We start from the raw sequence: 72,089 nt of genomic DNA on the forward strand, positions 1-72,089 counted from the left end.
CCCTTTTCTTCTTTTTAGTTCCCTTTCTTCTTTCAGATGGCAAGTCACGTGCCATCCCTTGCCGTCCGGACACGTGCATCGCTATAAACTTTCACTAAAATGTGAAGAAAAGCAGCGAGATAAATCCTCTGGGAGGAGTAGCATTTGCAGGAAGAGTAAGACATTAGGAGACGTTGTGCTCAGGGGAGAGATGAATAGGGAGGAGGATAACCCAAGAGCGGAGACCTCTCTCTCTCTCTCTCCCTCTCTCTCTCTCTCTCTCTCTCTCTCTCTCACTTTTTTTCTCTTTCTTCAGATTGGCTTCCTTAAAGGGTGTGATAGGTCGCTATCATGCCGACTGAAAGGTGAATGATTGCGGTGTAACTATTTCACAACATGAAATGGGACGTAAGTGACACATGCATGCCAAAAAATAACTTTATGCTATAACACCTATAGCATAAAAGCCCTCACTGGAATTGTTAAACTGGATAAAGTTATTGGACTACCTGTTTACTGTCACATACAATTTAAAGTTTTCCATCTATCCTATAATTTTCCTCAGGACACTTATTGTCGACCATATGAATCACCAATCGCGGCATTTTTTTTTTCTGTGTTTGCTCTCTTTCCAGTGTGTTAAAAATTCGAGTACTTGTACACACAGACACAACATCATAACAACGACAAAAAGACTAATATGACACACACAAACACACACAGACAAACACATTTTCTCCTTTTTCGCCGATTAAAATTGCCCATAGAAAGGAAAAATCAAATCAGTCTTTCTGTTTTCTCTTTATGTAATTCTTGACCACGAAAAAGTAGCTGTTTCTTGGGGGAGGGGGATAGATATCTTCTCGAATATCAATCAGCCTTTGGTTGAATGATAGTTGTTTTGTATGTTATATGACATTAGCCATTCGTTCAAAAATGTATTTCCCATATTCTTGAAAATGAACAATGTCGAAGAATATTCTGGGGTTGTTTTTTCAGGGTTATTGTCATTTATAGGGTTTTTGAATTGTTCATGCGTATGTTAGCCCATATACCCCAAGCAAAACAGGCTGTGATTGCATTAATGTTTCTTTTTTGCTAGTTGTTCTTCTTTGCTTCATTTCATGACAACTATATTAGGCTCGTAACAGGATGGCCTAACACGGGCGTTGTGTTTCAGTCGCAAAGCATAACTCCAAGTTCATGAAATTCTTCTTCTGGCTTACACTGATTTCAACTGGACAACTTGTAAAGTCTTTACTCCAGTTGGAAACGGACCTGAACTCTATAATTATCGGTGTGGGATCGTGAGTGATGTGTTTCGAGTAGGAAGGGAAGCCATTGAGGGTTGATCAATCGCTTATACAACTAATTACATTTTTTTTTTAAATTCCTGATAGTGCAAATATTTACATTCAAGCAAAACCATTGAGTGTCAAAAATTTTATGAGAGGAACGTTTAGTCAGTTAGATGTGTTGTGCTTGCGTTATTGTGAATGCACGTGAATGCGTGATTTCTGTGTATTTGTTTTGTTATAATTTATGCAATCTTTCATTTTCGTGTACTTTTGAAATACGATTGGAATTATTTGCCACAGAATGGAAAGCTTTCCCTTCTAGCTGCCAAGTTATCCAGATGTAATTGCTTACGAGAATGCTGCATCAGTACAAACACCCCTACACACGCAAGCATGTATACAAGCATACACAAACAAACAAACAAACAAACAAACAAACAAACGAGCAAACAAATGATTTCGTTTGTTTTCGTCAATGTATTCCAAGTCGAATTCTAGCCGTCTGATAAGATCAAAAGTAAGAGAAGAATTTTAAAAAGGGTAACGATAAGATATTTTTCCTCATAAGAGATGACCCTTTCATCAAGATACTGTAGGTCAACATGCAGATTAATCAAATATGTCGTAATAGTAATCATAGCAGAGATGCATCATATCTAAATCAAACTGTTTCATAATTCATCAAATTTGTATTTCATTCATTCCGTTATATATGTGTTCTTTCAAGAAATACACATAGAATAATGATCTGATCTCTTATAAATTCTGATGATAACGAAAAACAACTAAATAGTCTCAAGTAAACTGACACCACATGTCTGACATGTATACTATTTTTTATCGTAAATTGTGCGACGATCAACATTTCGTTTCGAAAAGTTATGTCAGTTTTCATCATCATAACAAATTTATACAACTTTCTCGTCAATTTTGATATTTGTCTCTAAGTGAATGCCATTGAAATAAGTGTGAAGATCGTGACATCTCGCGAAAGTGTAAATTCTTTATTTAGATTCAATTTACTTTTATCACTATGACTGAATGAAATTGCCTCAATATATTGTGTAATGATGGTGAGACGATCATCGATTAATTTATCTGCTATTCTGACAATATTTGTTGAAAATTTATAGTTATTCCATTTCCTGGACTTTACTCTGACAAAACATGCCGCGATGAATTCAGACTCAACACCTTACAAGAGCACTGCTCAGATATGTATTTTAATATGAGTAGCCCGGGAAAAAAAAGATGAGTTAGCATATTGAGTTCAATGGCCTCGCTTCTCAGGAAATTTTTTACCTGTTTGTTGTTGTTGATGTTCTTAAATCTCATCCGCATGACAACAAATAGCAGAATATATTGGAAATTTCTCACTACTGGAGAGTGGCTCTCTTGGGTGCCATCGTCAAAGTGGACAAGTATTTCTCTGGAGAAAATCCTGATTGCAATACATCGACAGTTAAAGAGTGTGTCTTAATCATTTCCGTCACAAGAGGGGAAGGCAACGAGACAACTTTATATCTACCGCTCTCTCCCTCGCTCCCTTTTTTCTCCAGAGAAGACAGACAGAAAGAAAAAAATATCACCCTGATTGTGTTGCAGGCATGGGGGACGAAAACAGGCTACCTATAGTGTTGTTGTGTTTGCATAAAGCACTTGTTATTCTTCATCGTTGGAGCTTGTACATTCGTTCTGCTGTTTTCTTCACAATCTCCTTTCGTTGAATTATATTCAGGCGCATGAGACACACACATATGAACACACATACATGTATGAATTGAATATATAGATATACTGATTTCTTCTTTTTCTCCAATATCACATTAGTAAGGGAATATAAGAAAAAATAAGTCAGCAACCTTTAATTTCTACTTATAGAATTTGAGAGGGGAAAATAACAATATGGATATGTATGAGTGTGTGTGCGCTTGTGTCTGTTTGTGTTTTTCGAGGCTTTAGAAATATGTGATTTTAACCCAACATTTCTTTTTTTTTTCTCACAAAAATCTGCCTGTCAAAAGGTCGACTACAATATCAACACATTCAACATCATTTCTTAAAATGTTCAGATGCATTCAAACGTGCAGAATATTTTGTTAAAGTGCATCGATACTATATGATAATCAATTAACTTTGTGACATGGAATAGCACCTCAATGTTTGCCAATCCTTTCCAGAAGAACAGAAATCAAGTTTGGATTCCCAGATGTACTCCGTATACTCCGAACTCCTTTCGTGTATGCATGTTTTCCTCGTGTGCATCCGCTCAATGCAGCTGTTAGATTGTCGAAGCCGTGCAATCGCGACCGTGAACGCGGCGTGCATGCTACGTGTATACCGTATTTAAACTGTGCATATAAATAAATGCATTCATATATATATATATATATATATATATATATATATATGCGTATATGTGTGTGTGTGTGTGTGTGTGTGTGTGTGTGTAAACACGAGATGTGTATCAAATCCTATGGGGTTATAAACGTCTCTTCAGATTTTTCGCATTCGTATACATGCAAAACTATGCCCATGCAATGTACAGTATTATATAGCTGAGAGCATGTATGGCACATGGGCAACGTATAAAGTGCGCCATGTTACCAAGTTTCAAAGTTAGTAAATACGTCGGAAAATGCTAGGCTGCTCGTCATACGTAGCAGAGCTGAACCCGACCTCGGTCAATCACATGAGTGTATAAAGTACATAGCTACAGCTGGTTATTGAAGTCATCGCGCACATGCGTAAACTACAAAGAAAGATCCACACGAAAATATCAAATCTGTGCGATCGACGCCTATCAATAATATCTAGGTTATACAAAAAACATTTCCCACTTTTGATGCTTAAGAGTTCGAAAACTATATATCAGATAACATTGTCATTGATATGAGTAATAGATGAATAGTGTACAATTTAGTTGGAGGTGATTTGAATATAATAACCTATATCAGTTTCATGAAATCCATGATTAATTTCAAAGTTAGGTTGCAGATTTTGGTCAAATTTTAACCCTCTGTACAAAACCTGAACTTTACACAGGAACTAATGATGTGTATGTGAGTGTGTACTTACAATGACCATGAACAATGGACATGGATACCTCCTGTTCAGAGCCCTGCTCCAAGGCACATGAATGTTTTATTAATTATTCATGATGGATTGCCTTTGGGACTGCTAGTCTGAATTCATGGCAAAGGGTGAAATACATGCACATGGAAAAAGTAAGCACATGTTTCCATGTGCTTGCATGCACCACATTTCAGAACGAAAAAAAGACTAGATGTGATAGTGGAATTCCTCATGAATAGATAATGGAACATTTCAATCCTGGCCATTGATCAGGACCATTGTCTGGGTATCAACTACACACTCCAATACTCACCAATTGACTTCTGTGCAAAGTTAAAGTTTTGTACAGAGGGTTGAAAATTATGGAGCAAAATCTGAAATCTACCTGAAAAATTAAAGTTTGATTTAATGAGACTGAATTCTGCTGTCATTATGAAATTGGCTCCAACTAAATTGTACGCTATTCAGTTATTTCTCATATCAATGTCAGTGTTATCTGATATATACTTGTAGTAGTTTTTGAACTATTAAGGATCAAAAGTGGGAAATGTTTTTGCAACACCTACAGTACCTGTCTAAAAATCCCGCACTTTCTTTGTTGAGTTGGGAAGAGATTCTTCTTTGGTATTTATTTACCAGACAAAGATAAAGTCAATTAATTAATCATGTAATAATTTTGGCTAAGAAATCACTTTCTTAGGACGGAAAGATAACACAAGGCCAACGGAATGTTTGATTACAAATTTTGTCGAACAAGATAAGAAGAAGAAAAGTTGGCAATTTTACATAATACATTTCCGATACATCTGGAAAAGTAGGAAAACTGGAAACAGAATTGAGATAATTCTGTTTTGGTCTGTTTTATATAGTGTTAGACATCCACCAGGAAATGCCTTTCGACGCGCTCGAACTGAAATATGTGTTTTGTATGTCTATGATAAATAATGTCCCTGAGGAGTTTTTCTTTTGTGCTTGGGGGGCTGGGGGGGTGGATAGGGATAGGGGGAGTATCGCAAGGTGGGGACGGGAAACTGGCTGGGATATATCAGTATGGGTTGAGGTGGTTTTGACAGGAAGGGAGGGGTACTTTTTTGCTTATTTTTTTTCTTTTAGACATGAACTTCAATCAATGGATATTGCAATTCAAAATCAGGTAGAATGAATGTGAGCATAAAGGTTTTGTCAATAATACAGATATATAATTTGAATAGTGATTAATGAATATTCAATAAAAGTTGTTGTTAGTCAGTAAAAGAAATAACAAAAAAATAATGTTCTGTATGGTTTGTGATAATGCTGAGACAAGGTTACACACTTTAAGTTTTGTGAAATGATTCATTAGAGTAATGATTATGAAATTAATGTAAATATACTGTATTTTTTTACACATGGTTTTGATTGATGAAATATAAAATATTCTCTAAAACTAAGAAGACTAGTCTAAATGTATAATATATCATCATTATTTCTACTCGCGAAGAGTTTAACACTCTCATATTTTCAGAAAACATTATTATGACAGTGCTTTTCCATGTCACAATGTTATTCAGGGTATCAATGGCCCGGAACATGATAGAGACTTTTCGACATACATACAGTAGCAACGATAAGTGCATACAAATTGGATCGATATGCTAGAAGTATATGTATACAAACGGGTGCAATGTAGCTTATTCTTTGGCCCTGTAAGCAAAAATATCAATAAATGTACATTGACACACATACTAATGCTACACAGATTTAGAAACATTTCCAAACCGTTCTTAGACTTTTGAATTTGTGCGTGAGGTGCATATATTCACAAAAAGCACCTTGCACCCATGTTTCCTATTGTGTGAGCTGCATGATCCTATATGTTACCGATGTCTGTCATTTCAATTGTTAACAATACCACATGCAGTTGAAAATGTTTGTTAAATTCGTCAAATGTGAAGAAACATAGCTGACGGGGCTTACCTTTGCCATTTATTACTTTCTCATTTCATTTCTTCATTATTCACCCAATGAAAAGGTACAATATACATGCTAAAACAAAAAAGCATAATTCCATTTAAAAAATGACAATAAAATTTGAATATAATTTTCGGAAATAGTTTACAACACAACAACGCTTGACGATTATTGTTGCCCCAACAGTGACAGCAAAAGTTTAACAACATTTTGAAAATAATGTTTCTTATTACATTATATTCTCTTTGAAGCTGCAGTAGTTGGGACAGTTCGACATTCCTTACAATCAAGCGATCGCTAACACAAAACAGTGTTTTTTAGATAATAATCCTGTCGGAAACAACCTTTCAGCCACATCACCATCCCTAGTTTTGGTGGTCATAATGATTACCTGTGAATTTATAATGTATAATACTGACAGGTTATCGCATGTTATTTTATGCATATGGTTGAAAAAGTCATTGCACCTTCTGTCTTTCTGTCATGGCGAAGATATTTACGATTGCCTTCTTATGACATAGCAAGTGGTTAATCGTAATGGTTTAAAGAGTATCATCGATGGTGATTAAAACAACTTGTAACTCTGGAGTTGACAGGTTGTTGGTTCTTGTTGTTGTTGCCCGGTTCAGCTTGGCAGCACTTTATTTCTTTGGTGTTGGTGTAGCAGAAACTAAAACAAATTAAAAAAAAAGAGAAAGATATGCAGCAATGTGAAAACAAAGCAGAAAAAAGCTCTTCATAATCAAAGTCTTATCCGTACATGTTCATTGATGTTTCCATCGACTGTATAATCCATTTATCATGAATTTATTAAGGTGAACCATGACATTGGTTGAAAGGTCTTACCTTATAATCCGAATATCATAATCGTGTAGCGGCTTTTTGTTTATATATAACATATGTATATATATATATATATATAAGACAGAGAGAGAGAGAGAGAGAGAGAGAGGAGAGAGATTAATAGATAGAGAAGAATAGATAGTTATAGATAAATATACGTATTTTCTTTTACATTGGTAGCCTTAGAAGTCATCCGTGCTTGGTGGGAAAGTCAGAGACCAGGGGTAAAGTGGGAGCACAGCTTAGAATCTAACGCCTGTGTAGTTAACGGCACCTGCCGACAAAACACAGTAGAAATAGGAATAATAAATTAGGTTGCCAAGGGAAACGAGGGCGTATAAAGACCGCGTGCAATTTCCGTCCATTTAGCTGCGGAGTGCAACATCCAGATCGCTGTTTCGGTTCCCAGCCAATCACGTACAGGTTGAACAAGTTTAGGCTGGCGGGCTTTCTGCTAACGATGACTTCCGCATGATGTGCATGGTTTTCATCATCATCATCATCTCTCTCTCTCTCTCTCTCTCTCTCTCTCTCTCTCTCTCTCTCTCTCTCTCTCTCTTATCAAAGTCTTCTGCCCACATTTGTGATGCCATCTCCATGTGATTTCTCTGCGCTCTGGTTTTGGCGCTCTCTATTTTATTAATATGCATTTATATATCTATGTATATGTGTGTGTACGTGTGTGTTTGTGTGCGTGTGCGTGCATGTGTGTGAATGCATTCTTTGTAGAGATAATTGTGCATCCAAGAATCAAGCATCCGCTCTCTGTAATCAATAATTTGTAAAATAACTTCTGCTCTAAGTCGTTTGTAACTGCTAACTGATATTATCCTCTTTCGTCACCTCAACCTTAGGTCCCTCTGACTGCAGTTCAGCCTACACTTCATCGTACCTACCGGGTTTGTGGAAGACGTGTCTGGTTGTTATACGGGTTGTACGAAACTGATCGAAATCAGGGATTCACGTCCAGATCCAATTCCAGTCGTGTCTCAGCGGAGTGTCGGAGGAAACGGCGAGAAACATTACGTCACCCAGCTCTGCGAAGAGGAGAGAATGAGTGCAGCAGATGTAGATAAAGAATAATAAGAAAGATGGAGAGAAAGAGAGAGAGAGAGAGAGAGAGGGAGAGAGAGAGAAAGAGAGAATGGAAAACTTTTGGCCTGGATTCAACGTTGCCTCTTGCATACACAATAGCTAGCAAGACTTCTTTTGCGTGTTTAAGTGGAAACTATCTTACGGTCGATGTGGATGATGTGCGTGACACGGTTACACAAGCATTTTCTCGGCGACGTTACTACCAACTAACCCATTGTTAAAAGAGGTTTTTTGTACAAAAATTCCTTCCCCTTAAAATAAAATTGGTAACTACGCAAAATTGCATTTTTCTCACAATGAATAAAGAATCCTGCGAATATGAATATTAAAGGGTGTTGGCGCTGTTTAAGCAAAGTCACAGCCCCAAAAGCTTTACAAATACACGAGTGTGTGTCCAGTATTCGTCAACCCGTGTGTGGGTGGTGTGTAAGTGTGAATGTATGTGCTTGTAATTTATAGTTTATTTGCGTCTGTGTGCGTGCGTAAGATGGGAGAGAGATAACATCGAAAAGAGAGCGTATGCGGCTTGTACAGAACTTTCATGCAGGTACAAAGAAAAACGTATGACTCCCTTCTCTATGCCGCCATTTCGTACACGATATCTTCATAGACTAATGCATCACTTGTGACATTTGGCGCTGTTGTTGCTGTCGGAGCTCGTGTTGTCGCCCGGGAGCGTTGACATCATCGTAATCATTTCCCTTTGTTTTTTTCCAAGCTTTAAATTACGTCCGAAAGCGAAAGTCGTCTGTGCAGTAGAGCACTAGATTCAAGGGTAAAAAGTTCAAATTTCATGTGAAGTCCTCAATACACGCGGCTGAACACTCAAACCGTCCCTTTGTTTTTCCTGCATCGGTTCTTCTGACAGTTCCGGAAGAACTTATCGTGATGATGTTGCATTTGCCACCAATGATTTCACAGGTGGTACGGCTTATTAAATGTTACAGAATACATGACCTTATGAAGTAGGATATTGGTTGGTGGTACCCCTAATGTAGCATTTTCTTTCATTCATCTGTGTTTGTGCAAAGCCGACAAAGCGCATATTTACATAACATCTCTGGTCTTGTTCTGATTCTTTCTATGCACAAACTGCTAGTAATGGAAAAATTACGAAGGTCGCTTAACAAAATTTAATATGCCATCGAACCGAAGTTTCATGAATTATTTTTCATGTATGTCTTCCTTTTTTGAGGATCCGCATTTTTCTAAGTCTTATTGAAATCACCTGCACATAAATCTGTTTTGAGTCAAACACTTATTTTCTCCAAAAAATAATCTAAACGGAAGGTCTACTGGTAGGTTAGAATTTGGGAAAACTACAACAACAACAAAACACACGAAAACTTGCGGTCGTAAAGGTCATGTAGGGATATCCACTCTGAGCTCAAGGAACCCTTTCTTTTTGAGTTATTTTGTACGATGATGATGACGATGATGATTATGATATTGATGATGATGATGATGATGATGTTGTTGGTGATGATGATGATGATGATAATGATGACGGTGATGATGATGTGATGATGATGATGACGATGATGACGATGATGACGATGATATTGATGATGATGATGATGATAATGATGATGATGATTGTGATATTGATGATGATGATGATGACGATAATGATGATGTTGGTGATGATGATGAGGATGATGTGATAATAATGATGACGGTGATGATGATGATGATGATGACGATGATGAAGATAATGATGATGATTATGATATTGATGATGATGATGATAATGATAATGATGATGATGATGATACTGATGATGATGATGATAATGATGATGGTGGTGATGATGATGATGATGGTTGATGATGAAGTGATGATAATGATGATGGTGATGATGATGATGTAATGATGATGATGATGATGATGTTTGTGGTGATGGTTGATGATGATGTGATGATAATGATGATGGTGATGATGATGATGATGATGTGATGATGATGATATGATGATCATTATCATCATCTCATCTTCCTCATCATCATCATCACAATCATCATCATCATCATCACCATCATCATCAGTCAATATCACAATCATCATCATCATCATCCTCACGATCATGCATAATGATCGATCATGCATGCATGATGCATGAAGCTGCAGCATATCACCACCATCATCCTTATCATCATCATCATCATCATCCTCATCATCCTCACCATCATCATCAACATCACAATCATCATCATCATCACCATCACCATCATCAGCATCATCACCATGCATGCATCATCGATGCCATCTGCATAATGATTATCGATCATCGATGCATCGATTAATGCATCGATCCTATCATCACCATCATCATTATCATCATCATCATACCATCGATCATCTTCATCATCATAAATATTATCATTAGATCATCATCATATCGATCACCATCATCGATGATCGATGCATCATCATCATCTGATCATGCATCATCTTTATCATCAGTTCAAACAATACACACTCCTTCCCACCCCAAAGTACAGACAACCCAAACCAATTACCTGACACCTCTACATTGTCCTGAGACCAAGGCCTTCAGCGTACCAAATGTTGGGCCGGATTAGTATTCAGAGGCAAGTCTTCAGAGGATATGTCTCACATCGGACTCGTGACTAGGCAGTGTCTAATTTCCTATCTCCGAGAAATTACTGGTCCTATTCGTGAAGATGTGTTATACTCTTTGACATATTTCAAGATCCCTAACCAATAGCCTACTAATCTTCGGCACAAGACAAACGAGAAGTATAAGGTGAGAAACTTCGGCAAAGGCAGCACGAGTATGGTGACGTGCAAACAGGACGTCTTACGTATTTGATGGTTTACTCAACGCTTGCAGCAAATAAAACAACGACCTTGGTAAATTGGAAATATTTCATGTCAAACCTCGCTATATGTAATTTTGATGTTTTTTTTTAATTCCTAGCCGACATAGGTTCCTTGAGAAGCATTAACCTTGCTTTACATTAAGTAAAGGTAGTTATACAATATCGCCTAAATAATCGTGGGGGGAAAAACCCTTTAACTATGGTAGTAGCGTCATAAATCATTTCATCATAACACTCTGTCATTGGTAAATTACCACAAATGCAATCTAAATCATCAGAAAAAGTCTTGTGGGATAAGGCATAGATCTTAAGCAACGGATGCCCTGTGTATTGAGAGACATTGTGTGCCCATCGTTAATTTCGGTAGGTTTGTTTGCGTTATCATTTTGCTTCTTCTTAATGGTACCTGATGGATGACAAAATGAGCCGTGAGACGCAAAAAGAATTAGAGGAGCAATGAAGGAGGACGAGAAGAAGAATCGGAGATAGCAGTTACGACGAAGACGAATGGAGGAAGAGGTATGAAGGATGCGTGCGTGAGGACATGAATACTGTAGTAGATTTTATGAGGCAACGTAGGCTAAAAAAAAAAAAAAAAAAAAAAAGTCATTTGCGACGTGGAGGGCGCTAAACCTGAAACATCTGGCACTGGAATTGGCTCGCACTGGTTCTCTAAAATGGTGAACACAATATAAAAGAAAATGATACGTAGTGCTATTTAGATGGCAGGGGCGTAAGCAGCTTTTTTTCAAGGGGGGTGCGTTTATATTTCTGGTTCCACTACCAGGTTGCATCAGCTAACAAGAAAAAAAAAAGGGGGGTACCTTCAGGGCAACTTTCTGATTCCACTTCCGGGTTTTTTCAGCTTAGATTGTGCATGCACACTTGATAAGTAAAATCTTTTTTAGGGTCTGAAGAGGGCTGCGTTCACACCAACCCCACTACCACCCCCCTGGTGACGCCCATACAGATGTAATATACAAAGATACTTTGCCTTGAGAGTTTCTGGTTAATATTGTGGGCATAGGTAATAATAATACTATTCACCTAGGGCGTAGCCCCGACCTGAATAGTACTTTTGGAGGCACCGAGGCCCGTAGTTTCAACCAGGAACTTGAAATTAGGCAGAGTGCATTTGTTTTATAGTTTGGATCAAAGATTTAAGCAAATTAAGGGGAAAGATGTGGTGAGAATTAAGTCGTGTGGTTTATGTGATGTTGTGGAGGAACCCAACAGCGAAAGAAGCTCTGCATGCCAGGGCACGATGTCAGAATTGCTTTGCGATGTCACATTTGCTTTGTTCCATTTAACAATGTGACCGTACGAAGCAGCGTCAAATGTCACAATTACTTTGCGACTTTTCACAAAGTGACGGCAGAAAGCAGTACGCGATATAACAGTTCCTTTATGATGTCATAATTACTTTGTGACTGTCATATCACGAATTAGTACTATTTGGTACTACTGGTACTATCACAGTACTATTTGGAAAATGTCATAAGAAGTGAATAGTATATCATGCAGTGTCAGAAATGCCAAGCATTATAAGTCGAAAATACTTACTGTAATCGCGTGTAGCTCTTTAAACCAATCACTAGAGGATAAACTTTATTTACAAAATATAAAACAAAATAATCCAAATATAAAGTCAAAGAAAATGTGAACTGTCATGAATCGGTAGCACAAAATACCTTAGGAAAAGTTAGTCCATGTAATTTCACTGTGGGCAGAAGGAATCCTCAGTCCTGCAATATCATTTCATCATTAACCGCTGTTGGAATTCATTCTATTGTTCCGCGATGCAAACAATATACAATGATTTCTGTCAACCCATGATTTACATTTCAGTTTCTTTTATCTCTGTCCATCCCAGGCCTCATTGTGGTGCAACGTTATATCGGCATCCACTAACGCAAATGCACGTATGATGCTCTAACACACACACACACACACACACACACACACACACACACACACACACACACACACACACACACACACACACACACACACACACACATACACACACACACACACACACACACACACACACACACTCACACACACACACACACACACACACACACACACACACATACACACACACACACACACACACACACACACACTCACACACACACACACACACACACGCACACACGCACATACGCACATGATTAGGTACACACGCACCAGACAGTCAATCAAACTAACCCACTCACACACACACACACACACACACACACACACACACACACACATAATCAGTCAAACCCACACACCCACACACGCGCGCATGCCAAAGGCACAAGTTATACTGTTTGCTCCGTCGGTTATTAATGATATTCGGCTTTTGATTGTTTAGATTCTTTTTTTTCATGGTTTCTTTCCTGTTATTGAAGTGTTAATGATGTCATAACTTTCAACCCGAGTAGTCACTTACTCGTTTTTTATGCATGTTCATGTATTCAGTTGCCCTCTGTAAAGACTTTGAATAACTTTACCAGGATGACCGAAGGCTATTTCGAATATATTCCGGTGATATAGCAATCAAACAACAAACACACATACAACCAGACAACATACCCAAACACAACATACGCACCATTTATTGCGAATAAGACAAACAATCCAAAATATACGGTAAATACAATTGTGAGGACATTCAATGAACTTCAACTATCAATTCCTTTATATCACTTTGCAAAATAATTTACATGTTATTGACATTTGAAATAGGAAAGCCTAAAAATGATATACAGTGTATTACTTGTCAGGGCATTCCCATTTGGGGAGCTTCAAGAAAGAAAACACCCACACACACACACACCAAAGATGTTTGAATTCCCTTTGAACGTCATGCATTGATCCTTGTTTTTATTTCCATTTCTTCTGCAATTTATCACCCCACCTTGAGCTTGGAAAACGCTTCATTACGTCCCTGGTAAACGTGATTTGTGTCAAATACCATTCTTCTCTTATCGTTGATAAAGGCCTATAATTAAAATCCACCACATAATAGTTGAGGTCAGAAATGGGAATGTGACTATGTAATTTATTTTTCAAACTGGGTGTGATTGCTGTTGCACATTGTGGAACAAGGGGAAACTTAGCAAAATGTATGTAGGTGACGTCATGGTCACTAAACGGTATTAGTGCCATACCATCAAGAATGAAAGAAAGAGTTGAAGGATTTGATATGCTAGTGAGATTGTAACAAACCTACTATCATCACTTTTCTTTTGTAGGGAAGTAAGTCATTGTATGACAAGCGCTGGCACTGAGTGGATCGTTGATCAATGCAACAATTAAAACGCTAATGGTTGAATTCGTTCTGGCTCAAACTAATGCACTTTCCTTTTACATTTGCAGGATGTTCCGCACTAACGACAAGCAGCTACAGTGGAAATGATCAAAGTGAAGTAAATAACCCATTGAGCAAGTTGTGGAATTGTGATAAAGACATGAATTGTGGACATCGCTGTTTGATGACATTATCCTAAACAATGATCTTTGCTGGAATTACCAATAGTTAGTAAACGATATCAACGCTAATTACAAGCTCTCTGTATTTCACTCTCACGTTACATTTTTAAGAAACAAAAATCACACTAGCAGTTGTTAATATTGTGTTAATCAATGATTTGTCAGGCATAGCTGGAAAAATTGATGCTTTATCATATTTTGTAAAAAAAAAATTGACATTGATCGTTTAATCTCAGTGCTGTTGTGTGTGACGATTTTGACAACGAAAAATTATTGGGAAATACAAACTCAAGGGTGATAATTTAAGCAGACAGGACAGTACTTTCAATTCTCTTGTTTTTCATTTCTCTCTCCATGAATATGATATAATCTCTCAAAAAAGTCAAATGAAAATCTTATTGATTGATAGTTCGTTTAGGGAACAAAAAACAACAACATAATACTGAGGAAACACAATGGAACACGTTGCCCATCTACATGTCAGCGACAGGTTATCCTCGCTTTGAAAGAAATAGGTCTATGCTTAATTGATTCCTTTAGTTTATTTTATTATGTGCAGTTACGACTAACTGAAATATAGTGTCAGTCCATGCCAGATAATGTGAGATCGGAAATTCAAGGGAAAAAGAAAAAATGCTAGAACGATGTCAATGGGAACTTTATCACTTTTAACAAGTTAAGAATGAAGATGGCTCTATGCGTCTTTAACGTATTCTGCTTGCTTTAGAAAAATTAATTAAACACCAGGGGTCAAGGAATCCGACAATTAATTGCCAGAAACTGGAAAAAGAGGTTTGTTCTAATCATATACGTAAGGCTACGAGATCAAAGGGATTGTAACAGATCACTTTCTTTCCATTTAGGTGCTGTATCAATTGTGCTTCTTTTTTTTCACTCATTCTCTCTTACGCCATGTGCACGACAGATTCTGACAGACCCTAACCAGAGTCAGAGAGTTGTTGTATTTATGTGACATATCACTCGTAATAAACTACATAACAAAATCCCTAGTCAATAGTACGGGGATGTGGCCCAGAAATGTTTGTATGTTCGGGACTGTCTTTTGTTTTTTTTCTCGCTTACACTACTTTTCTTTTCTGCATTTGTTCCCATTTTTTTCTTTCCAATCTCAGTGCACCGCTTGCATGTTGGAGTTAGACATGTCGTATCGCTTGAAGCACTTAATGCTACACAGCGACCTCGTGCGGGCGACACGAAGGCAAACAGGAGCCGCTGTTTGATGGTAGAACAAACATTCCTTGGCACAGTTTATGAAGTCCGCGATGCAAATTTCAACGAAGCAATCTGTGGAAATAAGAGAGACCGGAGCCAAGTCAGTAAACGGGGTCAGCAGAGATCACTGAAGTTTGGAGTTGTATGGAGTGTGTATAGTGTTTATTCATCTCCTCATGAGAAAGAAGCAATATATGGATTGCAAAACACATCACGGAAAATACATTTTGATATTGAATATTTCAGTAATCCGTTACTATAAGGCGTAACTTAGCAGCTTTGTTTATTAAAGAATCGATCAAGCCAAAGGAAATACAGAACTGACTCACACACACCACATACACAATATCTCTCTCTCTCTCTCTCTCTCTCTCTCTGCTATATATATAAGTATATATAGTATATATATATAATATATATATATAAGAAGAAGAAGGAGTCTCGAGTATACCGTTTGTAGACGAAGGTCCGAGGCGAGCCGAAAATTTTGTTAATAAAAACCTTGTTGGAACTACAAATGGCGGTTCCATGACATTTGCTCCTGCGACAATTACTCCCATGATATATCTGCACGCTAAGCCAAACGTAAATTCAACCCATAAACATAACCCTAACCTTAATCCTAATTCTCACATCAAACTAAACCTAAAACCCTATCACAACCCTAACCCTAACCCTAAGTCCTTAGAGAAAATAAGACCGGAGCAATTGTCGTAGGAGCAAATGTCGTGTCACCCAAATGGCACACTCGAGACTCCTTCTTACAATAATATTCGAAGTCCAACACGTGGAAAATTATATATATAATAATGAGTAGCTTGCATCCAGAAGGCGCTAAATCCATCATTTTTTCAATGGAATTTAGTGCCTTTTGAAGCAAGCTCTTCATATATATACATATATTTATATATATATACTTATATATGCATATTCATAATTATGTCTGTCTGAGCGTGTCGCGATAAAGGCTAAACGTACCCAGAATTTCTTCCGCGCTGTTGGCTCTGACTGTGAAAATTTCGGTGTCTGAAATGACAAGAAGAGAACATTCTCTAAATTTAATATTGATTATTTTAACGAAATAAGATGCACCTATAATTGCTTTTAAAACAACAATATGGCCATTCTCATTGCTAAAAATTTTCTGCAATGGGATCTTTTCGCGAAAAGGTCCATATGTATCAAATCTGTCGACAAGAGGAATTTCAGTTCAAATTCCATTTTTAACAGCTGAGGCTGGATTGCGTGACAATTTACAGTCAAAATAACAACGGAAAAACTTAAGTACTAAAATCAAGAGGAGAAATGACATCATACTTTGGTCTTCGGTAAGAATGTAAGTACTGAGGAAAATGGGCAAGTGAAAAATATGACACAACTGCTCTTTGCAATTTCTTAAAATCCTAAGAACAAAATTTATTAATGCAAAATGGTTGAATGGAACAAAATTCAAAAGCGGCATCCACAAGTGAAAGAAAGGTTCAGTGGAAAATTGCAAATGCAAAACTGTGAACACAGCCATCATGGACACAGTCATTATTCTTTTCATTAAAAAAAATGAGTCTTACAGGGACACTTTAAAATGGCGCTAACAAATTCATAATATCATTTGTCCTTTTTTGCCGGCAAAAACTGAAGAGATATATTGTTAAATGGAAATAAAAGGCAACTTACCAACAGGACTGTCTTTCTTGTCAACCCAGAATACTGTAATACAGAGACGGAAATAAATGAGTGCAACTCTTTTAATGTTTGCAAAAACATGAATGATTCCTCACCTCGTATCAAAGTGGAGGAGAAGCATTAATTGGAATGTCGTGCTGGTAAGTAATTCTCTTCCACTGACAACCCAATAACTATTGTAAGGTGGCGTCAGAGAATACCACTTGACCCCAGTCCATTTCATCTTCTTACGAACCAGTTTGAAGAGAACGCCATCTCGCGACAAAAAACGAGCAAACGCTTGCAAACTTTCATTAAGTCGTAACGGCGCCGAGCATTTTTACTGACTCTGATCCTTCCCATCCCTGTTATCATTCCTGCGACATAATACCAGGAACATGAAAGGCTGGTACGTGTACTTGCTCATTTAACTATACCACATTCTTTGCTCTCACTTCTCTGAGTACTCTTCTAGCTCTTTCTCAATTTCCTATTTTCTGTCAAACACCAGGGTTTACATGGTAATATACCTGCTCTGCCTGATTTTACCGTCTTCTATATTCCTTAAGAGGTGAGTCGATTTTTTTTTTTCAAGTGAAAAGAGCTGAAAACGTTATATACATGCGAATTCCATTTGACCAACTTTTCTTGTATTAAAAATGTAACAAAACGCATCTTTTCTTTTAGGGTCTTTTTTTTAATTTTTTTATCTGAACATTTAATTTTTTTTTTTTTTTACCTTTGTCTTTCTAACAAGATTATCAGCGCCTCTGAGTAAGTCTGAGTATTTACAAATGGTCCAATTTCTCGATATTTCTTCATCAACATATCCTTCCTTCTCCACAAATTTGCATCACTTCGCTACCCAATCGTATCAAATAAGAGAACTCTTGAATTTCATAAACCCTAATCTTTAAGTGAGAGAGCGAGTGGTGGAACATATTGCGGTAATTCCAGAAGAAAACTTATAAAAAATGAAGTGACTCGTTCCCCGAGGATACTACGCTTCACAAGAGGATAACGGGCGAACTGCTGAGGACGCTTTGAGAAAACAAGCGGAAACATTTGGCCTCTTCAACTCAAGCACGGCGGTCGGGGTTCTCTTCCACAACGCACAGATACTGTCTGAAGGTATGAATATTCTTGTATAGTGCATTAACACTCCCTTGGCTCTTGCTGTTCGCAAGGAAGAGTAGGAAGTAAGAATCCTGTGAAAAACTTTAACCGCAAAATGGTATGTTTTACTAGATCAGATGTATATAAATATATATATGCATATATAATATATATTCATAATGAAAGGTAGATATACACACAAATATTCATCCAATTCTGTATACCATAGGGTCTAGTGTGGTTAACTTTTTCCCTCTCCCAAGTCACTTTTACAGAGATGTTAGTGTGGTTGAATTAATCCTGCCCAAATCTCACGATAGTGCCTTGGGTGGTGCGATTTTTTTTTTTTTTTTAGATTTTGAAGTGCGGACGATGTGGTTTGCCGATATGGCAGTCTGGTGAAGTTACTTTCCCATTATTACCGTGCTATGCCAACTAGGAAGCCACTCGAAATAAATCTTACGACCAAATAGCATGAAGTTATTCAAAATCGATGTATACGATTGTTCTATCACAGTATCCGATTGCATGGGATGTGCTCGCGGGCTCGCAAGAACTATAACCTTTACCTTCGTGTACTCAAGTTTGTACTTACGTCTTTTTGCAGGTACTCTATCTCCTGCTGTGTCGAACTGCAAGCTGCAAACTGTATGAAGATACAACGCGGAAAATCAATGAGCATGTAATCGATCACTTCGCATTTCAAATGTGAATATTCCGTCTTTCGAGCAACACAACGGATGTTGAGTCTAGGGGAAAATCACTCCTTGCAACTTATCGGGTTTTTTTTTTTCAACTTCATTTAAATCAAGGAAACATTTTCCATATGTTTATAGTATATCAAATAAAATAAAAATCCTACATTTTGTACTACCTGGAAATCTTCTCATCTGAATTCAAAACTCCAACCTATATACCATTATGGTTATCATTTATTCAGTTACTTGTGACATCTCCAGTTAAGTTGGGGTTTTTTCAGCAATAATGGCTGCTTGCACAACCCTCTGTCAGAGCCTCTAGTTGTCTTTATTTTCGCCTCCATGCCTCTGAGTTTGAGCTCTGCTCTTGAGGTGTTTGTCTTCCTCTCACCATTCCACTAGCCTTAATGTTGCACCCGACTATCAATGTTTCGGTACGGGCAATACTGGCAGTCAGCAGTTGGTAGAAATCATCGATATAGCAGATCAGCTTCCGGCGAATTAGTTTGATAAAGAAGTAGGTCTTGGGGCTATTGAATTAGACATTCCCAAATTCTAGTCATTTCATTATGATGAGGAAGGTTATTGATTTGATTTTCCATCCCATGTCCCCCTGCCAAAATTTTCACCACGTCATCATTATTATTTGTGTGCGTCATTTCTCCCCTCTCCCACACACATATTTGTGTGTATATAATGATAGCTATATTCAATGGAATCCATCCTTCGGACATTAGATATCGAAAATGACGTCCACAACATTTTGATTTGATTGAAATAAGGACAAGCAACCAATCAAACTTCAAAATTGAAAGCTGAAGATTACACATAATATCTACAATATAATATCTTGACACAATGGATGTCATTTATTCATTTCATTTATTCATTTAATGTGAATCTTTATACAAAGTGGCCTGACCAAGATAGAATATATGTATTCAAAACAACATAAGATGGACAAACAATATTTTTAAAACGACATACAGCTGTAAGGTAGACAAACATCAAACATTCAGGATAAAGTAAAATTATGCAATCATGTAGATTTGAAATAACTAATTGCCGGTCTTCCTCATGGGTCTGTTATTGGTTAAGATAATAGTAAACATGAACAGCAACAACAACAACAACAACAACAAAGAATCAATCTTTTCAAAAATGAGTACTCGTCATGTGCTGCGTCTTCGTTGACCTTTAGTTGTCCGTATGTGCTTTTTAAGTTATTGATTATAGCTTCTGATTTTGATTAAAGAATAACAAATCACTAAATTCAAAGATGTGGGAATGCTATGGGTGTGACCGGCAAAACTCCCCTTCAGTCAACCTCCATACGTTTCTTCCCTCTGTTTTTCAGCTTACATAAGTTGACATGAATTCACAACACCGCGAATGTAATGTTAACCGTTGGCTTATTTATCAGGTACTTGACCCAATGATTTCAGAGTGGATATTCTCAGCACAATCAAATGTCTAGAAACTTTTTTGTTTTGTTTTTTTTAAGCAAAGGTAATGCTTACAGGTTAGTGCGCAGATTTATTTGATAAAAACCCTCACTTTGCATCATATACATGACAATAAAAACAATTCATTTTTATTATAATTTTGTGTGTCTTAAATGATTGTTGAGAAGAGAAACGTAGCACGAAAAGATTAATCAGAAAAACAGTGACAATGACACCCATGCAGCAAAGTGCTAAAAGAGACTTCACTCCGGGAGTATCATGTATTGCAAAATACCTTTACAAAGTGGTTGTATGATAAGAAAGATGTCATCATAATCATCAATTTGTTTTCAATTAATTTTCTCACTCGAGGGGAAATACGTAGTAAAGACTAAATATTAGAGGTTTATTTTTGATTCTTTGAATTCTTTCCAACAAGAAGATTGCTTTTGTGCATTATCGGAATGAAAGATCCTTCCTCAGCTATTTAATTAGCTGGGATTCTATTTCTCCCCAGCCTGAGGTATCAACGTAATATTTCGAGATTATAATGGTTAACATTAGTTCGTAAACAATAGACAAACGAATTCCACTATATGCATGCGTCTTGAAATTTATACGCGCAGTTGAAATTATGGCATGGACAATTTCTAAGCTGACATGAAGAGCTTGCTTCCAAAAGGCGCTAAATCCATCATTTTCAATGGATTTAGCGCCTTTTGGAAGCAAGCTCTTCATATACTCCATCACTTCCTCTTGGCAGGGGCGTGTATTATGTATATGTTGTTGTTGTTGTATGTTTGAAGAAAAAGCCACTGATCAAAGCCACCATCAGTCCTATGACTCATCCATAGAAAATAATTGAGGAGGGATTTCTCCTTATCATCTACGACACACGAAAAGGTGGTAGGGCGACTCTATTTGCAGACACCCCCTAAAACAGAATTATTACATTGACGCCATAAATGACTAGAGGATACCATAGCAATCCAAATAAAATATTATGCTGTCGTAATGGGTAACGATCACACAAACACACACTCACGCACACACACACACACACACACACACACACACACACAAATAAGTATAATTGACATATTAAGGGTTTGTCTACGTCACATTCAAAGTTGCGGGGAAACACGCCCTTACTAAGAAGTAGAAGTAGAGGTAGTAGGAGTTTTACAGGAGAAAAAGAAGAAAAAGAATAAGACGTAGAAGAACGAACCCTTCGTGAATACTACAAAGTATGTAACTTGCGTAAGTGTAAGCTAATGTTCATGTAAGCGATAATTTTCATCAAGTATGGCTACCTCATAGGTGGAAGGAAGAAGGAAGAGAGAGGTTAAAGGGATTGTACGGTTTGGGTTGAGACCTGGATATAGGTTTTCAACTTTCTTTGGTGAAATACGAAAAAGCTTGCAAGTGGAATTTAACATTTACTTGATGAAAATTGTTTTTGAAATGGCCCAGATATCCAAGACAAAGTGATACTAATAAAAGCCACCTTTATATTGGGATCGCTTTGTTTTACTTTGTTTTTGGATATCTCAGCCATTTCAGAGCCCATTTTCATCAAATAAATTTTGAATTCCTCCTGAAGTGGTATGCTCTATAACGTTTTATAGGTAGTTTCTTAGTATCTTGCAAAAAAAAAAATAAATCCTCATCTTCACCAATACTGGACCACCCTTTTAACGTGTTTGGCGTGACCGAAGGTTATCACAGCTATAGATGTGATTTTGGTGAGGTCATCTCCTAAATGGCGGATAATAAAGAAGCTACATTCCCCTTCGCTTTTAAAGGCATAACTATTGGGTGATTTAAGACTTAAAACAATTAGTTGTTGTGTCTACAATTCACCCACGCAATGCATATAATTTTTCCCCTTTTTTGATTAATGGTAAAGAAAGGTTTATGAGACGTTGACATTATCAATCATTTAGTACTATTTTTTCACATGAGATCGTGAAAATGTTAAATTCATGTTCTGTTAAAATGTTACAGAGTCTGCAGACGCTTTTTAAGGTGGTGTGCTGCTGGGAAATGGGGAAGGAGGGTCAAGGGTCAAAGTACAAATCCCCTCTCCCCTTCCCCTCAAAGAATCCCCGGGTGAAACTCTCGAAGATTAGGATTTTGTGGTTGTCTTTTTATTCCTTTTTTCCCGATATTCCCCCTATTTTTTGAAAAGCTACAAATGTGTGTGTGGGTTCCGCGGCCTCTATGTTAAACACTCTCACACTTAGTCACTGTTAGTTGTCTTGTTTCCAATTTCAATGAGTTTCTTCAGTATAGTTTGCTTTCACTGAGTATACCTTAGTCAATTTTGATGAAGGAATCGCTTGTCATTTTAGGAAAATTATTCTTTGAATGGGCTTTTTTAATCTGGTCATCCTTCTTTTGAAACGGGTTGTTCTATTGGGCAGATCATGAAAATTTCTGTTCGTCGTAAATATTAGGTATGAATTTAGGCATAGAATGTAGTATATCATAGAATGTGATTTCGACCCATCAATACCATATATCTATATAGAAATGTACTTGCCAGATTATAAAATGTGGGGTGATTTTTTTCTTCAGCGATAATCATTCTAACTGGATTTGTATGTCAGGGCATATCGTTCCACTTACGGACGATACAGATCAATCCATTCACTATTTCGTCTGGATTCTAATAAACATGAATTCTGTTTTTTAATATGCAGAGAAACTGCTTTATTTTCTACGTAAGCTTACTTCCAACAGGAGAAGGCAAAATGAAGCCGCAGAGCAAGTATAGTGCGAAACATGAAAATCATGTTGATCATGTGCAGAGAGAGAGAGAGAGAGAGAATGAGATAGGAACACCTTTGGTATATATCTAGAGAAGATTGACGAGAGAATCATGTCTTACAAGTTAATGTGAGGGATATGATCATGTTTTCTCCCCTTCTTTTTTTACCGTAGGTATAGCCCAATAGAGGATATGGCAAAGCTGATGTTGACAAGTCGATTTTGATCTATTCAATCCATCATCTTCACTGCTGCTATTGGCACAGTTTTCCCTCCTCGTGCCGTTGATGAGGTCAGTGACGTTATAGCCAACGATCACCGTAAGATAACGGTCAATCCGTCTATCCATATTTAAGCATTTTGCCGCATACATGCCGCTCTCACGCGCAGAAGATCGATAAAAATGCGCCCGATTGAAAGCAAAAGTCGAGGACGGAAGTTTTCATTGCGATGACTTTCTTCGATAACACTAACTCGCTCTCAATCATCTTGTCAATCAGCAAGAGGTACCTAGGCGAGCTCGAAACGAAAAACTTACTTCCTTGCGTCATATAGGAGGGAACGAAGGAGAGGGAATGACAATCGCTGTATACATCTGAGAGTTAGACTAATAAGAGAAATATTCTTTCGAGTGATGACTTTATGTCATTGGTGTCTCACCCCAGAGATTGATAACAACGCTTGCTCGTGCTCAGGCAGACCAGGACTAAATAGATCGATATCTGGGTATACTGACTGACCGGAGGTTAAGATAATGTTTGATACTCGATTGGACGATTGGGATATTTTTGGTTTAAGAGGAGGCTAACCACATCACACACACAAACACACACACACAAACACACACACACACACACACACACACACACACACACACACACACACACACACACACACACACACACACACACACACACACACACACACACACACACGCGCACAAGCAAGAACACAATCACACAGAGACCTAGTCGATTGATGATACCTTTCTCATTGAATAAACTTCGCTTGCCAACAGGGAAAGAAATTGGACGCTGGTCATGCACGCCCTTAACGCCACGTGCATAATGCATTTATTCATGAATGGGATTAAGAGGGAAGTCGTGTTCTTGTTTATTTATTCATCATAAAAAAACACGACAAAACGTTAAAAAGAATGAGTTCGATGTAAGCAGGGGCAATGTAATGCAACTGCATTGCATTCTTGTAAAAAAAAAATCTTCGGGGTTGAGTTTGCGTGTCACGTTTGTTTCAGAAAAATTTGCCCTTTAGCGCAACAGGTTTAGGAGTAGGCCCTAGCTTCAACCCGATCTTTGATAGCTTTTTTTTTCTTCGACCAAGAATTTAGTCTTTATCATATAAATAAAATGTAGACTTCATAAAGACCTCATCTGTGAAATGTTCAAAACTACTCATTAGTGTAAATGTATTTAAGGGCAGAGCGCATAAAAGGTTTTATGTTGCTGTTGTTTTTTTTTTTTTTTCATTTACAGTGTAATAGAATCAGTAGCAGTGACAAGTTCAGTATTTGGAGAGATATCTTTTGTTTGTAAAGTTATGATTGAGATAAATGCAGTCGGGCATATCATTTTGATTCAGTGTAATTAGTACTGTTGAAAATAAGATTAGCTGATTTTATTTTTCTTCACACGACGTGACACAAACACACACACACATTATGAAGAGTTTAAATGCAGGAACAGATAAACGCCATTTTCACAATTTTAAACTATAAGGGCATCACCAGGTAGAGAAAAATAAAGTCTTTATAATTATATCGCACTCTTTACATTACGGTTATCATTTGAGGACAAATCATTGTTAAAGTTATCATACATATTTTGATCTTTTTTCTCTTCCTTTAGCAACTTTAATCTGAGATTCTAAACAAAGATTCTTTTTATTTATCTATTTTTTTTTTGAAATGTGTTCGTACAACGTTAAGATTAAGAGGTTCTGGGTGTTGTATTATATTCGTATATATTAAGATCGTGAAGATTAAGGGCCTCATCCACGTCAAGCTCTGCTTATGATGACGGCCCCCTGTACTGAGTTCTCCCTTGTTCACATATGAATACAGTATGCCTTAACATCTTGTTTTTCTGTTATTGAACTTTGAAGGTATGAAATTGACAATTCTTGCATTAATTTGCATTTTTCTCTCCTCTTTTTTTTTGCATACTCTGTATCATTTTGTCTTCATTATAATATTGTATATGGGGAAAGAAAATGCAGAAATAAAACCAAACCAAACCAAACCAAACCAAATCTGTCAAATATCTCGAATAGATAAAAATGAATATATCAGTTTTTGCTGGTAAAGTCTTACGTCCAAAGGTGAAATTATCATTTTTGCATTGTATTATGTCGCCATTATTTTTTTGTTGTGACAAGCACTGTTTACGTTTTACATGGAGGCTTCTATACAAAAGTGTTAGACTTCAAGGCAGAATGGCAATATTTCATGTTTCTCGAGTAAATAAAATACCCGAAATGGAATGATGTGAAGGTGATTGCATCATCAACTCATGTATATACGTTGATTTCAGTGAAAGCTCAGTCTGCCATTGCCTTTGATTTTGTTCAATAAAATGTTTTGATTAAAGTCAGCTGGAAAACAAAGTGGCATTGCCTGTTAACATTCGTGAGTCAAAATGCTGTCGGTCAACGGTCAACTAAACGATGACTTTGGCCACTCACTTGATTTATTGTGCCGTATCAAACTCATCACGTCTACGCACACACTCTACTAATATTTTGAAGTAACGTTCATTGTGACTTGGTTTCGTTTGGGGCGATATTCATTGGTGATACTTTAGCCCTGAACATATCTTGATCTTTATGATCATTATAATCTTTAGCTCGTTTTTTTTTTTTTTCATCGTAGGTATGCGAGTCAGTACTGTATAGATGCAGAGGATACAATTTTAAAAAAAAAATCGGGCTGCCATCCATACATTTTTTTTCTCTGCCATTGCCTTTGATTTTGTTCAATAATCTTCCGGAAATATGGTAGCGGAAATTTTCAAATCCCAGAGCAAAATGGAACAACAATATTCTTCCGCAGGACACGTTTTCATGGTATGTGTGAAAAAAAAAATGAGCCAGTTACTATTTCCCTTTTTGATAAAGAAATATTAATTCTGATTGGGATGCTAGCAGGGCAAAATGCTGTCTAGCTTCGGCCTGAAATGCGTGAGCGCTTTTCCCGTCAACATGGGAAGACCAGTCACGTGTGCTATCAAATTTCGTCGTTTTATTTAAATCTTAATGCCAGTTCAGTCTGCCTTTCCTCATGCGTGTCACGTAACAAATCCGAAAAACAAAATAAACGAAGAAAGATAACGATCGTCTTCTTTCCTTGCTTAAACTCATTCAACTCCGTGAAATCAAACCTTGAAGGAGTTGAAATTTGCTGTTCAAATGCTGGGTTTGTCCATTATATCGATCGGCACGACAGCACTCTGTCGATTCGGATGGACATTATTTTAAAAAGCCGTCTTACTTACGATATGACATACGGTGCTGTAGTCGCAGACACATTCCTGAGGCATTCTGGGAATAGCTGAGACTCTCTCAAAAAAGTAAAGTTCACGCGACACGTGCTTTCCGCCGCAAATTTTTCTTAAGAAGAAAAGGAAGGGGGGGGGGGTCTTTCATAATGACACAGCAAACAAAACATGGCGCCAAATGACTTTTTTGGTAAGTATGGCACTTTTGTATGTCTCCGTGTTAGTATAACGTGCAGTTATCAGGTCAAGGTTGCAGCCATCTTACATCTTTTTTAATCTTTATTTTTATGAATGCCTCCACTGTTGAGCAGATTCCAAACTATGTAATATCTCTCTTTTATGAATGCTGTAAATGAAGAATTACTGCTTCAAATACGCATACTTATAATGTAGTGGTATTCATCATGCCTTATTTGCCTAAGACTTTGACGTTTCATCTCAGGCGTTTTTTAAAGTGATTAAAAAGGAACGAAATCTGATAAGGCGTTAATCTTTTGCCTGTAAAAGAATATACCTATGGATGGCATTAAATATAAATTATTAGAACTAATGTCAACTTGCCTAATTGAATTCTATGTGTTGAGTCAGAATCAGTCCTCAGATTGTTTATTTTTGTCATCTTTTTCAAGTATTATTATCTGAATTAACTAGAGTATGTATGCCACTGATAAAATGTCGACGAGCGAACCTCTCTATCTTCCTTTATCTTGTTTGGCACAATTTTCATGTATTTATGTCAATTTATTTTGCAGGTTGTGCTGAACTGTGGTCGTGATTTATTTGCATCCAGGTTCTAGATCTGATGTGATGTTGGCCTGGGCTGATCTGGACATAAACTCCCGTTTAAACAAACTATGACAAACTTGAGAAACAAAATCTCAAGAAATATGTGCAATTACATTAAATTTTCATGTAACTTTTCACCCTTTCATACTTCATAAAATTTTTAATTAATGATGTTTTATATGGCAGCTAAACTTAATGTAAATATATCATTTACTCGTTACATCTGTTGCTTGTTCTTCCGATAGAATTCCAAACCCCATCTCCCTGGTTTTAACCTGCTTTGAAGCTCCATTGCTTTTAACACATGCTCAGTCCGAGTCCTGTGGTTTTGACTTGTAAAGTTTGCTCTCTGCGGTCACTTGCAAGCTGGACTTTAACTGTGTGCACGTTTTCATTAGGTATAGAAACTGACGTGCATTCATTTGGTCGTACACCAGCTATTCGAATTCATTCCCATATAGCACTTACCTATTCTCATGGTTAACAAGAAAAAAAAATCACAAACAAGGCAAAAAGTCCTCAATCCTGTGCTCTGAGATAAGCTCTCTCTGCTTCAAACCAATTTCTGTTGAATATAGCTTGCATGGTGTTGCAAGCATCGCGTCAAACATAAACTCCTACAAAGTGTTAGTTATTTAGCGACATCACGAAAACCAGGCCGACCTGGTAACTACCATACTTGTGTATTTTTATTCCTCGTGGCCACATTAGTCCTGTTTAATTTAAAAAATTGAACAATCTTCAACAAGCCGAACATTTTGATATCAGAACAAGAAAAGCAAACAGACGGTATTATATAGATTCTATAATATTTTTTCATCAACAACTTCTGACCGAAAAAAAAAAATCTATATAGATTTAAGACATTATCTTTAGCGCTTGAAACTTTGACAGAGCCTTCTCCACGTGTAATGTTGTTTTGACAATAAAATTTGATATTCGGTGAGTGTTATCGAAAATTAATGGAGTCACTCTGTTCATGGGAAGGGGACGTATAATAATGGATAAAATGCACTTGACAGCACTAATAGTAGGATACCTACTTAGCTGCATGTCATAATCACTTTTTCTGGTCTTTTAACGCAAGAAACCGACACATTTCTCACCTATCCAACACACACTACTTACCGGCCTGTGTGAACAAGGTAGCCAATGTCATGACTACGGCCAGAGACACTATGTTACTTGACTGCATCTGCATTGAAGACAAACGAGAAAAACATTGACATTTTAGATTTATCATGATTATTTTACTTTTATTCTTGATTTTGTTTATATCTAGAACCAATGAGTTGAGCTTATAGTCAAGCTTCTGATATATTTTCCCCGACTAGTACAAAAGAAAAAAAAGTAAACCTGTAACTATCAAATCAGTCAAGAAATGAACGGAATCAAAACGGGAGGCCTCGAATAGCACCACATTAGATTGCATTTTTTGTGTGTCCATGAACATTGAGTAGAGAGCCCTGTAAGGAGTACTTCACAGTCATTACAGGTCTTTGTTTCTCTTTTTTTCAGAACAGGAACAAGTGTGTTATTGTTTCCAATATGAATGATTTAATCAAGTTGGCAATGCATGTCCTCTGCTAGAGCGTTGAGTGGCTAATATGAAATCGACGTCGGCGTTGCTGGAAATTTTCCTTAGATTGTGTTCTTTCTCTCATTCTTTATACCGCTAATTCCAGAGGTCGCTGAAATAATGTACCCGTGCTTCTCGGGTTGCGCATTATTCAAAATTTCCCCCTCTTAGAAAACATTAGCTGGAAGGTTTCCCGCCCTACGGCACAACTGCCTATTTCCGAGCGCGGACTCCCATTCCGTTAAAATTGCAATATAACTCGGTGCTTTTCCACCATCCACTGCTGTGGTGCTGTGTCCCCACTCGGAAGTCATGAATACAACTACGGCAAATACCTTGTACAATGCGTTTTCAGATGTAAGGTTATATCCACTTTCTTTCAACCCTCCCTAATCCCAACCCTCAAAATACAAAAATGGATATAGCCTAATAATGTAGAACAATAAGTCTGGTTAAAGCATTAAAACCTCTCATCTTGTTCTTATTAAAATGCACTTTGTTTCGGGTCCTTGTCGGCAAAATAGAAATAAAAAAAAGATGAATGGTTTACTCTAACGGTACATGTAATATGACTTAAATAAAGAATTCACTGTGTATTCTGATTTATACCTGCAGACAGGTCTCGTTTGAAAATCACACCAGCCAATCTGGCATAAGCCAATAATGGCCCATTCAATTTCAGCCAAAGTTTAACAAATTTTGGAGCTGTTGGCTAATCGAAATGTTGTAGTTCTACCACGGCATTGTTTGTTTGTGTTCCCAATCTTATGCAATGTGACATTTCTGTTTGATGATTATCTTTTCTTTGGTGTTACTCTTCATCACCAACTCATCTCTTAGAGACTCAATTCACACCAAGACCGAAGGAAAAATCTTACACATCTCTTTAATGTTGCATTGACACCATGCAGCATCTCTTCTATAGGTTAAACAGTCTGCAAAGTGAAGTCAAATGTCTGATTTTAAAAGTGTAATCACTCTAAAAAAAAAAAAAAAAAAAAAAAAAACCACCATCACGACCCCTCCCTTTATTGCTAACACCCTTCTTCGACGTTTCCTGTGAAATTGTTCAATCCTGCATGGCAAGCTCGGTTTTGGCGGAGCACCTGGGATGTTTAAAGTCTGTGTCATCAAGACGTTTGCCACTCTTCACCAACCTTATAGATACATGTACATTGGAATTTGACACGTTGCATGCTACGTGCAATATCGCACGGGCATAAATTGCTTGATACTGTACATTTTCCATCGACGAATGTAAACAATTGCTTTTATTGCTCTGCGAATGTTTGAGACTAGATATTACTCTTTTACATCCGTCTTTCAGGTTTACATCAATCATTATCATTTCGCCATCACTCCTTCTCCCCCACCCCTCCCCCCCCTCTATATCAGTCCCTTCCTTTGCCATTAACAACCCTTCAACGCGATCAACGTGAAACTGATAATCGGATTACATTACGTTTGCTTTGGTACAACGTTTTTCTTTGCATGTCTGTCTCTCCTCTTTTCCCAGGGGTGCTAATGGGTGATGTCGCACTTTGTAGATACACGAGCACGGTATCTGTAAGAACTTAGTGAGGAAGTCATTGAAAATTTGAGCAATCGTAGGCTGTATCTTCATACAGCACTTTTAGAAATGCGACATCTAAACCCTTGCCAATCGTCACGTAAGTAGCCAAAGAGAGTACAAGAACATACTATTATAGACGTGTTATTACGTAGCACGTTGGTAATGCATGATGATTATGCATGGTATCAAATATTTTAAAATAATGTACAAGAATCCAGCAGTAAGTGCTAGAATATTTGCATCTTTAAAGAAATAGCATCAATACTTTTTGTGTGTTTACTTCGATTTATATATATATTTATAAGAGATCATGCGCCTTTGCATGTTAAGTGAAAATATTTGACTTTGTTTACAGGTCGACTATCATTGAACAAAAAATGAATGTGCATTACATTTTCTGAACGCACATATCACTAATACTGTTTTGAGAATATTTAAAATTCACAGGAAAATGTTTAAAACTTGACACACGGTATGTGTGTCTAAGTGAATTAAGGCACTATATGAACGCCATTTAAACCTCACGATTTTTTTTTTACAGATTTCTACAGATTTTCCTGTTCTAGTACATTCTTTGTTTGCATATCACCCTGTATATAACAGCTAACATGACTGGATTGAAAAAGACAGAAAGAAATGAGCGAGGTACCGATAAAATTCAACAACAGCCTCAACAAAAACTAAGAATCATTGGAAAGAGCTGCAATTTCTTTTTTTTTTTTTCGTAAACTTTGCTGCTTGCTGCGATTCTTTTAGAGAGAGTGCTCAGTAATCCGAAGGACACTGGCTGACGATCAAACAAGAAATAAATATTTATATGACTCTAATATGCCGCTCGATCCATCACCATTAATCTCTCTCACTATTATCGTCAGCAAAGATCGATCCTGTCTGTAAACATATAGGTCCAGTGTTGAAAACAAATATCAGCTCATTCAAGATGACTTCGTATGAGTGTGAGTGTGTTTGTGTGTGTGTGTGTGTGTGTGTGTGTGTGCGTGTGTGTGTGTGTGTATGTGTGTGTGTGTGTGTGTGTGTGTGTGTGTGTGTGTGTGTGTGTGTGTGTGTGTGTGCGTGTGTGTGTTTTGGCATGTCTTCCCTTTCTTCCTGTCCCAATCCGTATGATTATTGCACTTGAAGAGTTAATGTTTAACCTCATAGCTTCGTTGATATTGAAAATGCCGGATAAAACGTCTTTGTCTTTTAATACGTCAGGCATTGCAGAGTTTTGGTTAGATTCCGTTCCTCTTCAAAGTTGAGATGTTGTAGAGAGCGCGTTGCTATGAGCGGAAACAATAGCGATTGCTGCCCTTCACGGTTCCCGGGGCAGTAGCTTTAATTAATATTCGCACACTTCTTACATGGCATTAAACGGAGCTATACTTGGTGTTCGATTTTATCTTTTTTTCAAAATGAACAAATAGAAGGTGTCATTTTAGCATCTCTTAAAAATCACAATTTGGTTGGCTGAACAGGGATAATATTTCCGTGTTTGCAATTTCAATCTTCGTCAACTAATGAAATGCACTGTTACGCTTGAAATCTGCTGTGATAGAGGAGCATGTACATGCCATGCATGCTGAACATCTGTCGCATGATTCATTTCTTTTTACTCAGCATTAAATCTATCGACTATAGATAATGTATAAACACGCAAAATACCAGAAATCATCGGTCATGTCGGTATGGATGAGCTATATCTCTGTTGAAAGTACGTTTAAAATGTTGTACTGCTCCCCTCGATTCATCTGATAAACAAACAAGCACGAAAAGAGAAAGGAAAAAGAGATACGTAGAGACTATTTATAGCGTTCCTTGATGTTGTTTTCTGAAGGAGAAGCAAATACTCTCTAATAACACCAGTCTCCCTACTAGTATGCAAGTCTAAAGTGAGTGTCACTGCAATTTTCCCTAATATGAATTGGCTTTTATCTTCCAAAGCTAAAAAAAGAGAAATTCCAAAAAGAAAAAAAAACACGATGCTGATTGGCAATTTGCCCTGAGAGTTTAGAGGAACATGGTGATAAAATGTCCCCTCACTGTGTCTCTTTCTCCGTGCTTTTGATAGCGAGGAGCTCCGGCGGATGGCAACTCTTATATCGACACTCGCTCATGTAGGACCAGACGTTGACGTCCTTACTGTCGCCTACCTTGTTGACAAAAATTTGCTTTTATTTCTAGTCAAAACAATCACTCCCATTAACAAGCTAGCCCTGTATTTACTGAAGAAATACAGAGCAGTCGGACTGCGTGGCCGCACGGTTACAAAAAGAAGAAGGAAAAGAATCAGTCCATGCAAATGCTTTTTGCCCCCGTCAAAGTGAGAATTGTGGGGGACAATCAGTTGAAATAATTGAATTCGTCTACTTCCAAGAGAGACAGTTGTTCCCAACACGATTTGTGTGTCATTAGGCAAAGTGAGTAAAAAAAAATGACTTCGTTTTATCAATTTGTCAGAGAATAACAAAATGAAGGATTAATGGGCTTTAAGATGAGTATCCCTTTATGCTATGTCAAGGAACATTGATGTGAATAAATCAGGCTTTGAGCAGAAGACAGAAATACTGCACATTACGTTCCATATCCAGCTCTCTAGACAACTCATTCAAACTCTGAACTCGTGACTTTTTTCTAATGCGTCCTAGTTTCATGATGTGACGCTTGACACGGTTTGATACCGTCAATTCTCTTTAATGTTTGAAGGAAGGGGACTGAATTTCTTCCGACGGTACCAGTTGACATGAAGTTCACAAGTCAATGTAATAGGCCCAAATGAGGTGGAATTTGATTAAAATGAGGGAATGAAAAACAGAGAAGAACAAATAAATAAATGGAAACACGAAAATGCTCACAAAGTCAGATTATAGCGATAAAACTACAAGCGTGAATTTTACCTGTAGATAGCAGTTTTTGATATCCAAAATGAAAATCCACTTCATGTTAATTGAAAATAAATAAGAAAATTCGGTAAAATCCAAGGGAAAAGATATGTAGTTCAACGCAAAAGTAAAAAGGCACAGAGTGTCAATTATAATTTTTTTTAATTTGATGATGATATCATTCAATTCAACCAAATAAGATGAAGAGATGATGCCATCCCTTCAAAAGTCTTTACCAACCATTGTATCTGCTTGTATGCATGAAATGCAAAAGAAAAAGCTACATCCTCAATTAATGGAAAAATTTGTGATGAGTTAGAAATGAATGTCCATAATTAATTAATGAAAAGGAAATAAACCGTTTTTTATTCTTCAAATACAGAATATATGTGTCATGGGGCCAAGACATCAAAGTCTTATCAAGTTGTTCACTAATCTCTCTAGATGATTTGTGGAATAACAAAAACTTTAATTAATGATTAGGAGAGTAACACACACAAACGTAACATGGTCAAAGGTAGTCTTCATTGTAACAATATCTCTTAAGTCGTTAAATCAATGGGCGTCTGGACACTTTTTTCATTGGAAAACATGCATAGAGACGTGGAAGTGTTTGCATGTTGTAATGAGCATTACTATTAAGCAAAGAGACCCAACAATATGATTATATGAATAACAATGATGACAATAACAGCAATATATATATATAATTATATATATATATATATATATATATATATATATATATATGTCGTTTGGTGTCACATTGACAAGAGCTAGACAAAATCTGTGATACAAAGCAGCATGACTTATTTGTTACTTTTCTTAAGTATTTGCTACGTTTGTTTAGAAATCATCCTTTTGGTTTATGTGTCTTCTCCCTTTCTTTCGCTCATTTTATCTTTCTCATTGATTTACTCTCTCTTTCTTTCTTTCTACATGTCTCTTCTTTTTGTATATCTGTCTGTCTCTCCTTTTTCCTACACAGTCATATGCACCAAGGTTGACGAGAAACTGAGGCAGATCTCTGCGCCTAATCCACAAGCTTCGTGGTCTACGCCAATTACTTACAGTTGCTGATTCTAAACCCAGCTTCCTGTAACAAAAAAGTCGAACAATAAGTAGAATGAGCACATATCATGTCACTTTTTCTCTTTTTGCTGCTACCCTTTCTTTTTCTATCCTCCCTCAACTCTTCAAGTGTCAGCTGAACCAGTGCATTGGCAAATGCAATTTCCAGATCGTTTTACTCATGTGAACAAAAGACATGGTTAGCTTCTCAAACTTCCACACAACGAAAAAACCAGACAGGAGAGCTTTGTCAGTCAACACACTAGCACGCACACCACAAACACTCACACTTACAATAAAAGTGACGTGAATAGGCAAACAGTAAAGACAACTTTCCCAACCTTCAAAGGCAAGATATCACTGCAAAACTATCAAGAACTAAGCGAACCCTGGGTTGTAAATCTTGTGAGTAGCAAAGCCTGACTAGCATGAGTATTTACCATAGCTCAACAATACAAGTTAAACGGGATGAAATATATAAATGTATTGACGTAATTATACGTAGACCGTAGAGTATTATTTGGCCATCGGCGATTCAGCCCTCTCTTCTTATCATGTAGCCATGATCTTTCTATAATCTATCCGTCCTTACATTTGCGTAATATGCCTCCTTTTAAGACACCTAACCCGGACGATGGTTTATCCTACCGATATGTGACAGGCAAACTGAAAGTTGTACCGATTAGTCCCCACACCCTACATGTATAGTGGATGTCAGTTGACGAAAGAAGGTTGCACCATTCCTCTACTTACGTCTCTAACTGCTGACTAGCGTAATAAATGTCTGTCGTGTTTCCTATTACCACAGCAACAGAAATCAACCTCGAGCGAGAGTGGGCGAAGTTAAAGTTTCATTCTTCCCTTGTCGCAAACGGTAGGGTCTACCGTCGCAGGGCTGTCAACAAAACCACATTTCGCAAAGTTCAAAGCGTATAAAGGTAGATTTTACTTTTCGCGAAAAACACGTTGCATTTCTTTCTTTAGATTCATTTTTTTTGGTTCCACTTTTGGAAGATATTCATTCAATTTCTCATTACTATACCTTCACTTCAGAGTAAAATCGTTGATTATTATTTCGATACGGAGAGTGTTGTGTTCTACAGATTCCTACATTATAATATTATTGAATAAGTTACGATATAAATAAAGGTCATGTAGAAGTGATACTGACATTTGGGTAGTTATTAAGTGATTAAGCAGTTATAATTATCATTTTTCAACTGCTCTTTTCAACTTCTATGTTGCAATTTTATTCAGATCTCATATAATCCCTTCTTTCCACCTTACTGCTTTACAAAAAAGAGTATCTTTCCTTTACTTCCTCGTCTTTAGTGACGACGTAGACGTTCAAAACAGATTCCGAGAGAGCGAGAAATGAGTACCCGTCAACTACGTCAGCAGAGGTCTGAATCAAATCACAGCTTAGACTGAAATTACCTCAAAGAATAGAGGTTCGAGGGACCAGTTTTGTATTTTCCCTTAGAATCTTAATCATCTACTATAGTTGCATGACGATTACTCAGGTACAGGTACATTACATTTGGGCTTTACGAAGACAGATTGTTTAGAAGACACCCTGGGTTTCAACACCTCCTTATTCGTATTCATATAAGCAGGATAAAGTGCTGGGGGAGGACGGTTGTTCCCTCTCAGAATGTACCAACACGATGTGAAAAGGACGGTGAATCTATCGAGAGAGGTAGGTGCATTATCCGTTCGCAATATTTGTTATTTTACGTACTATTACTCGCGCAACTCCTAACAGACCACGGTAGATCGACAAGGACTGATAGATCGACGAGAGTATTAACAAGTGGTGACAACAAGTGAAAGAGCGACTTAATGATGTTGCCTTCAAACTCGGCTTGGTACGTAGGAAATCAGACAAGAGCTTTGTGATACCATGTAAAGTCTTACATTTACACGTTTTAGCATGGACAAGCATGAACAAGAAAACAGCTTATATGCTCAGCAAAGGCCTTCCCCTGTTTTGGCATCTTATTAAAGGAAACCAAAACCCAAATACAGATATGGATTGAGTGAAGACGGTAGTATTAGTTGAACTCATCAGTGAAAGTTTGAGGAAAATTGGAGATTCCGTTCAAAAGTTAAGAATTTTCAAAGTTTCGATGTCGTCATCGCTGGAAAAGGAGACTGCTACAGTTTATTATTGGTTCATTATGGACAAAAATATATAGAAAACATAAAGAATATTCAACATATTTTCACTTTTCTAGCATTATGAAAGAGCACTTTGCTTGCCTCTTCGAAAAAGCAGAGGGAATATCATTCCCCTTAACATGTGTCGGTAGCATGTCGATGGAACGCGTACCTTCTATGAAAAACTGAATTTTGTGGAATTCTTCATATTATATTTTCTTTATACTGTTGTCCACAATGACGTCATGAACTGTAGCAGTCTCCTTTAATATCCAGTAGTGACTGCACTGAAACTTTAAAAATTCAAAACTTTTGAATCGACTGTCCGATTTTCCTCAAAATTTCAAATGATATGTTCTGCTAATAATGTTACTTTTACTCAATCCAAATTTATAATTGGGTTTTGGTTTCCTTTGAATAAGCTTTGAATTTAAAAAGAAGAAGAAAATCATTGACATCATACCAACTGCCTTGAACTGAATGTTCACTAGAATAGAGCATCGAACCTCTGCGAAAATTGTGTTTGTTTGTTTGTTTGTTTGTTTGTTTGTTTTGCAGTTGTTCTTCGTCTCCTGCCCCCTCCCCATCTCTCCCTCTCTCTCGCTATCTATCTATCTATCTTTCTATCCATCTATCTATCTATCTATCTATCTATCTATCTATCTATTTATCTATCTATCTATCTATCTACCTACATTGGCTTCCTTACCACAGAGTCCGTTACAATCGGATTTGCCTCTTCCACCCACCACAATCTCTTTTCACAAATCAAGCTGAGAGGAAATACTCTGACATTTGATACCAATGAAAGCCTGGATATTTCTGTGAGTTTAAAGAATTTGTGAAGATAATAAAACAAATTGGAGTATAATATAAAATGTTGTGTTCGCCCATACATATATATATATATATATATATATATGCAAATATGATTTCTGAAATGGAATCTTGCATGCGTATTCATCCGTCCTAGTGCACAGGACATCAATTTGCATGATTATTAGGCAATTTTGAGGCTTAACCTTATATGCATGTACATGTTGCATATAAGTGTAACTTATTTCAAAGCTTTCGTGCGTTTGTTGTACAGAACATTTAGTCAAACCGGTAATACAATTCATGAAAAATATAAAAATTTTTACAAATGTATGATATTAAGAAATTAGGAAGAGTTTCCTTTTTTAAATGATTATTTGTTCAAATTGTTTTACAGAAAATCATTTGTTGATGATCATAACACATCTGTGATACTATTTAGGTGAACTCCAACCGTTATTGACAGAATCGTGTGATGTCCCACTTCCTATAGATTGTGTGTAAGTTCAATAAAGATCAAATATTGGATATCGATTTCTCGAGGTCACTTGCTGTTTGTTATGAGCAAGAATCATGTGTAAGTTAAGCAATGAGCCTGATCTGTATCATTATAGGCCTACATACAAACATTTAGGTATCACTGATAAGGTAGCATCGCGTTAATTAAAAGTTATCCATGAATGTAGCAAAGTACCTAAACACATACGTAAGAGTTCTGTCTCATCTCAGCATTCTTAAACCGTTTTAAGCGGCCTTTTTGTCATTTTATCAGAAATGTTCGTATGAAAATATTCATGTGAAAAAGTTGGGTTTTTTTTACAATTGTTAAACCCATTAAGTTAGTACAATTCGAGTTTCAATGGCAAATTGCTCGTCTCTGCGTATGTTTCATTTTGTCTATTTTTTTTCTGAAGGTGTCATCGTATCCAGTACCCGCTTAAGATAGCAGACTCCTGCATTTTTCCCTCACTATACACTGCAAATAAGTGTTTTTCTGATATCTTTGATTTCACTGAATTTGTTAATATACTTTACAGATTATGCTTATTATTCTCTGAATTCATTTTGTTTGTTGCTTTTTGTTTTGTTTAAAATACATTGTACATCGTACCATAAATGATGTATGATTTTCATGGAAAATGCAGAAATAGAATAAAAATGAAACTGAAAACTAAAAACTAAAAACTAAAAACTAAAAAGCCTACGTCATGAAAATATAAGAGAAAACTGGCATTACCTAGAAATATATCATAATGTAAATTAAAGTCACCTGCTATGGCATACATGTGCCATATATATCGAGTGACAGTTACAAATGTTCTTGTTCTATGCCTGTTGTCGCTCTATATTTCTGGTCGTTATTATGACATGAATCAGCTAAATTGACCGTTGCTGCTGCACCATATCTACGCATGAACTTCAAAACAGAAAGGATCTGTTTTCCATTCCAAAGATGTCGCTGTTGGAAGGTTTTGAATTCAACGCCGGCCGACTTCATGATCTCAACGTGTGAGCTGATATCATCTATTTATCTATCTTCTTTATGTCGTTACACATATATCATATTTGTTTGTGCGTGAGGCCTCGTGTACTCGTGTGTGTACGTTTATACTTATTAATTTGTCCATATACTTTGTGTCACCAGTTATAATGGTTGAGTAGATCAATTCAGCGAAATTATTGTTGTCTTATCTGACGTTGCATTTGCAAAATTCAATCATGTTTGACTCGTGAAGGTGCCATCTTCCTACCAAGGGAAGAGAATAGCTAATTATATTTGTCATTTTGTACCCGATGTTTTCTGAATCATGTCACTTTTCATCGCTTTGTCACAAATGATATTCCTCTTAACCAAATACTCTATTTGTGAATTCAATTCTTTTATTTCTACACAAGATAATAAAAGCAAATGTAATGATTTGTGAGTTTTCGTCACTGTCTAACACCATTCCCTATGGATTGTCGTCATATAAAATTTGGTGTTCCAGTTATTGCTGTTACACACATGAGACCCATGAGACACGAAAAGTTAAGATAATGCATTATTCTCTGTACCAACTTTATGATAACCTTTGACATGACAGCACGAGTTTTAAAGACAGTGGAAGCTGTGTGGCATGAATCAAATAAAAACAAACAAACGAGAAAGCAGTTACTAAATAATAATAAATAACAGCAAATATCACCTCACGGCTTTAAAAATCGTATTCTGAGCACAAAGACACTGCACTTTTGGAACAAAAGACAAATGAAAGCTGCAACTAAGACTGGATTTTCTTCCTTTTTTTGTCAAGAATCTGAACTGATTTGGGAGTGGTTTTTTTTTTCTATCCTTTTGTCTGTAATACTTGAGCAATGTACTTTTCAATTTCGCAACTTGTGTTAAAATCTTTAAATAAAGCCATGCGTAGTTGTGTGCATCCCTCCCTCCTGCAAGCGCATGGCTCGTAGACATGTGTGTAGGAGTAGCATAGGGAGAGATTTGGCGCCAAAGGTTGTCAATCGGGTGACATAATGTGGCATCGGAAACCACATTACTGTTCTGACTACACATCACTGTCTATGGGGATATATCTATCAGAGGTGGCACTATTCCAAGCTATATAAGGGTGCTAAGACAGTGCAGTGACACCGTACGCTTCAGAACGTGAAGGTTCCATAATACTTGCTGCCCATCGTTTGCAGTGTTATGATATATAAAATATTTGAGAGTATTGGAGAGGAAAAGATGATCTGCATGCCAGTGTACATTAAAACCAGCATGAAAGTGTGTTTGAGATTATCCGTCTTGAAAACGAAAAAAGGAGAGATATATTTAAAGGGTATTTTATTGGTATATTCGAAACAAAGGGCAAGAGAACCTTCACTGTAAAAACATCGGTGTTAGATTTAACACCACGGGTGTCTTGAAAACGAAAAAAGGAGAGATATATTTAAAGGGTATTTTATTGGTATATTCGAAACAAAGGGCAAGAGAACCTTCACTGTAAAAAACATCGGTGTTAGATTTAACACCACGGGTGTTAAATCTAACACCGATCAAACTTCAATAAAGGACCACACCCACAGGTGTTAAAAATGCACTGTGATGGTGTTGAAAAGTGTTCACCTGACACTTCGTGGTGTTAATTTGACACTGTACCTTGTGTTATTTTGACACTGTACTGGTGTTAATTCAAAAATGACACCACATGGTGTTGATTTGATATTTGTTGGTGTTAATATCAATGGTTTAACACCCGTCCAGCTTCAATAAGAGACCACACCAGCTGGTGTTACTTTGGTGTAAATTTATTTTCACATTTTTTTCTAAAATCTAGTATTTTAATGTAAAATTCTTGATCGTCTTGTTTAAGTTAAAAATCAACAAGAAGTGCAGTTACTAAGAAACTCTTCAAAAAACAGTTTAAAATTTGGAAATGACACCCGGAGGTGTTAATTTAACACCATAAATGAGCACCGAAAATTTAACACCAGCTCGGTGTTCACTATTTAACACCGGACTTTTTGCAGTGTTGTAGTTCTCATACACTGAAAATTACATCTTGCTTCGCGCCCACTATTTCTATACAAATAGACAAAGGCTATCGTTCCATAACTCTGTACATAGTCCCATGAGGACAATATAATGTTGGCCTAGGATAATTGTGTCTAATTAGAGTTTACAAAGGGAGATGGAGTGCCATCCACCTTATTGTTCGAGCTCCTGTATCAAACAAACAAACAGACGAAAAGAAGAACTAAGAGATGCTTAAAGTGTCTCCAAAGAACGCCGTTGCGAAAGGGAAATCATCGCGGCAGTTAGGGGACTTTCTTTCACGTCAAATTGATGGTAGACGACCGGGCTGGTGCTTAATTGGAGGGTATTGTTAGTGTAATGAAGTCGCCGATAGTTCTGCGCAAGTAATGACGTTTTGTTGTGACGTATTGAAGCATGCATGTCCTTTAACACAATGTGCAAGAAATGAAAATTATGACTCAGCGCATTGCCCGATGACAGGAGGTATCTTATTCTTTGCTTTTACTTTTCATTTCACGCTGATAAATGATGATATTTATCCTATCTGGCTAAGGAATAATATTTGTGGAGTTTCTTATGTTTGCATCATTTCTACTGCCATTTTTCTTGTAATCAAACACATGAAGCATATTGAAAACCAAAAGTGTTTAACAAACCCATAATAGGATGAACCAGACCCACGTAGAAATATGTAAACAACAATCCGGACTCCTTCTTCGAGGAATAAGTGTACGCGTGTGCTTGTGCGTGAAAAAAAAAATATACAAAGCAAATGGGACATAATCCATTGGAAGAAGAGGTAAATTGGGAAGGAGCTCTTGGTACCCGATCTGGATAGATGAAATAGAATTGACGAGGATTGACAATAGATTTGATAAGATTTGACAGGACTGGAGGAAAAAAAAATGCTTCTGGTGGCATCTCACGCCGACAACTTTTTCTACAACGTCCTGTATAATGGTTGCTTTAAACATGATATAAAATATTCAAACTTTATTGACACGGGCACATGTTATAAGATATTCAAACTTTATTGACACGGTCACATGAGTGTCTATCAGTGCAATGATAAATGTGCTAATATATCAATTCAAACAGCTGTTTGAGGTCCTTCTGAATCTGATGATTCTGAAATTCGTTAGAAAGTATAAAACTAAGCACTAAAAGACCACTTAATCATAATATCTAATTTTTTGCTGGCACAGTTACGATGTTTGTATATATATATATATATATATATATATATATATATATATATATATTTGTGTGTGTGTAAATCAGACAAAATGATAATTTTTTTTCTGTGGAAACAAGTTCAAGTGTGTTTGCTTGGATCACGGATGACTGAAGTTTGCTTCTGTCTTCGCTTTTTGAGCTAAGAAGTACGAAGCCATTGGTTCTCTTTGCACGAATCATGCTTGATAAGCTCCTCGCGTCCGTCCCAATTAATCCCGAGCCTTGACATTTGTGAGTCTCTTCGACAATCACCCTTGCACTTAAACAATCTGGGCACACATCCCACAAAGGCCAGGATGTGGCTGCCATTCCAGTCGCACAAATCACTGACTTCATATCCTCTTTCAGTTTTGGAGGAGAAGGTCTTCTTGCATATGCTTTATCTACTTCTGACAACCGTCCGTAACATGATATTTTCTGGACATGCAAATTAGCACGTGGAGAGAGACAAGAAGGTTCCCCTTGTACTGTACGAGAAATTAGGATATGAAATATACAATAGTTAACCAGTCGTCATTTCCGATGTAGAATAGATCTATGGATCTATGAATAAACGTATTTCAGCAGACAGCACTCAAACAAGTGTCGTTTCATATCACGGAACTATATTTCGTTTCTTGTTCATTTTTTTTGAAAGTTGATGATATATGACTCGTGTTTGGAGTAAACACACACACGCAAAAACGTACACATCAATCAGACTAGCTATTTGTTATGAAAAATATGAGCATGCTGTACTAATTTTTTTCCATTTTTCGATCATTCGTAGCAAGACATAAATTTTTCATATAGGAAATGAAAAAAAGTTCACATCATGAAACCAAAGACTTTTTTTTTCAGCCTTACTGCTATCTCAGTTTATAAGAATAATCGAGCTTACCTTGTTCCTATTTTCCATTGTGTAATACATTCAAGGGGGAAAAAAAAGATGCCTGGAAATAGCTGTGATATTTGTGACCTCGACAAAGTTTTGCCTTGGCCGTAACAGAGTAGGTCAATGTATATTGTACTAGGCGATTGCAAGAAAGGGGGAAGTCCGCTTCAAATCCTCTTAGCATCAGGTGAAAACTAACGAGGTAAGGAAAAATCCGCCATCCGCAGACGGTAGGCAGCATCATCCATTTTGGTCTAGGTGCTGTGAAGAAATTGAGAGGATGTGAACCTAGTCTTCCACTACATGGATGACCTAATGACTGCCGTAAGTGATTCCATAATTGTGCTGCAAGTGTTCCGAAGGACCTGTCTCGGTGGGGTATCCGATCTTCAAAGCGCTGTCGGAAAAAATGGGGAGCAATGAATTTCCCACATAGTAGTTTCTCTTTAGGGGACAGGACAGGGGTATTCCTTTTCACACTTTTAGGCAGATTTTAAGGAACCATTTTAAAAACCATTCGATATGGGTGAAATGAAATCTCGCCGTGAACAGTGTGCCAAGTAAATTCCTTCAATTTACAACCTCACTCCCAATCTCCCTCCCCCCTTTCTCTCTCTCTCTCTCTCTCTCTCTCTCTCTCTCCCTTTCCTACTTTCTCTATGTCTGACTGGTTTCCTCCATGTAGTTGTCGTTTTATACCTCTTTATTTTTAGAATGGAATGACTCGAACATTGCGCACTTGCTTGTTGCATTAAGAAAGCCATAAGTGTGTAGGGAACAACAATATAAGATAAGAACAATGGCGGGACCACACTCATATTATATTTCTATAGAATGATTTGTATCCGAGCAATGAATATGCATGATTTGATTTCATTGAAGAGTGTAAAAGTGTTTTGCTATCAGTCCCTGATTTGGAATAGCCAAAGTTTATTGAAACATCCGAGGATTGGGTTGTAAATATCAGCCAACGAACCGTAAAAATCAGGAAGACACAGATGTAGCTATCAGGGTAACTAAGGGTATTGGGATTTGACAACAATTCAGCAACCTTCTATGTTACTATAAAAAAAAACCATCCTCGTGCGGCCAAAAACCAAACTAGTTTTCACATGAGGGCGCATCGGTCCACTGAGAAATTGGATGAAATTTACTTTTACCCCATCTTATTTTGATGTGCCTAGTTCGAAGAAAAAAAATGAGTGGAGATGAATTATTGTTCACATGAAACATAACTCTTGACATATCTTAAAGTAGCACTTTAAACAGCGAGACGAATTAAATTATATGTTGTAAACCAAACATATTTAAAACGGAGAACCTAGAGGAAACGATTGCTTAACTACAAGAGTTTACTAATTGGATGTTTTCAAAAGACAGACACACTTTATCATAAAAAGGTAAATTAACATAGGTCATATAAACAATTAATTCCAGTTTCTGCACTCATATAGGTCATATAAACAATTAATTCCAGTTTCTGCACTCATTATGTTCATTATTGTTGTATCTTGTGTCACATGACACAAATTTACAACGTGTGTAGATGAATAATTTTGATGAAAAATATATTTGCAATCTTATTGTAATGCATAATGTTGCACCAGTGAGCTGAACGCACTACACTAGTTTGGGGCCTGCTAAAGAATAATTGCAAACATACATTGGAGTCCAATGGTTTATCAAATTTGTCACCAGAGAATTTTTCAAGTTTACAGTACACGACAGCATGTCTTTTTTCATAATTGTTTTTGCTTTTTGAAAGTTTATCAATGCTGGTATATGTGCGTTTGCGTTATGCCTTTAGCTCCAGGCCAAATCCTCTTCATATTTGATTATCATCGTGGGTATATTGCCAACAACAACCAAAATAGAATGTCTCCTCACAATTTTCTCTTTACTCTCACATATCCTTCATAAGGTTTTTTCCTTTGAGTTCAGATTTTATTTTTGTATTTTCGTTGTAGGTCGATACTCAGTTCTCGCATGTTTTCAGGTTGGAGAAATAGAGTTATTTTCATATATACTATCATAACAACAGCAGCAAGATACCACAATAGAGATATGATGCATTTCCACGATTCTTAGGATTGGAGTGTACACAAGATAGAAATGAAAGACCGCATAACACTAGCATTCACAATACAAACGTTGGTTAATTTCGGAAACAAAACTATTGGGAGCTAGCGCCGCAATGTAGACGACCCTCAAGAATGGTAACGAAGTTATCTTGAACCACTCGAGAATTCGCCAAAACGAATGAGCGATATAATAGGACTATTGTCTTCTTGAATAGATGATTATAATTTTGATCATACTTCTTTAATTCGTGGATCTCAATGAACCATTGCTTTCCTTTCTTCATGACGGCCTGCGACTTCCTATCATCTCTTATTCCTTAATTGGCGCGACGAGGTAACGAGGAGATATTTCGGAGACTCTCATTCATTCTTTTTCTGGTCAAAGGAAGGACAGTTCTCCACTCATGTGGGCAATTTCCTGAATAGAGACTTGGCATTGAAATGCCAATGCTATGCTTCTGGTTAGGTTTTTCTCCCTCCTGCCTTTCGGCAAAGTCTGATTCGTGAGTGGAATGAATGTAAACGTAATGATCTATCTTTTTTTTTTCCTTTTTCAGTTTTTGAAGAAAACCCTTTTATTTTTTATCTGACCTTTTGGAGAAGGTTGTAAAACAGATATATGAGTCTTTGCAATATGTATGATCGCATATCTCGTAACAACAGTTCTAATTTTGTTTCGTATGTTGTAAAGCACTTAAAGTGTGGTCTCCGTGTTAAAGTATGGCAAGATGACGTCTCGCAAACTTCTTAGCTGTTATCTTTCTTATTAATCAGTGCAAACAGGTTAATATTCAAGTCGGCTACAAGGTCTAAGCAGCAAATTAGACTGGACAGCTCCTCGTCCTTAAATTTGACATGATGTCAAATCCAGCTTTACCAGTTAACCATTCAGTAAATACACGTAGTGGCAAAATAACCATGGTCGAATTTCAGCCTCCTTCTTCACACTTTGTTGTCCCTATGCGGATATAGAATCATACTCTCATCATCTACCTGGTGTAGTGCTTCTGGAGCGGAGAGGATGTATTTCTCGAGACTAGTGGTAGGGAACACTGTACGCACGCATCGAGAAGCATTGATTACCAATTGAAAACTTGGTAACGGATATATCGATTAGTCACACGCCAGCCTCTGCTCACATAAATGGTGTTATCGATAGTGCAACCAAATGCGCACAACATAGGATGGGCGTTGGATGCCACACATTAAATATGTCCAAAGAGTAAGCGGACAAACCTTAGTTGGCGCAGCTTGTCACACCTAGAATGCCTTACGACTTCAGTGTGGGAACTAACTCACATTGATGTACCTGAAAAAAAAAAAAATGCTGACGGTTGAAACTAAGATGAGCAGATCATGTAAAGAGTGTGATGTATGATCATCACTCAGATTGAATAAGTTAAATCTAAACAAAATGCAGCGGGCATGCATTCAAAGAATGACTAAGATTATGAAAGAAGTCGCTGAAAATCTTATATCCAGCCATGGAAACGATGTTATTTGATGTTTTAAGCAGGTGCCTTGATACCCATCCGCTCCCCTATGTGTCTTTACTTACAGGTCTTGCGGACTTCTGATGCACTGCAAATTTTTTGTTGTTGTTGTTGTTGGTGGGTTTTTTTGCCCTCTGTGGCTATTGGAAGATTGATAATGTGTGAATTGCAGAGTCAGTTCCTTACATCTCCCTGTACGAGGAAAATTTGCATTTCAAGTCATGGTAAGAAAATCGCTGGCATGTTTATGAAAGACCCGAAAAGTGTAGTTTTAGCAGTCCCTTCGCGGCGACTCGATGTCACACATATTCAGCCCAGTGTACAGTCGTGTCCGAAGGAGCGCTTTATAGGCACTGAATTGCCAGTCTGCTCAACATTTAGACGTGTATGTAAAAAAAAAAGAGAAAAAAAACATAATCCATGAACAATAGGCGTACCACACAGAAGAGGGCTGTGGTTTAAAATGAATGAATATAGCAATGTTCACTTTATATAGCAAAATTATTATTATTATTATTATTATTATTCACTCATGTCACTGTTGTTAGTCATAACTGGAGAGCATCTAACCGGCAGTGTAAGATATCACACTATGTCCTTTCAGAGATGGAATTTGATGAATACATTGTATGTTGTTGTCATAAGAGATTGTTACGGATTTTTCATTGAACATATAGAATAAAATGAAAGAAATAAATCTGTAGTGAACACAATCATAATTTAGAGCCTGGTAGGTAATAGCGGAAAAAAACATAAAGCAGTAAACGTAAGAACACAATGATTAAACGACAATAATAACATTTGATATTTGTGTTTGTTTAGGGGAATGAGTTTACGTGAAAGAGTTTAGTACAATTTCGAAAATGAAATTCGGGTGGAAGTATCACACCGGGTAATGCGTTTAAAAAAAACCCCACGAAAACAGTCTAGTTATTTGCAGGGGCTGTTCAGCTAAATAGTCCCAAGGGACATGTTGTGAAATATTTGCATTTCGCTAAAGATGATCCCTTTTGAGCCATTAGTAGAAATGCAACATGTTTAGGAGCTGCTCAGGTGTTGGATTTCTGCGGGAACTTGGGGTCATGTAACTCCAAAAATGTACACTGTAGAGCAATGTAAGTTCGAGTTCGTAATGCTGGCCTTGAATTCAGCATTGTGACTCGACATTTTGTCCTGTGTTGTATAGTAGAAATCTTAAATTTAACTCTGATAAAGCGTGAAGAGCAACAAGTTTCTTTCTCTTACAGGCAACGCCCATGGAAAAACGAGGATCTGTATACTCTCCTTTATCAAGACAGCCTTCATTTCTACGGTATCAAGGGAGACACTGGCATGACATAAAGACTTGTGTTGGGTTTCATGGTTAGAGGTTTACCGTGAACATGTGGGAATTTCTGTCTTAAAAGAAAGGGAAATCTCAGCAGCCAGCAAAAGGGGTACGTTGATCTGACTGCCACCTCTGTCACCTAACAATGTCGTCAAAAGGTATGTCATGTATATAAAATGGTCACTTCTTGCAGGCAAGGGCTAGGGCATTTATAAGTAATACATATTATTTGACAGTCATTTCAAATGGGTTCAAAAACTTGCCTTGACCATTCATACATACATCCATACATTCATACCACTCATACATAATTCTGAAATCCCCTTGCATAGACTTAATACACAGGCCACCAGGTTTCCGTATCGAACGGGTTAATGTATGTGAAGTTATATTACAACTTTGGGATCTGATCACACACGACATCTATGTGAAGGTCTGGTCCTTTATTTTTGACTTTAAGATTTAGCTCATTTAGATTTACAACCGCTAAAGGAAATGCGGATATCTAAGTGACTGATTTAGCTCCATACGAAAAAGCGAGAAACAGGTCTGCTGCTAAAGACAACATACCATGCATGCTGCTGACCATTTCGAAAAGAAGAAAGAAATCAAATGTGGCAAAGAACTTCAAATAAATTGATCTGAATTGTAAAATCATCAATATTACACTACTCACCATACACACAAGGGCAAATTCATGTCTTTTACATCAACAGCAAGGAAGTACGTGTCCGTTCTGCTTGTATTTTTATTCTTTCTTCTACAGTAAATAAGAATGGATTGTTCTGCCAGTAGAACGTATTTCTTGTAGTTCGAGTAAAACAAAACAGTTTGCTGTACAAAGCTAGATTTTAACATTTCCTTCTCTATTTTTCTTCCTTCATCTACTAGTATCTTTCTCTCCCTCTCCTTCTCTTCTTTCTGTCTGTCTGTCTCTCTCTCTCTCTCTCTCTCTCTCTCTCTCTCTCTCTCTCTATCCCTTTCTTTCTGTTACTTACCATAGTTGCTTTAACTCTTCTTTCAGTTAGATCCTTGCTGGTGTGATTAAGGACACCATCTACATCAAATGTGTGTAAATATGTTGAATAGCATGGCATATCAGATCTCATAACTTTGACACGATATTATTTTTACAAGACTAGCATTTAAGAGAGAAAAAGGAATTCCTTACCTTGATATATGTGTGTGAGAGAATGCGCCACGGGTGCTCAAGAGATGAGGACGAAGAGCGACTAATGTGCGTCTTTGGTGACCGGTTGCTGCTTCTTTACCGTTTTCTCTTCTTTCCTCGCCGATGATGAAAGGTACTTTTGATCTTCGCACAATACTGCCAAGGGTTCTCACGCCGCAAACAGTCTGGATGCTCTAGTGGCGTTCCGTCGTTTATCAGTTCCAGATCAAGTCTTTATGTGCATCATTCCTTGTAACAGGTTGCTAGTTGAGATGTGATGACGAGACGGTATCTGTTTTCGGCTCTTTTTTTTTCTCGAAAAAAAATCTTTTAATTTCGTCACGCGAAGCACAAACAGTATCTGCATCCCTTTTCGCACGGGGTTGTGGGTTTTTATGCAAAATGGGCATGCGCTATTATTCGATTACACCTTGCTGGCATGTGATTGGTCGAAAGATGGTGGAGTGGGGCTCCACTCGTTATGGCGATGTAGTGAGAGCCAGGATACCATGAAACTGGAAGGCGTTTTTTGAATACTCCCACGAATGACGTAGACTGACGTCACTTCGCTTTATATCTCGGCAACCTTACGGAATGAACCTTATAGGGCGACAGTCACAAAAGATTAGATCCCACCATTTCATATTGGTTTGACGATTATTCTTGTATTCATATTCATTCCGTGGGGTTGAAAAATATTATCAAGGTAAACGTATTTAATCATAGTCAAGTGTTCCGCTTCGGAGGTTAAGTTGTTTACTCGCCGCAAGAGTTTCCGATGAATTAGAGATTATTTTTCCTCTGTATGTCTTAGGGGACTGTCATTTTGTGTCTATAGACATCCCGATATGTGAATGGCGCTGCAGTCTGATTGCCGTCAATGAGCTTGACTCTTGCTCATACGATCACAAAGCTACCAATGTATTAACATGGATCTATTTAAAGTGTTCAAGCACTCGATGACTGCCGGCGCCACTAATAATAAGACTTCTATAGGATCGCTCACATGAGCAATCCTCCCAATCTGTATGATTTGTCATGTCGCCCTGTTAGATAAGACCTCTCTGTAATATTCGTCATCATTTTTTATTTGTGCTGCGGAATCGGGTGCCTTGGAAATTGAATTTCCCTTTTTTTTTTTTACAACTTTCTTCTTATTTAAATATCCATAATAACTGGTTGTGTGACACTAAGGGTAAACCAAATTTCCGTGACTTCCGAAATCATTCCATCAAGAGATCGATGATCAATCTTCGAAAGAAGCTTTCAGGGAAGCTTCATGGTACTATACAATGACTTCTTTTTCAGGTCAAATGATTAGTCAGTGGGGGAACTTATATTGTTTCGAGTAAAGAATTTTTGTGCTATGGCGATATTTGCCTTATTTCTCAATTGAATCTCCGCGAATAAACCATATATTGCCTTGAACTTATGCTTTATCTAATCTAGTCAGAGTAAATGATACGTACTGTTTCTAAAACAACTAGTGACGTCATAAAAGCATACTGCTACTATTGAAACTTATATTATAAATGCATTCACAGAGTCGGTTTCACGATCACAAAAAGAAATCTAGTGAGAAATTTTCACTTTCAGACATTTGGATTTCTGCCTCTTTTCTTTTCAGGATATATGTCAAGTCAAATGTGACTCTTCCGCTTCGTATGGTATGTGTTTGAAGCGAACATTTATTTGCACCAATATAGCATTTATTGCGTTATTATAATGTTCTAATCTTTTCTTAGAAGGTACACTGATTTTTTTTTTTTGAGGGGTATAGTGTTACCAAGTGAATATTTGCCCCTGTTGTCTGTGTTTGGATGGACAAGTTTTAAGCATTTTGTGTCTTTGTATAGTATATTTGCCATGTCATGATAGTCCGAGACAATGATATAGAGAGATTGCATTGACCAAAATCGGCAATTATTTTTTTTTCCCGGACAGGACATCTACACATTCTCGCAGATGAATGAGACTAAAAGGGGAACCACTGACTTTCGTTTCGATTTATTCCTTCTGATTCAAAATGTCGCCTGATGATATTTATGATATTCATAATTATGCCATAGAATTGCAATCGCAAACAGTTTGGTTACATTTTCTGTTTCAATTTCAATTACTTTATCTCCATCGAGCAAGAGCGATACATAATACAGCAAAAAGCAAAAAGGAAAGAAGTACAAGCTATAAAGTATAGTGCAAAATGTATGTGCGAAAGAAAGTGCGAATGAAGGGGTGGAAGTGAAGCAGGTGCGGAGACTTCCGTAACAACATTTTGATACGCCATGTGAAAGTACATAATAACACTGACGTTAGCCGTGTATGACACGTCCAGTAAAAGTGGATGTTGTGCGATAAGCCATGTTTACTCAAACACTTTGACTTTTATCGAGATGTAACCTCTAACCTAATGCGTAAGAACTAATTCCCATTTCGCTGAACTTTTGTAAAGGCATGGCAGGGCTTCTTGACCGAATAAATCTCATAAGCAGAGAGAAATTACCAGATTGCGTAACTGGTCTGTAATGCAAACAATGATAATATCGACCTCCATAGTTTGACGCTTATTTGACATTATTGCAGCCTGCTTTTATTGAAGTCTCATTTAACTTTAATATTTGGTCATAACAGGACTAAGTTTCTGCCTGACATCATGTCACTCGTTTACTCTATGATCAGTGAATATGGCTGTTTCATCATTGTGTGGCTACTGTCAGCGGATTCGGATCACGTGACGCATATAACACACAGGTATTTTCAGTCTAACACTATCGAGTCTCAGTCCGCGTGACACTTTTTGATTCCACTCTTATATCCACGTATCTTTCTTACGCCGAAATCGTTTGCATTAAACAATACATGTGTATTAAACTTATTTGAATTAATTTGAACACTTGTCAAGTGCTTGTCGTGTTCTCAAGTCATTCTTTCTTCTTAAAAAGATGCATGTGCAGTTCAAATCCACTTCACCAATAAATGTGAAATGATCATAAAATACAAGAAAATGACCCTTTGTGAGATCCTCCATAATATTTACAATAAACATAGTTATTTTGTATTGTATTATGATTTGTTTACGTACATGTAGCTGCTATAAGGAAGCAATGAAAGATTGTACTCAAGGAACCACTGGACTGACGGTTTAAGGTACTTTCCGAAGAACTAGGAAATAAGGATGAAGTGCTCTGCCCATATAGGCACAACAGGTGCAACCAAGGGACTCGACCCATGTGCTTTATGCTTGAAAATCCATGGTCTTATCCACTGGACCACTACAGCTCCTCAATTTCGTAACAAGCGTGTAATTATGCTAAAATCACGGAACAATTCCGGTCACTTCCTGTTCCGTTCTCGCACACGTCCCGTCTGTAGATTTGGGGTATTTGTTGACATCATGACGCTATCATCAATCTTACATTGTGTGTCGACGTGAGTAGTCGTATATAGCATGTCGCTTTGTCATTATCGATTAATGGAAATAGGTCTCGTAGATCAAAAGAGAAGTTTCAAAACATGGAGGATTGACATTATTTTGTTTTCTGTTTCATTTCTAAGCAGTACAGAAAAAAAATAAAGTCTCAGTGACATATGTCAAATCTTCTCTTCATCTGTGAGTTCTATACTCCTTTCTTGTAAGCCTGTAGCAATAGGGGAAAGGAAAAGGAGAAAGCACGAATGACACAGAAAGGCTCTTTGTCCTAGTTTTCAGGGGATAGGTTTCAAATTCCAAATTGCAGTGGAAAAAGGTAGGCTAATGCGAGTATCCCACCATTATGATATCGTACAAAAGGTTTCATGACGGTTTTACAGTTTTCAGTTGTGTTTATGCATGTAAGTATGTGTATATAGATATAAATAAAAATACATATATAATTGATACATATATAATATGTACATGTATATATATATATATATATATATATATATATATATATATATATATGTATATATATATATATATATATATATATATATATATATATGTGTGTGTGTGTGTGTGTGTGTGTGTGGGTTTGTGTCCGTCTGCCGGTCCGTCTATTGTCTGTAGCTACGTGTCTTTGTGTGTATAAACATGATGCATGTCCATGTGTTTGTGAAGTTTGGTGAGTCCATAATCATAGACCACCAGGCATTTTTTTTTTCTACGAAGAAACTCAGCTTACGATTACCCGTTATATTTCTTCCCCAAGTACAAAATAGAAAATGCGTATTGTTCGCCATTACATCTTACCATCTAAGAGGCACTAAGAATGTTATATGAATTTCATCTTCCCTTATGAAGACCCCCAAAACACACACACACACACACACACACACACACACACACACACACACACACACAAATTTGTTTATATTGGACCTAGACGTTGTAATACTTAGATTACAGATAAAAAGAATCTCAGTGCTTCATTACATTTAAATGCAACTAAGGTAATACGTGTTTTCTACACACAACACCAGATAATTAAAGTGATTGTGTAATAGCATCTGTGTTCTCACTTGTCCTGATGATGGAGCAGTGTGTTCTATTATACGGACCTCTCTTCTTTCTTCTCAGTCCTTCTCTTTCTTCTTGTTCTTCGATGTTTTGCAATGCCTTTTTGTTCTCTCTTCTTGGTACAATATCATGCCTTTTGTCTATGTGTGCAGGTTTTATATATGTGTGTGTGTGTGAGTGTGTGCAATCATGTGTTATGTGTGTGCATGAATGCATTATTGTTCTCGTCACCATATTTTCCTGGCAGATATACACACAGCTTATCCGTAATGTATATCCTCTGTTGTTGGTCTTAACCTGCATTACATTTAACAGTTACATTCTACCTGTACACAGATAGATATTTATTTACACAATGTTCAATGAGTAAGCTCTGCTTTTTAGTGGAACACTCTTTTTTATCATTGTGTTTAGTTTTCCGTCAACCTTGCAAAGTATTACATTGTTTCTCTTATCATTCGATTCATTTGTACATAATATATTTTGCAATATGCTCGCGTATAATTTACCTTGTACTTCAAAAGTTATCTCTCTGAAATTGTTAAAACAATATGATTTGTAAAAAAACATACTTTGTATTATGTTTTTCCCTTTTCTTGGATGGAAATGAATTATAACCGATGGCCGTAAGCTGCATTGAATTGAAAAATGTCATAATAAATCACTACTCGCTACTCCATTGCTCGTCTGCAGTGCAACGTATTGGAACGTTATCAGAAAGAATGTCTTGAATTTGCACGTATTGCTATAACGCTGTAATACCAATTCGGTGGATGTTATTGATTTGCATGAATCATAAAATCGTGGAGATTGATCCATGACACGGTATACATCCTCGCCAAACGCTTCTTTTCGCCCTCTCGGAGCTACTTGCTCGTTGTTTAGTTGTAGTGAATATCACGTAGTCTATCGCGAGGAACAACATCAAATTATTATCATCAGATTACATACATGAGTTCAGTTCAACAAGTGCTACTATACTCCAGAATATACATTTTCAAAATCTAATTAGCAAATGTTCACCAAGCATAGACAAACTGTATGAAAAAAAAAGGATGTCTGTGTTTTTGAAGAAAAAAAAAAAGAGAAATAAAGGGTATAGACAGAGATTTCTCCAGGTCGATAAAGAGACTGATATATAAATCCCACGCGTTATATCCGACGGAATGAAATCGGATCAACAATTTGGGATGTTAAAGCTTCAAATGTTTTGTCCACCAATATGATAGCTCTCTGATCGAACTATGTGTTGCGTTACAATTACCGGTGATGATGACTTTCAAAGGGAAAGGGTTGTAGCTGGCTTATTGTTTTTAACCAGAAACCTGATCTTTATTACTCACAAACCAATGGGAAAATTATGAAAAAAAACCCTAAAAATTGAAACCTCAGAAACAAATAAAAGCCTTGCCCCATTCCTATGTATGGTTACCACCAATACCACTATACTCAGTCGGACAATGTAAAATTTACAATCCCATGAATTTCTTACATGTTATGCCAACTACACCATTCCGTGAGTTTCATCTTACTCTACTTTCTTGAGTTACCAGTAACTTTGTCATCGTGTGAATATGCACTTCAATATATCACAGGAGCTGATATCCAAAAAGGGAAAGAGATATAACTAGTCAGCAGCGTCTGTCTGAGCGCACACTTAAGACGGAGTTTGACTGTACGGAAGGAAGTGCACTCATTTTCCTTTTTACCTCCTAGTGGTTAGCCGCTACCCTTCATTATTCTTGCGTACACTGTCTATAAAAGGCTGATGTTAAAGCTATTGAAATACTCCTCTTCATCTGAACTTTTCTCCAACAGATTGTAAGCCCTCCCATTTCTTCTACTTCTCTCACTCTCAACCCCCCCCCCCCCCCCTCCTCCACACCCCTCTTATTTCTTCACATCATCGCGAGGCAGGCAGATATCCCCGACCTATTTGCTTTTTTCACCTCACTCCATCAACGATATTCTTTGACAGTGACTGTGTCTAATGCGCTTCCTCTTTGAGGTCAAGTCGACGAAAACAAAACACAACAACAACAACAACACAATGAAAATATAAAACACAACGATGGCTCTGTATTCGTCTGCCCGGTCTCCTTAATACTAAAACACCAATTCAGGATGTAATAAGACTGCCAATCAAAGAAACTTGGTTTTATGTAGTCTTCACTACAGTATATTTCTTATTTGCCCTGTTACCGTAACATTACTTTACCATTGACTATGATATACTGCCAAATTGTAGTTATGTTCAATAAGAGTTTTCCTTGCTACCATGATGTACCGTCATATCAGAAGTATTAATACAAAATGAAATTATGGAATTAATTGAAAAGAAATTATTAAGAATCAAAGACTTCATATTAATGATATATCGAAGTGAATAAAACCAAATGGTTAGGAATTAGAGACTTTAATGATTCTTGCGTCGAGTTGTTTTTATTGCAACTGATTCACAAATTGCCCTTCATCAACGTACATACACACGGAATATATCACTGGCTATCGGACGGAAGCTCGATAGGTCTTGTGGATATGGCGTCTGACTGGCAATCAAGAGGTTGCGGGTTCGAATCCCACTCAAGTATCTAAGCTAATGATTTTTCTCATAGCTATGACTAAAAGTAATGAATAATCGGTGTGTATTTATGTCGATGAAGGGGAATCCTAGGAATTAGGGAATTAGGTATCACTATGTTTGCTCAGAACTGCACATATTGTGCATGGATGGTGCCTTTCGGTTAGAGTGTGTTTCTTTGTGTAATGGCAGTAACCTTTTCAGTGCACCGTTCAGGTTTAATATACGACTCAGTTATTATTTTCATTACTACGAGTTGTAATTCAAAAGCATGTATTTCTTGTGTGTGTATGTGTGTGCGTGTGTGTGTGTGTGCATGCGTGCACGCACAAATGTGTGCGTGTTTGTGTGTTTCCTGATGTGAAACTTAAAGCGAAACAGTCTTCAGGCTATCCCCTATAACTTAAAAAGTGTCTCAAGATTGAATAGAGCTCCTCCTACTCTAGACAAAGTTAAAAAAGAAAGGAAAGAAAAGAAGCTTGAAGAAATAGAATGAAAATGGAGCCGGAGTAATCTATTTTTTAGCCAACCAACTACACTTGTCCCTTCCCTGAATGACGTTCTTGTCACTTTTCGATTGGATGCTTGTCGGGTACTTCAACGTTCGTGGACTTCCTCCAGAAGCTAACCCCTGAGGAGCGGGAGACAACGCGTGCTTGGCATTCGTATGGCCGCTGGAATCTACGTCGATGAGTCCGCTTCTTTGCCCCACCTCCTTCTTTTACACAAATCAAACATGTATACTCTCGCTCAACAAGGACGTAATTGTAATTTTTCTTTATATTGTTCGGTCTGCCAGGAGACAACCTTACATCACAAGGCGGCATTGATGTCAATGAGGGTGTGAAAGATGCACACTGAATACAAAGATTTTGCCTAGCTTTATAAGGTGCATTATTTGAGGCAGAAGTCACCGTACAAACTCTTGACAGCTTTTGTTCTACTACGTACAGATTTGATGATCATTATCGAGAATATTGATAAATACATGTGAAAACGTCACTCAGGTAGATTTAAAACTCGTCTCTTACTAAACTTTTCCCTTTTTTCCTCCTTATTATCATTTTGTCAGGACATCCTACTCGCTTGGAATGGAGAGGCGTATCTCTGTATCATTTCCCTTTCCTGTTGTTGCCACGAATTTGGGAACTGGGTTTGTACGATACGATTGTAGTGGTGGTTTACGCATGCTGCGCCTGAACAAACTTAATCAATGGGCGTCTTGCAGGAAAGCGCATCGCCTAATTAATTCAATGCATTAATCTGCCACAAAGCGTTATCATTTAGACGATGATCCGGAGACGGTCGCCGTGGCAATGTAAATGCCAGATATTGTTCTCTTTCAAGAAGCGGATACCTCTTCCCCCTCTGGCTTTGCTCCTAAAAATAAAGAGACTTCAATTCAAAATCACATATCTCGAAGGGGAGAAGAAATCAGATAATGTGCGAGCATGTTAGAAAATGACAGAAAATAGTGGTGTTTGGGCCGCTTTTACACCTGTTGAACCATAATAATGCTCAAGTTCTTTGTGAGGACTAAAAAGAAAAAGAACGCCGGAAGAAACAAAAACAAGTCAAAACAGAAACAAACATCACCCTCGATATGACCTGGAGTGAAAACCTACTGTCTATTTAGAGCATGAGACACTTCTGTGCTTTCTGAGAGGACTTGGGTATATTGCATTTTTATTTTGTTAAACTACAGAGATGGACGTAGATTTCGGCATTGCAGCTACATCAGCAGTAGACATACTACCCAACAGTGATAATCAGGCGCAGATACACAGATACGAATACGCAAGTATACACATACCGTGGTAGCACTCCTTCTAATATCATTTCACACTGAAAGTGAAAAGCATACTCCAAATAAAACCATGGCAATACTTGTTTTGTTGCCTTCAAGTACCTTTAAAAAGAGAGTATCACGAGAAACTAAAGTTATCCTGAGCGTTGTTAGGGAAACCTGTTTGTTTATTTAATCCGATTAAATACTTTCAATTCGTATAAGGAAGGGTAACCCTACAGAGAATGTTTGATACCTGGCGTTACTTAGTGTCCATAGAAACCTTTCTTTCCGGTGGATAGAACTTGTTGAGTCGAGTGTGAGGGTTCAGTCATCGAGGATGCTCGTTTCTTGAAGTCATAAGCCGCATAGTATGATCTCGCTGTGTCTAAAGATGCACATTGTTTCTTTCATTTGCCTTTGCTGTCTTGATAAGTCTTGCATACACTTGTGCTGGGAAGAGTCGCCTCGCACGTATTCATTATTTTAGCGGAGGCAAGAAACATGCCTTTTCCTATTCCTATAATTCCCTCCACGCTTTATGTCTGTCTGACAGTTTGTGTACACAACCACACACTCACGCACACACACACACACACACACACACACACACACATATATATATATATATATATATATATGTGTGTGTGTGTGTGTGTGTGTGTGTGTGTGTGTGTGTGTGTGTGTGTGTGTGTGTTATGTCATTATACGATGTATAATACATGATATGTCTATAATAGGTTAATTATTTGTTGTTTTACCAAATTTCGAAAATTGAATTATACTGTGTCTCTGTGACTGGTCTGTATCTCTCCGATTCTATCCAATTATCCATATAACTTATCGTACCAGCAAAAGATTGCTGCACTAACTACATTTTGATGAATTACCCATTTCCATGTTTTGTATTTTTCTGCGTATTTAGGTTATTGTGAACGTAAACACGCATTCGGAGGTGTAATGGTGTCATTGCCAATATATATGCGTATGAATGCACTACATAGAAAGGATAAAAAATACTGACAGGATTTGATCTCAACCACTCTGTTGACATTAATATATTCGTATCTTTCTTGTTTTTTTTTCTCTCTCTCTCTGTCTCCTCTGCATCCCTTCCTCCCCCCCCCCCCCACCCTTTATCTCTCTCTTGTTTATCTGTCTGCCATGTTTGGAATAGTGTTTTGTATGAGTGAAGACCTCAGCCATCTCTCACATCGCCCAATAACTAAACGCCTTGGGACGTGATTTGTGTCGACACGGGTGGCTTTGCCCTGGCCAAGAAAAAGATGATTGTTCTCCTGATACGCTCCAAACATAATTGTTCGGCAAATATCAATCAGTCGTTGATATCCACGATGGCACTAATTATTCCCGCTTCAGCATATATCATCGAGGGTGTTGAGGTAGACTGACGAATTAGAGAAGGGTGGAAATAAATGGTGGGTAGTGTATGACCCTTCAAGATAGAACTGACGCTGACTATGCTGTAAATGAGAACAGTTCTTGTTGTTTGTCTTTGTTTGACTTTCGCCCTTTCATCTTTACAATCACGATGACAAAGCATACAAATCAATCAATACTTCAACATCTACGTTGGTTTATGCTATGCCCTAATGTAGCACGCTTGAGAGTGGCATTTCTATCTAAACCAAGATGTTATCTTAATGAGGATAAATCACTGTCTCATATAATACCTGGTACATGCAACAAACATGAAAGGAAGGCCGAGGCTAAAACTGAAGCAGTGGTAATAATGATGGGTTGAGCAAGAATATTTGCTTAAAGGAAAACTACATGATCACCTTGGTTGTAATGAATGGAGATATAGTCTTGTGAATGAAATGATGGAATTCAAGAAAATCAAAATGTTCATATCAATTTTTCACAAAACAGTCCAAGTGCTGATAAAGTCGCACTAAACAAATTAGATCAAATGATGAAGTCATCGCGCAAAAACACAGTCGTTAGCATGTACACAAATCTTACAAAACGAAATGAAATAAAAAAGAATAAAACCATAACCTCGAGTACAGGTTTTAAAAACGTAGTAAGATGATCTCCGAGGAGAATGGCACTATACTTGCTACAACACATTAACCAGAAATATGGTAGGACCTATCCAAAGCATAATGATAATAATAATAAGGTCTTATTTACCCATGGTAGCTTTTTCAGTGTTACCACTGCTCTACCAGAGGGCCCTGCCATTATCATCAGGTACCCATTTATACACCTGGGTCGAGAGGGACATGGTGGGTAAAAGCATCTTGTCCAAGGACGTAAGCACTGGGCGGGATTCGAACTCGGGTCCTCCGATCGGGAGTCGGGAGTCTTATCCACTATGCCACAGCGCCCCCATATCTTTGATACTATAAAAATTATGGTTTATTTTCTTCTTCTTTTTCAGTCTTCTTCTTCCTCTTCTAGAGAGGTAAAGAAAGTGAGAATAAGCTCAGCCACATTTGCATCATTTCACATCCATATCTAACAACTTGGCAACACTTCTATGCGTGTTCATAGGAAACCTTGATGGATTAAGGGTCAGTGGCATAGTCCATTCGGCGAGTAGAGTGCGGTGAAGTGATAGAAATATCAAGCTTTTAGTGACTTTGGTGGCTTTTCTTTAACGATGAAATCCAATTCAGATGTCGGATGATATGATATGATCTTCATAAGTCGTGCAGGGGTTTAAATCCATTGCAAAAGGCGTATCTCATAGTTCGACGAGGCAGATGGAGGTAAGCCTTCGTACGGCATGTCTACACACGCCCCGGTGCACTCAACTGCACAAATATGCATAAACACTCAGATAAAGTCCGGTTTTGATCGCTGTGTCAACTGCCAGGGGAAATTTCCTTCCATCACGGCAAGCTAAAAGGCATTAACTGAATGCCAGCCTCTGTTTGACGAACGGATTCCAAGAAGAGTGTCTACGTTTTCAAGGAAATCAGGAAATAGGTGAAGAACATGCATATCGACAGCCCGGATCAAGCTATGACTCATTTCATGAGAATAATGATACGAGTAATTATCTCCTTGTGATAAATTATGACTCTCAATAGATAAGTTATTGTGAAATGTTGTCGAAGTACTGTGGTTGTGGGGTTGAAAGACCAACATGAATATCGGGTTTCGTTTTGTTTTATTTGGGTTTTTTCCTCATACTCGTTGAATGTACGCCTAATGAGTAGTAAAAAAAAAAGTCGTATATTCAGGCAGAGATTTAAAAGTCGGGTACCACATAAAAAATATGATTAACTGATTTCCATATATTGCGGTAATATGAAACATTTCGAAGGTAAGTTAGGCTGTCGTTTTCGTATCAGTATGAAAAAGAGTTGTTTTCTGTGCCTTGCCCTCACTAAATGTATCATTATCATTAACGAGAGTTTCATGTTATGCCTCGGTCAAATTCTGGGAGGGCTGTGTGTCAACTTTTATTTTGTATGTGTATGTGTTCCTCTAATTTCAAATAATCGACATTACAGCTTTCATATAATCGAATCACGCACTAGGTAGATTAATTGCCCCTCATGAAATACAATTTGTTGAATTACATATGAAATTGTCACCAGATAAGATACTTTTCTGTATAGACTCGTGTCATTTACTTCAAAAGAGTAGATAAATTAATCGATATTTTTAACCTCAAGTTTTCAGATATCAGTAATCCGAAATCATCGAGAGTGAATCTCCAGCAGACAAGGGACAGACGATTAATTTTTGAAGCATGGTTCTAATTTGACCAGACCCGTTGCCCCTCAAAACTTGATTCGTTCGTTATGGAATTATATGGTCCAATACTTTTTTTAATAAGTTCATTTTGGTCTATTAATGATTTATTGATTATTTGTTACAGGGGGGCGCTTGGGGGGGGGGGGGCAAATGATATGCTTGCCCCTGCAATATCTTTATGGGGGAAACTTTTTTTCTGTCAAAAAAAAGCAAGAAGATCTTATTCAATTCACTTTATTGATGATCATAAAAACAGAAATACAGTATATACAGTATAAAATGTGATCCCCTTTGTAGAGTTGGATACATAAGAATATACATGCTAATGCAGATTCAGAGTTACATTCATAGAGTACTTAATGACAGTTACAGATTACATAGACAAATATAATGAAATAAAAGACATATGCTACTACATTACACAAATAAAACAAACAGACAGAACAAAATTAACGAAGATGGACTGATACAATTCAATAGGCATTTAAAAGATATTTTGAGTGGATAAATTCTTAAAAATTGAATCTAAATCACTCCAGAACTTAGCACCTTTATGTAAAATATATAATTTTTGTTTGTTTTATACTCAAGCGGCAAAATAGCAACACAATATTATCCTCATTTCGAGTTTCAATGTTGTGTAATGTAAGATTCAGTGTAAAACAATCATATATATATAGAAATAGTATTATATACGGGTCGCGTGAGTTACTTCATAAACCGTTCGCAGTGTTCTTTCCAGTTGGAGTGTGATGCTATCATGAACAGTCTGTTGGTTGTTTTGACTTTGATTTGTCCGTCCTGGGTCCATACCTTGTGATCATGTTGCGTCAATAGAACATGCACTAACTGTTATAGTAGATAGACCCCTGTACATGCTTTTACCTGCAGGTTTAGGCTCTACTAGATCTAGGCCTTTAAATACTAGATCTAGACTCTACTTTTGGTTTCGTGCACGTAGAGTAGAATGATAATAATTTTTTTTACCGTGCAGCCGCTTATGCATAGATAGCACTGACCAGACTTGCATATCAAATTGCATACTATCTGCGACCAGTTCTCTAAGCATACGCTGAAAGGCCCTGACCTCCATCCCCCCGCTGGGTATTAGACTGAACGTAGGCAATTTAAGTATAGGCATGACTGTGCACTATACCGATTTTTTTTTTTGCACGATCACGTGGTACAATCTAACCAATCACAACGCATACTGTACTTTTGATCCATTTACTATAGATCGTACATAATTATCATTAAACCATGGACCCTACCAAGCTCGATACTGCCGGTAGCCTGGTGGCCCAGGGCCACCAGAAATAGATGTTGGGCCGCAATTGTATTTTTTTAAATAGAAATGATATGTTCGGGTCACCAAACACTATCGTGAGTGTGCACATTATTTTAAGTGTTTTTCGTATATGGGAGAATGCCCACGTGCCTGTTAACTACACGCCCTTCAGCTAGCTGCCGCGACCATGGTTGCTAGATGGCCGCTAGTCTATTTTACGGCGAAATTTGTCCAAATAATTTTTTCTTACGGAAAAACTTTACGGCGTAGTTTTATATAGAATTGTATATCCCTGTATTAAATGCAATCATTTTATAAAGATGTTGTGTCACTGAAAATCATGTCCATGCCTCAATATTCATTATACAACACCTCAGAATGATGTCGAATTGTGATTGGCCAAGAACATGTCACATGACATTCAATAGAAAATACCTATCAAACTCATTGAGAGTGACAGCCATACAATAGGCCCCTGGCATGGGCCTATAGCACGGCTCGAAGGTACTATAGCACGGCTTCGCGGGGGGCTACTAATGCATGGCCGCTCACAGAGTTCTGTGGCTCACACCCGTAGCAAAGCGCCAGCAAACTACATTGTACAGTGTACGTGCTGGCCGGCTGCGCTGCGCTGCCGGTAAGTCTCACAGACCAGGCGCGGCGGAGTACTGCAACGTTAACGTGTACGCGCAGTTACTTTACCTAGCTAGTTGCATGTGTGTATCGCGCGGCCTGTATACACCTAGCGGTACTGCTGTGTTTTTACTTTTGACTCTGATCTGCTACGTGGACCACAGTGATCCCAACATCAAGACTTCATTTCAAGTTGAGAAACCGTAATTTGATTATTTTTCTGTGTTTTTATACAACATCATTTTCGGAAATAGACAAAGTCTAGACCTACTACTAGATCTACCGACATCTCAGATCGACCTAACAGTCAGGCCTAACTCGATCTAACGTTAGCGTAGAATGGGGATAGACCCTGCGGAGTTCGTGATTCCTGTGACTGTGTGGTCGAATCATGACGAGTGTTTGAAAGCAGTACACAGGGTGGTTTACAATTCTCTGCCTAATTGTTACATTTATTTTTGGGCCTTCCTGAGTTGGCGGTCACTAATTTTGTATTGTGATTTTGGACAAGGTGTTGTATAAAACGAATAATTTATGATTTTGTTCGTGCATTGGGGCACGTAATACCGCACTCGGCGCGAGATTCGCCACTGGTCTATTCAACGCGGCGCTACGCGCCTTGTTGAATAGACCAGTGGCTCATCTCGCGCCTCGTGCGATATTCGTGCCCTATGCACTCACAACTCATAAATTATTCGTATAATATTGAATATGTTAGTAAACATATTCACAGTACGTGATATTTGAAGCCCTTTATCATACATACCTGTCAATTTCCACGTATGATTATCGTGGTTATTACCCTCGCCGATGAAAATCGGCAGGGGGTTATGTGAAGGGTTCCGTATGTTTGTTTGTTTGTTTGTTTGTTTGTGTACAAGATAACAAGAGAACGGGTAAACGGATTTGCACGAAATGTTATGGGGATGTTTGGATAATGGCAGGAAAGAATCGATTAGATTTTGGTGATAATCGGTTGACCCTTGCAAATTCTGTGTGACCTTGAAGTTTTGACCCCATGGTATAGTGACCACTCCGAAAATTTCCCGTTTCTCACTTTGCGATTTTCCGCTACCATACGAAAACATAAACTCCCAAACGATCCGACTTCGCTGCTCAAATGTTCGTAAGAATTCCGAAATTTACGTTTAGGCCTGTTTGAGGGACTATGTCCTTCTAGATTTATGAAAGTTCGTTCTCCGTCATCACAAACTGGCCCGTATTTTGATGATTTTTCAAATTAACATTGATTGTTTTTTTCGTTGGAGGAGCATTTGCTCGGTCGCAGTCACACTGCACGATATGCGCGCTCAATGTCAATGCGTGTGCAAGGCCGCTGAAAATGCATCGCGCTCTACACTGTTGGTGCAAAATTGCATCGGGGACGTTGCGGCGCTCGTTGGTGGCCGAATACTGATGCAGTAGACATTTGCATTCAACCCTTGCATTGAATAATTCCCGTAGACACTAATCATAGGGGTAATTGCCTAGGGGGTACTGGTGTACGTAAATTTTGTTTTTCTTTTGCGCTTTTGTGGATACCATCAAAGATCGTACACTCATACGGCCTTTGATATCATCACACTCTCGGCTTGCTATAATCAAAATATCCCGCAAGAAAACGGCGTATTTCTCGATTTTTAGCGCTTTTTCGGCGACCCGTCGCGTAGACAATACTCTTAAAACTGGACTTAATTCGCGCGCGCTTGGAAAAGTTCCGATTCTGCACTTTTGACGGTGGAATTTGGGATTTTCGATGGATTTTTGGAGGAGACTTAAGGACTTTCCTGTACGTGAATGAGTGTTAATACCGTATGCGTAATGATGTGATTTGCGTGTGATGTGACTGTAGAACCAAAGATCGTACACTTCAGTGTACGATCTTTGGTAGAACTCACTGGCTGGTGATAAAGCACACTGGCAATTAAGTGGCCGAATTCTGGTAGATGACCGAATGCACATTATGTTTACCCCGACTTTGTACTTATAGGCGTGGGTCTGCCGCCTTTGACGGCCCCTCTCTAGTTCTTATTATTTTCACGTTTTAGTAAATCACTTCAATATCTATTTTTCCTTTATTTCGGGGGGCCTCCAAATTTCATTGTCGGGCTGCCAAAAATGAAATATAGTGATCTTGTTGGCTTGAATGTGCAACCAATAATGCTAAGTTACTGCATTCGAGTTTACATATCCAGTTAGTTTCAATATCGTTTGTATTTTCTTAAACATTCTCTTCTATAAGTTGATAAACAACATTGTTTGTTTGCATCCCTGCCAATAGCTTTAGTGTTATGAGTACAAGTAGGTATTTATGCAAAATAGGCGTCCAAATACTATGTGATGCATGCACAGTCCGATTTTATACTATGGGGTTATGCCTATATACATGTAGGCCTACGTATCTTATGTGATCTCTTGCTAATTGCCAAGATGTATGAATAAACTGTCATGAAACGTTCAGTCATTCATATACTTATTGTAGTTGCTATAAACTGCAGATTTGACTTTAAGGGCCTAGGCTCGAAAGCTCGGTAAATGGGTTACTGCAATTACAGCGACGTCCAGTGGTGTCACATGTATTCCATTGTCACCATAATATTCACATTAAGGATCCGTAATAAGATTTTTCGTCCAATATCCTGACTCTCCTGAAGAATGGTGAGTTTAAGTATATTGATGGTGTGAATGGATTTAGATATGCTTGAAATAAACAGAATTAAAGATGATTAGCCTCTAGAGAATCTAAGATATTTGTCAACGAACGCTAGTTATTACCCAGTAAACATTGTGAATGGAAAGAATCAAAACCGTTTCTAATGTTTGTCATGATTAGAAGTGATGGACCCTTAGAAAATGAAACGTGACATCAAACGGAATCTCTTCCTCTATGTGTCAAAGTTTATTTTTCGTGTGCTCTCGTGATTTTCTGCTTCAGTCTTATGGCGTATCATCTTACTCGCTGATACGGAGAAGCGAAACGCGAACAAACTTTATTGAAAAGTAAAGTCTGTCAAAATACGAGCAAAAACATGTAATAATGAATGATTGAAGAGACGATCAAAGAAATACAAAGGAAAGGTAGTCGATTAAACCGGAGTCGTACAAGAAGATTACAACATGTTACACAGGTTTGAACATTTGATTAACAACTAAAACAATTAGTGTAGCGATGATCAGCTCTGTAAATTCTTGAAGCAGGGTCTTGTTTTCATGGTTTCAGTTTCCCGAGGCTCAATTTGACCCAATGTTTAGAGCAAGGTCATTTAGAAATTTGTAGAAAGCGTGAATTGAGCTAAACTCTGCATATAACCGATATAATAGTATAATCGCAGGTGTAAATAAATTATTGTCGTGAAGGTAGCTTGAACTGCATGGTTACATACAAGAAGCTTCTTAACTTAACATACCATTACTCATTACAAGAGTGATTATGACGTGATAATACATTTTGATATGCTGTTCGAATCGTTTGTAAAAGAAGATGCCTGAAATATTTCAACGCTTCACAAAATCACGAAAATATACAATTAAATTATCTACGCAGTAGTAATTTTTGATTCCACATCAACTCTTAATAGATGTTCTGCTGAGATTTCATATAAGTGAAAGTTTGCATATAAGAAACTTGTTTTCTTGGTCAACGTTCAAACACTGGAAGACTGCGCCGTGTGACTGCAATTTGCAGACAGATGAAAGTTTCTTATCAACTTCAATCATTTCCGGCCTGCATTTCATGAGACACAACACAGGAACGTGATGGGTTAGATTTGTGTTTCGTTTTTACTCTTTTTTCTTCAATGGTGTGTTTTGTGGGGTTTTTGGGGACTGCGTCGTTACTTTTTCATTTTATAAATGATATTTGACCAGAGCACACATGCGATTCAGTTCTCCATAAAGATAGGAAAGTGCTGAGGGGGACAAAAGAGAAATGAGTAATCTATTTCATTGGTTAGTAACTATGGAGTGTTTACTGAAGGAAGCTCTCGACTGTGTCCGACATTGATTAGAACCACAGCGTCAGGACTAAACCAAATCTGCAGTAAGTCACGTTCCTTTGTCTTTATCCATATAATGCGATCACATGCACTGCGGAATTTCCCCTCTGGAAGTTCAAAGCATTTTAGAGAGCGACATTTATGACATACTTTTGAGGAAGAGCTTAATTAATCAAAATCCACCTGAAAATGCGTGCGTTGATTGATAGCGGAAAGCGATGATTAAATTTTGCCCAACTAAACCCAAATGTTTCCTTCATGATTGTGCCATAAAAAGAAAGAATAATTTTTACTCTCGACGAACATGACATACTACAATCAAATCTCGTTTGACGCAAAAACCAAATACTGATGGGTGCCGGTGTTAACTGTTGTTGTTGTATTTGATACTTACCAATATAATCTCCAGTTCTTCTTTCAATCATCCATGAATCATTTTGTCGCTTGCGCAGTTTTGATACGTTTCATGAGATAAGTATTATGGCACATTGACAAGGAATCTCAACTTACAATTTAGATAAAACAAATCACAACTTCAGTTATAAGAAAATACACATGTTTTCAAAACGTTTGTCAGTTTTTTTCCTAAATTTCAGAACATTGGCCCATATGAGTTTATCGCTTTCATAATGTATATGATACAACGACAAAAATCAAAATGGCGTTTTGAAATGCGTGAAAAAAAGAACAATAGAAAAGAAACCATTTTGGTCGGGACACATTTTCATAAATGTTTCTAATTTTGTAACTCAGACTGAAATAATATATCCAATTCAACAATTAGACATTGAAACGTATTTAGTTGTTAATGCCTTCATGAGGAGTCCAGAGCTCTACATGAGTAAGTGCAATTATTATTCACGTATATGACATATCAATATCCTCGTAGAGAATGCATTCAAACTTTGAAACGCTTGGGGGTTTGTTGTATCAATTTTGTGAAATGCTTAAATCAATCAGGATAATGTTTACAGACAACGAATAAATTTGTCATATGAATTGTATGGTATTTGAGAAAGTCAGAATATTACTAGTAGAAGTGATCTTTGTCTCCGTTCATTAGTCAGCTTGATTTATGGAAAAAAGTGATAATTCTATATTAAAGATTAAGACAACAGGTTTTCCATGTGTAAAAAAAAAAATCCTCTATCAGCCTTTACTTGAACGCACCCAGACAAACGTGCAACGAGTTTATGTTTTATATGTGATATCTCTGGCATATATCTGTATATATCTAACCAAGCAATTGTTTCCACAGTGATATTTAGCAAGTCTATTGTGTAACAACCATATAGAGTTTGTGATGTTATTTCTGTCATTGTAAATAAACGAAGGTAAATGGTAACGAAGAAACTGTAACATGATTTCAACGCACACTCGGCATAATTTGACTGTTTATGTATTACAACTGGTGGATTAAAATCAAAACAAACGAAATAGGCATACATTCATAATGGCATTCCCGGAAGTACTATCTGTCTGGTATTTGTCATTATCACTGTCATCATTGTTATCATTATTTCTTTATATATTTATTCATTTAACCGCCAAACACATAATTGCAATATGTATATATATATATATATATATATATATATATATATATATAACACAATCGTACAGTACTGGCACTGATACCGTTCCTTATGAAAAAGGTGTGAGCAGATTTGAATTTCCATTGATAGGGTAAGAAATGTTCGAGTTCATTGGAAATGTTAAAATCAAGCTGATGAAACATGCAACATTGTCAGTTATTTTGATAAGTTTTAAAATGCAATAAACGAAAATAATCCCCAAACATTAAAGATAAAAGAATCTTTATGACGATGCATAAAAGGGTAAAAAGAAATTCCAAATTGACGTTCTTCTTCTAGTACAAAACAGAAAGAAAGCTGACAATATCATTTCCTTTACATATACCACAGTGTAAGAGTAAAAACTCTATCAAAAACACAAAGGAAATGTATGAATGAATGTTTTTATCATAAATGTACAGAGTATCATGAGATGCTTCAGTTCGTTCAATCGGCATTCGCTCTCAAAAACAAGAATGATTGTATTGAAATTATCGATAAGAAAACTAAGATTGATTCATCATATCTTACGTATTCTGTTTAATCAACATCAATATTGTTGATATCGACGTCATAAAAGTATGTGACAATTTACATTACTTTTGTTGTAAGCATAATTTCTATTTTGATTGGAGATGAATAGAAATAGATTGGGCAGGCAAATGGTTTACAAACAAAAAGGTGAACAATGCTACAGTAGGTGACATTTTTCTTGTTAGGCTAGTGCATTATACCTTACAAACTGTTATATTTCTCAAACCTTTTATGACATTTTATGACATGCCTCCCCTGAAGAAAACTCCATCGATATAAACACAATCAGTTATTAGCAAATCTTAGCAAATCTCATCTACACTGTTTCAGAACATGTTGAAGAAGATGATGTATCATAAACACTATTAAACTCTTTATTTCGTGGACGAGAAGTGACGTTGTGGTACCGGCGTTGCGCAACTAAAATATGAGAACACGGGCATTGTAGTACAGTAGAATAAATAACTGGTGTCAGTATAAAATGGGACCCATGGAAGGTGTACATGGAAATGCTGGGAGGAAAAAACAAATCTAACTATGACAAGGCATCAGTATTTTGAACCTTCAAGAGTCTGCGCTGACGTATTCAAGTGATCTTTGACCGTGGAGTTCAGTGGGACTCGCTGCCTCCAGAGGTCCCCGAGGGCCCTGAATTGCTCAAGGATTCGATAGTTTCTGAGGAGTGGTTTTCTGTGTACGTGATTGGCACGTCGGATCAAGATGCTCCTCCAAATTCGGTAGGCCCGACAGGAAGTAACATTAGAGTTTCCGCTGTTTGCAGCGAGTCAAACGACACATACAGCAAGTATATTCCTGCCCTGCTCCGTGCCCGGAAGGTTTCAGATTCTGTCTCACAAACGCAAAGCCAACTTTGTCGAATTCCTCAGGGCTAGTCTCAATCAGTGGCCTTATATCTCATGGCAGCAGTGAGGAGGAAAGTGGGTGGGGAGGAGAAGCTTACTCCAGTCAACATGGTTGAGAGCCTTTTTTTCAATCAAACATGTCGTATACAAGCGACATCTCTTTGGTAAAATAATGCGATAAGTTTGATATGTCGGTCTTGATGAAGTTCAGAACATGTGAAGCATAATGACATTTAAGAAATGTCTCATTCATGTTCATTGATTATATGTTACTTTGACACTGCACTATCATTTTAAATCGTTAACAAAATGACATCGTTTACACTATTATTGGTTCAAAGTTGAGTACAAAATGAGTACGATCCTGATCTTCAGTGACATTTTCAATTCAAATTCCAATTTTTGAACACGGAGGTGGCTTGCAAAAGCTATTTATTATTATCTTTTTATTATTTATGCATTTATTAATTTTTGGCAGTCTCCTGCATATCCAATGGTTTCTTACGACAGCACGAGCGAGGTGCTATAGTTACTTGTTTTTGGTTTCTTCCTCAGCCACGTCGAATTTTGTCTACTTGGTAAAATAGTAGATTCCTTTGTTTCATTCAGTCATCATCACTTGGAAATAATGTCAGATTATGTGGGATGTTTCTTGAGAACTTTCTGATTTTTAAAGGTCTCTGCATGTAAACTGACATTTACGTATGTAACGTTGAATTATATGTTGCCGCACGGACTGGTCAGGAAGAAAAAAGTTCACTGCTGAATGGACGTGATGAAGACAGCAGTCGATCATTTCCAGTTGTTTATTAATTTACTTATGTTTGCTGTATTCACTCCCTGTTTCACATTTGTGAACCTTGGTTCATAGATTTGAATTTTAAAATATGTTATACTCTTGGGAGGAATATCACCAGGAAAAGATATCAGCTTGCGTTCATTTCGTAACCATGGTAGAATTGCGGCTATCATTGTAACTTTATTTGTTGTTTTGTCATAACACCATGCTTCGTATATATCAAATGATTC

At 37.3% G+C, this 72,089-nt stretch overlaps 1 protein-coding gene across 1 annotated transcript; it reads right to left on the reverse strand.

Annotated features, from left to right (window-relative positions):
• Positions 1-13,753: 13,753 nt before the first annotated feature.
• Positions 13,754-49,952, reverse strand: LOC139730627 (uncharacterized). The gene is made up of 6 exons (XM_071641484.1): positions 49,574-49,952; positions 28,922-28,988; positions 19,176-19,226; positions 17,477-17,509; positions 16,781-16,828; positions 13,754-15,874 (listed from the first exon to the last, which is right to left on the reverse strand). Exons 2-6 carry the CDS (start codon positions 28,986-28,988, stop codon positions 15,699-15,701), a joined length of 375 nt encoding a protein of 124 aa, XP_071497585.1. The 5' UTR covers positions 49,574-49,952; the 3' UTR covers positions 13,754-15,698.
• Positions 49,953-72,089: the final 22,137 nt, after the last annotated feature.

This window comes from Diadema antillarum, unplaced genomic scaffold (genome assembly GCF_040938485.1).
Source record: "Diadema antillarum isolate AM-2024a unplaced genomic scaffold, OU_Dant_1.0 seq00000323_RagTag, whole genome shotgun sequence".
Classification (NCBI taxonomy): Eukaryota; Metazoa; Echinodermata; class Echinoidea; order Diadematoida; family Diadematidae; genus Diadema; species Diadema antillarum.

Excerpts from the sequence above, each read along its gene's own strand:
- LOC139730627 (XM_071641484.1), bottom strand. The coding sequence starts at position 28,988 with ATGCAGTCAAGTAACATAGTGTCTCTGGCCGTAGTCATGACATTGGCT. Across the intron at positions 19,227-28,921 it reads TACCTTGTTCACACAGGCCG|TTTGCAGCTTGCAGTTCGAC; the intron begins GTAAGTAGTGTG and ends ATCTTCATACAG. Across the intron at positions 16,829-17,476 it reads CAAGAAAGACAGTCCTGTTG|ACACCGAAATTTTCACAGTC; the intron begins GTAAGTTGCCTT and ends TTGTCATTTCAG.